Below are 72,089 nucleotides of genomic sequence, written 5' to 3'. Positions count from 1 at the left end.
CTCCCACCCTTGATTTATCATGCATGCCTAATTTTCTCTATGTGACCATTGACAATGAAAATCGATGTCCAAGAGTTACTTTCCTCATGGGGACTCCCTAAGAGCACCCTTTCCCTTGCAAATAATGGCACAAATTGGTCTCCTGCCGGTGAAGCCAACATCTGCAACTACATCTTCATCGTGGCAATCGTGGAAGTCATCACAGGTTACGAGGTCCTAACCGAAAATAAGTTTTCAGGTGATCTGATCGTCACGACTATGAAGTAGATTGATGTCCCAAAGGAGATTCTAGAGTTGCTTGGATGAACTCGCACTACATAAAAACGATTTTTTTAGGGGCGGCTGGTGATAGAGCCGCCCCTACAGTGGCGTGCTCGGGTGCCCAGACACCAGCTGCCCCTACAAATGAAACAACAGGGGCGGCTCAATCACCAGCCGCCCCTGGCGTTGCTATTTGTAGGGGCGGCTGGTGATTGAGCCGCTCCTACAAATGCCCCCGTATACATAGCTACGATTTGTAGGGGCGGCTCAATCACCAGCCGCCCCTACAAATGACCCCCCGTATACATAGCTATGATTTGTAGGGGCAGCTCAATCACCAGCCGCCCCTACAAATGACCCACATATAAAACAGCTGCAACACCTTCTTTCTCCTCGGGTCACTCACTCCAACCCGTGAAACAAAGGTGAGGAGGCCTTGGTCTCAAATCCTTTGGTGGAGAGGTTGTAGAAGGTAAGAAAATGTTATTCCACACTTTTTTTGTAGTTTTAATGGTTGGTTAGTGAGTAATTAGAGTTTTATTTTTCTTTCTCTTCTATGGTGCTTGAGCTACTCATGAAGCAAATTAGACCCAAGTTTTAAATGTACTAGGGTAAATTAGGGATGGGAACAAGATCATACCCATGTTTCTTGATTTTAGTAAACAATTAGTTAGTTTTATGGATGTTTCATGTGCATGTAGATCTAGATCTAGGGTTTGGTTTTTTATTAATTTCGTTTTTGTAAATTTATGTTGGATGAAATTGGACTAGGGTTTGTATGAAAGATATTGGATAAAGTATAATTGTTGCTAATTGTTGTATTTAAAATTGTTTATTGTAATTAATAAATATGTATTTTAATTATTTATGGATAAATGGGTCATTAATTAATTTTCCTCTATCATGGTGTGTTTGTATGCTTCATGTAATTATATTAGATTTATATTCATATATATCTGAAGTATATACAATTATTCTCAGGTAATTATTAATTTGATTCATTTTTATATATATCTGAATAAGTAGTCCTTTAATGTTTGTTTTGTTGTTGTTGTAAAAGATGGAGTACATGAACTCTTGGATGTATGGTTTGTTAAGGTTCAAGACAGGTTTCCATGAAGATGTGGATACATTTATTGAAGCCACAAAGAAGTATGCAACGACATTGAAAGAGAATAAAGATACAATTATTTGCCCTTGTAAAGATTGCAAGAACCGTATGGCATGGGCAGATGTGACTATCATCAGATCACATTTGATTATGCGAGGATTTGTTGAGGACTACACAGTGTGGATTCATCATGGTGAAACGGTTATTGTTAGCGACGAGGATGAGGAGGAATACGACGATGAAACCATAGAATCCCTGTCCCAATATTCAGCAGAGCTTGATGCACGAATGGATTTCGAGTTTGGCAATCAACAAGGTGGTGATGCTGGTGGTTGGGATGGTAACGACGAAGGTGGTGCCAATAATGATGGTGGAGCACGTGTCGGGGATGAAGATGATTTGGAGGACATGATTCGAGCCCTTGGACCAGAGATTTTACTAAATAGCCCGAAAGGTCTAGAAAATTTGGAAAGGGTGACAAAATCATCGAGGGAGACTGTGTATGGTGTTGAAAAGGGTTGTCCGACACATTGAACATTACTACGTTTTGTGCTTGAGGTGCTCATCCTAAAGGCTAAGTACGGCTGGTCAGACTGTAGTTTTAATGATCTATTGCATCTCCTGTCATGGGTGCTGCCACAACCAAACTCAGTTCCTGCCAACACATACCAAGCGAAGAAGGTCATAAGTCCATTGACAATGGGGGTTGAAAAAAATCCATGCATGCCCTAACCACTATATACTTTTTCATGGTGAAACGTTCAAGTCACTAGATAAATGTCCCCGGTGTGGGGCCAGCCGATACAAGAACAATGACCTTTACGGTGGGGACGAACCATCCACGAGGAAAAAGAGGAATAAGAAGGGTACAAAAAAGGTGGTACAAGAATCTCAGCCCCTAGAGGACACTTCATTAGGCAACGATGCAAAGCAGAGAAGAATTCCTGCCTTGGTAATGTGGTACCTGCCAGTGACCGACCGCTTGAGACATATCTTCCTAAATCCTAAAGAAGCCACACTCATGACATGGTGGGATGATGAGCGCAAGGTGGATCATGATAAGATTGCACACCCGACTGATTGTAGTCAGTGGCAAAGGTTTGATGAGAAGCACAAAGAATTTAGCGATGACCCAAGAAATGTACGGTTTGGCTTGAGCACCGATGGAATGAATCCCTTCAATGAGAGGATGAGCAACCACAGCACATGGCCAGCGATCTTGACCATGTACAACATCCCAACATGGTTGTGTCAGAAGAGAAAGCACCTTCTCCTCACTATTCTTATTTCTGGCCCTAAACAACCAGGCATTGATATAGATGTGTTCCTCGAGCCTTTGATGCAAGAAATGGAGAGGCTATAGAGGCATGGGGAGCAGATGTACGATGCGTTCTGAAAGGAGGACTTCATATGTAGAGCAATAATATTTGTTACTACCAATGATTACACCGCGCTGTTTGCTTTGTCTAGATAGATCAAAGGGAAGACGGGATGCTTGGTTTGCTTGGATGGTACTACATGGGTGTACCTGGATGCATCCAAGAAGATAGTTGTCGGGTTCATAAACCTAGGGTCCCTCAGGGACCGGCTTCCACGCCCGGGCTCGGCCCAGGAGAACGGCCTTTCTTTCTTCTAGACCCGCCCGAGAGTCTAAACTCAATAGACCAGAGCACTCGCTTCAGGCCCTAGCCGCCTTCGGCCCATCTTTCCGACCGGAGCACTAGCTCAGGCTCAGGCCAACTCCGAACGGCCTCTTCGATCGGAGCGCTAGCGTCAGGCCCCGGCTGCCTTCACACGACATCCAATCGGAAAGCCTGACCCGAGGACCGCCTCTGACTCTGACCCCGTGTCTCCAACCGGGGTTCATAGAAAAACCCTGCCCATCGCTATTCTTCGACTAGCGCGCCAGAGCCAACTAGGGCCATCCGACCGGGGACGCCCGCTCGGAATGAACTAGAAGGCGTATGAAGGAAGGCAAGACAGGGCTCGCAAGTCAAACCACAACACCAGGGACCATACCCTGTGGAATAGTACTTTACAGCCGCCCTACCATAAATAGTATTGTAGGCGCCAACAATTACCTCGACAGTATTGTAGGCGCCGGTCAAAACACCTGTATGGTAAGACCCCCCATGTGCCTCTGGGCATCAACAGTATTATGGGCGTCGGAATTCATCGTACCAGGTGAACATGGTAAAGTCATGCCTCCAGTCGGTGAGACAACATTTTTGTAGGTACCGATGTCCTCCAGTCTAGAAGAAAGCAGCTCAACCTCCGACATATACCTGACATTCTGTAGTGACATCAACAGTATTGCGGGCGCCCACCATTATCCCATCCCCATCGGCGTGGGCAGCAAGGCTTAGAAACATTCGTATTCACTCTCCCTCTCGCTTGTAAAGCCATCCCCTTCTTCTATAAAAGGGGATGTGCTCCCTCCAAACACAGTAGGTTAACCCAAGTCAACCCCTTCAAGTTCAGGTTCATTAGGTCGATAGCTGGAAACCCCTCAAGCACACACTAGGACGCTTCGTTCGTAGCATAGCTCCTGTCAATCTCGGCCCTTCCGACTAGACCGACCAGACACCCTATCTCTCTCTCTCTCTCGTTTGTAACCCCACTACAGACTTCGAGCACCTGGGCTCAGGAATAAAGTCACCGACCGACCCACACTGAACGTAGGGCACGTTGCCTGAACCAGTATAAATCCTATGTCATTGAGTGCTAGGCCACATCCAATCACAACATACAACAAAACTACAAATATTTACTAGTTGGTCACTTTCTGTACCGACAGTTGGCACCGTCCGTGGGGAAGACGCTGTACGTTCAACACTTTTTTGGTAATTGGATGGCCCATTTTTCCGCCACCCCTGCCGTGGCGGGCTCGGGCGATACGATTTGCTTCGGCTCGATGGAATTTCCCGCACTCTTGCCTGCCAGGATGCGGGTTCCACCCATCTTCGAGCCTTCCCAAGCCTTTCGCTTCAGAAGCCTGGACTTCACCGTTGACCGGCTTGGCGTACTCCACCTCCGCGAGGAGACTCGCGACCCGACACCCATCAGAGGGACGTCCTCCATCGACTCTGGGACACGCGACTCCAACGGCTCGGCATCTGCGCTTCATTCCGAGCAAACTCTCTGGTCAAACCCCACTGTGAGTAATATACATGCTTTTATTTACTTACTATGTTCTATCTTCCGCCGAATACCTGGTGGGTTACCGTTGTCCCCGTCATAGCCGCCATACAGCCGGTCCCCCTATGGCCTCGTGTCTCCCACAGACGTGTACGCCCGGGGGCTCCAGCGGATGCCGGTGTCGCCCCCTCTCACGTCTGAACTCGTGGGGATGGCGGACTACAGTCCTAGCTATCTCGACTTCATGGACGATGACATCGGGAGTGACAACTCCAGCATTAGCGACGTGGCACCAAGCCACTGTCCATCCTATGAGTGCGCTATGACAGACGCTCTAGAATGGCCGCTAGGGGTAACGGAGTCTGCACGGACTCACGCCCTCCGGGCCCTCATGCGGAGACCCCCGAGCTCACGCGCGAGCACGGGGAGGATCTACAGCGACAGTGGCCACATCGGCCACCAATTGCGCCAGCGCGCTCGATGCACCACGCTGCGCCCCATGCACATAGACCAGCGAACGACGCCTGGGGTCGCGCCCGTCGGGTCCAGTGCAACACCCCGAATAGGGGAACTGATCCCCCGTAGTTCGCTCGGGCTAGCCAGAACATTGCCGCCGCAGTAATGCTCCTGCGTATCTTGTCCGAGCCGAACGACCCTCGCGAATAGGCGATCCACCAGAACCTTCGGGCACTAGTGGTGACCGCCGCCGTTCAACAAGCAGAGAGCTCCGTATCACGACACCGAGTCACGACCTCGCTCCCCATTCGGGGAATAGAGACGCATCAGATGGGGCACTACGCCCTATCACTGCCACAACCACCAAGTATGGCATAGGAAGCCGCAATGACACCTCGTCTTGACTTGACGACCGCTCTGTGCCGACTGCCCATCTACGCATGCCTTGGACCGAACCAAGGCACATGCGGCGTCGACCGGAGTCCTAGCCCTGATAGCCTGGGGCCACCGACCTTCGCCCAACACCTCCAACAAGCGTCGTTCCCACCGCGCTTCAACGGAGGCCATGGCAAAGGAAAGGCCAAGCGCTAGGATCAAAATGAGGGCCCTTCCACTCAGAGGGGAAAAAGAATAGAAAGAATCACCGCAAACCGACCAACTCCGCGTTGGTCGCCATGGCTGATCGCGCGGGCACGCCGCCCCAGCAGGCCCCCTCCGGCCACTTCCACGAGCTCATGGAGAGTCCATGCACCAACCACAACTACCCCATGAACCACCTCTACAAGGACTACCTGCTCCTCAAGCGCCTGCTGAGGTAGGCTGGCAGGCCAAGAAAAAGGAGAAGAGGCAGCGACCGAAGAAGGGGGCGCAGCGGACAAGGCGCCAGACGACTGAAGTGATCCGACTGGACGCCTACCAACTGAAGGATAATGACGACGACACTCTCACCAAGCACCTTGGAACAGCTAGGTTGTTTTCTTTTCCCCTAAGTTTCAGCCTTACCATTATTTACTTAACGTATGCTCCTATAAGAGCACCCCGACCCGAACGTTTTTCGGCTCGAGGCGCTCGGGGGCTCCACTAGGGGCACCACTACCTCTCTGTTTTGTTTACTGTTGTATGGAGAAATTCCTTCCTACCCTAACCAAGGGGTAGTTCATTCCTTTAGTTTACCTTACGTAGCTTTGCTTTAAAAATTCCGACTGATCGCACCCCGCTCTTTCCTACGGTTACGAATAGCTGAGCCTCACGGGCCACGCCCCGGGCTCACAGGCTCGCAATCTATGGAACAAATGGGCAGATACGAGAAAGAAAGACCTAAAAAACAAAATTATGCTAAGGGAAAAACTAAGGAATGAAGGGGAACAAGCTTCCTCGAACGGAGTGACTCCATCACAGAAAAAATTCCATTATAACTGTTAAGCACACAAACATTTTATATGGGGGCTTCCCCCACAAACTTAAAACTATCTACTTCCACTAAACTACTATTATTTTTACATGACTACTGGGCTGGCCCGGCGACATCCGACGATGGTGCAACCGATGAAGGCGTGAGCTGCTCACTTCCCGACGGCATGACATCCGGCTCGGCCAAGACCGGGGCCACATTCACCTCTGACCCAGGCTCTTCACCATCCGAAAGCTCTGCAGCATCCTCTCCACACGCGCTTTTGGCCAGGTCTTCATGGCGGATGTCCATCACCCACTCGGTGGAGACTTGGTCCACCACCGACCGCACGTACGGCAGCAAGCTCTCCTCGATGGACTGGATGTCTACCATACTCATGCCTTTAGTGTATCCGCTACAAATGGTGGGGAACTCTAGGTGCGGATTGTGCGTCCCCACCGCGGTCAGCACCCTTGAGGCTCCGTAGAACAGCCCAGACCTGATAAGGTCCCGGACCTCCCCTAGGACCTCAGCCAGCTAGACAGCGGGTGCGCTGGTGCTCGGCACCGACCCAAAGATCTCTAAAACAACGTGCTGGGCAACATTGCGGATCTGGTCAAGATCCCCCTCAAGAGCACGACGCTCCTCACAGGACTTGGCCAGCTCCTCCGTATTCCGGCCAAGTGTCGCCTTGGTCATCTCTAGGTCCCGCTCCAGCATCTCCACTTTTTCACCTAGCTCTGTGAGAAGAGCGACGAGCTTAGAAATAGGCTGAGGGAAAAGCCAACACAACAAAAAACAAAAAGGGTATGTACCGACGTGAGAAGCCTCAAGGGTGGAGAGATCTTCCGCTTGCCGAGCCACCTGCTCGCGCAGCTGAGACACCTGCTCACGCAGCCGGGCACTCGCGTCCTCCGTCTCCATCACCCGGCCCCGGAGCATGAGCACCTCTTGATCCGCCTTTGACCGGGCCCTCCGCTCCACCTGTAGGGCCTTCTCCGCTGACTCTAGGGCAGCGCACTCTAGATCAAGGGCCACCAAAGCCTCCTAAAGCGCCACCTCGGTGTTCGCCGGGGACGCCCGCAACTCCACCTCAGTCTCCGCCTGGCGGGCCCTTGACGCCTCGAGCCCTTGCTCGGCCACAGTCGCCCGCTCCTCCGCACGCTGCCCCTCCGCCCGCGCCGTGGCCACCTCAGCCACCTGGTCCCAGGACTCGCGGCAAGCGGACTCCGCCCGACGCTCGAGCTCGGCCATCCGGGCGTACTCCGATCGGAGGAAGTGGGACTTGCAGGACGATGTCTTCCTTATCTCCTATGAAAGGTAAGCACGCTAAAAACAACCGACAAGGGATTCAAAGGGTAAATGTCAAGTACCAGAAACTCACCTTCGCCGCAAGCTGCATGTTGCCCTCAACCAACTGCCGAGCAAACAGAGCCTACTTTCAAGAGCTTTCAAGCTGTGCGGTCAGCTTGGAGAGTTCTGATACCGCGACGTGCCCTTGCCCCCCAAAGATGTCCTAGAGCTGACGCTCCCGGGAGTCCTGAAGGACGAACCACGCGCTCGCTGGGTGCTTAGGGCAGGGCCACTCCAGGTGACCCTCCAGCACCTCACCGGAGGGCCCAACCTCCAACCGTGCCACCGCAAGGTCCTGCGGTGACACCACCAGCCCCAGCCACCGACTGGACCACCGCCAGGCCCTGCGACGGCACCAACGGCTCCGCCGTGACATCACCGGCGGGTTGCCGCAACGGCACCGATGGCTCCGCTAGGACATCCGTCTCGTCAGCAGATGGGATCTCCACCACCTCATTGACCTAGGCCACCGCCGGCCCAGCCACGTCTTCCCCCGGTGCCTTTGGCTCCGACGACAAGGGCGAGCCGCGCGACCCTCTACCCGGCAAGGCAGGAAGCTCGGTATCCCTTGCCTCCACCGTGAGAGTCACCTTCGACACCACCATCGCCATCGGCACTGGGATCACCGCTAACACCGATGCCACAGCCGCCGCCTCATCAGCAGCCGAACCGGAGGGCACCGTCCCCAGAACGGAAGGTCTCGCCGCCGCGACACACTACAGAATGGGCTTCCAAGTCTCCTGCACGGCAGTTGGGGCAATGCTCATCCCCAGCTTCCCCAAGCCACAACGGAAGGTATGGGTCAGTCACACTCCAACAAAAAGCTCAACCAGCAAAAAAACAAAAGAAAACGGAGAAAGACATACCGGGTGGTGAGTGTCACAACTCTGAAGGCTGACGCCGACCTCGACGCGCGACCGCTCCTGGACCATGACCCATGCTCCTTTACTTCGGCCGGGGGCAAAGTCGTCCCTACTGGCTCCTGCCCGACCTACAGGTAATCCCGACCCTTGGCTCAGGAATCCTCGACCGGAGCAATAGGCATAGTATCCTCCGACTACGACTCACGCGACACACGTGCTCCGGTCCGCTCCTCAGATCGCCTGGCATGCTCGACCACGCCTACAGCAGGCAGGTCCTCCCCGCGCCACGAGTCATGCGTTGGCACTGGTTCGAGCGATGCGTGGGTGTCAGTCCGCCCCTCAGTAGACTGCCCGCCTTGCTCCGCCACGTCCACGACTGGTGGGGATGGGGCCGGCGACGCTGCAAAGGGGCACGGTGACCGCGTCCGCTTCGACGCTCGCTCACCGACGACGTCCGCGCTCGCCGCGCGCTTCCTGGACGAGGGATCCACCACACGATGCGCGGCCACCAGCTCGTCACCAGTGGACGACGTCGCGGTATCGCGACGCTCCACCGAGGTCGCAACGCCCCCCCGCTCTCCTCCTCACCGAAGAAGACCATATCATCTAGATCCGTAGGATCGTCCGACGCAAGTTCCGACTTGACGTCGCTCCTATGTTCCCCGGCCATCGTGCGCCAAATGATCTCCCACTCCTTCTCCTGCTTCTATAGGATCTCCTTATTCTTTTTCTTCTTCCGAGCCTCGGCCGCCTTCTTCTGAGTAGTCTGCCGAGCCACACCCTCCGATCCCTTAGAAAGGTGCATCGGGACTTATACCTCCCAAGCCCCTATGGAACGAATGAACCAGATCAAAGAAATAGGAAAGAGCAGAGAAGAAGCATGAACAAAAACAAAGGAACGCACCAATGTGGACGCGATCGAGGCATTGAGCGGTATGGGTTTTCCCGCAACCGTCTCCCCGGGCCTCAGCTGCAGCACCCAACCAACGCAACTCTAGACCTCATCATCCGGCAACTCCTCCAGCGACGCACGGTTCGGGTCCGATCGGCCGCCGTACTCCCACATCAGCCGCGTCCTCTCCGCCAACGGCGCAATCCGGTGGCGGTAGATGGTGTAGAACACCCGCACTCCATCAAGGTCGCGCCTCATGAGCTTCTGAAGCTCCTCTTCGATGGCCTCCACCTTGTGCCTCTCCTTACGACCGCAGCCCCATGACCAGCTTTCCTTCTCCTCCGACCTCCTGCCGGTAAACGCCGAGAACAACACAGCCTCCAGGTTCCTGATGTAGAATCACTCCCCGTGCCACCCCCGGTTGGAACTACAAGGGGTGTACACAGGGTACGAACCCCTGCGCTTGGCTTCCTCTGAAGGGCGAAACCCCCCACCGACGTGACCTCAACCGAGCTCCCCACCGTTAAGGTCCTCCCAGAGAAGAACCGCTGGAAGAGATCCACGTGTGGCTCCATCCCGAGGAAAGCCTTGTAGACGGTGACGAAACTGGCGATATGCAGCACCCCCGTCAGATTGAGGTGTTGCAGCTCCAAATCCCACTCATGAAGGAGCCCACGCAGAAACCAGTGCGTGGGGTATCCTAGCCCGCGCTCATGAAAGGTAAGGAAAAACACCACCTCGCCGGGGCGAGGTCGTGGGAACTCCTCTCCCCTAGGGACCCTCTAGTGCGCCACCTCCTGCGGCGGCAGAAAACCCTTCTCGACGAAAGACTCCAGCACTGACTTGCTCATGGTGGACGACCTCCAGTTCGACATCTTGCTCCGGCTTGCAAAAAGGATCAGTGAGTTCTCCTCTTCTCCCTCACTCTCTCTCCCTTCCTTTCCTAGAGACCTCCATAGCTCTCAGGGACGCTCTCGATGAGGAGGAAAAAGAAAGGCGGTAGCAGCAGACGATGAATAGGCAAAAGAATGAGGCGTACACCCTCTCTCTTCTCCTACTTAAAGGAAGGGGAGTAGCAGTTAGGAAAGGACATGCTGATCGGGAAGGCAAAGTAACAGGGCGAGAAACTCTCTCTCTCTCTCTCTCTCTCTCTCTCTCTCTCTCTTTCCATTTAATGCAGATGGGATGCCCCCTAACTGATGGGACGTGCCCAGTGCGATGAAATGGCTCCGGATCAGGCGGGACGTGACCGGGACATGACCCACCACTACCACACGACCAACCACTACCGCATGTTGGGCACGAAAATCGAAGCGCCACTACACGCGGACGACTCCTCGTCTCCCCAGGCCAGACCTAGAGAGATCCAACAGTGAAATCTCCGCCGGGAGAAATCAACTAGCCTCCTGAGTCAATCGATTCACTCAGGATAAGCACCTGAGATACAGGTCCCGGTCAGACATTTCTAAACTGAAGCTATCCAAACCTTGTCTCTAAGGTCACCAAGGTGAGCATGTGTTCATTAAAACAAAATTGTTCACACAAGGGCTAACCCACGATTGACAAGCACAGATCCCAGTTGGACATCTCCGACTGGAGCTCTCCAAACCTCATCACTCCAGTCGTCAAGGCCAGACCTGGAAAGATCCAACAGCAAGATCTCCACCAAGATAGATCAACCGGCCTCCTGAGTCGATCGATTCACTCAGGATAAGCACTCGGACATAGGTAGGAAGCGAAGGGACGCCCCATGTGTGCCACGCTGACTCCATCTCGAATGACAAGCTCGGGTCCTGGTCGGACATTTCCGACTAAAGCTCTCCGAGCCCTGTCACTCAAAACTATCAAAGGTAAACACTGTAAAACCCCCTCTATTTCAATTAAAAACATTCATACATCCATACGCGTATTTCATTCCATACGCCTGAACCCCCCGGACGGTTAGGGCATGAACCGCCCAGGGGCTCAGGAACTAAGCATCGCACATGCAGCGAATGCATCAGAACGCTCTATGTTGCGCGACGAAGCGGTGGCTTGCCTCATTCGATATGAGCAACCGAACAGAGTCAGGGGAGAAAACCATAGATGAGCATCATGCGGCCTTTGCCTGGACTGGCAAACCAGGTCATCTCAACCTTCTCGTTTGATCCTAAACCTCTCGCCAAGCCCATAGAATCTCCATCGAGGGGACGCCATTAGGCCACCCGGGCCAGTCTCCGGAACGACCTAGGCATCTGCCGGGCTACAGGTAAAGGAGTAGTGGAATGCCACAAGAGGGCTATGCTGACCCCATCACGAATGACGGACCCAGATTCCGCTCGTCACACCCTTTAGCGAGCTCACCGAGCTAGTCTTCGAGCCTGAGCGATCAGGACAGGCGACGAAACTCAGCCCCTTCGGTTGTGCGGAACCAGATGGGGTAGCGTAAAACAACTCACACCAACCCCCACAAAGGCCCGATAGGGCTCGGGGGCTCAAATGCCAAGGGATCGTGACTCCAAACTCACATCGACAGGATCGGCGACATCCGGCTACGACTCTTGGGACCGTGACTCCTAAACTCGCATCGACAGGATCGGTGACATCCGGCTACGGCTCTTGGGACCATGACTCCTAAACTCACGTTGATAGGATCGGTGACATCCGGCTACGGCTCCTGGGACTGTGACTCCTAAACTCGTGTAACGGCTTCCTGAACTAACTAAACTAACTCTCTCGATCCTCGGCGTGCATCGACGCCAGGGTCCGTTCATGACTCCGACTCACCCAGTCCCACGGCGCGCATCAACGCCAAAAGATCAATGAGCTCTAACACAACCGAACCGAGCTATCTCCACCCATGGTGCACACCGACGCCAAGCAAGGCTTAGAAACGTCCGTATTCACTCTCCCTCTCACTTGTAAAGCCATCCCCTTCTTCTATAAAAGGGGATGTGCTCCCTCCAAACACAGCAGGTTGACCCAAGTCGACCCCTTCAAGTTCAGGTTCATTAGGTCGATAGCTAGAAATCCCTAAAGCACACGCTAGGACGCTTCGTTCGTAGCATAGCTCCTATCGATCTTGGCCCTTCCAACTAGACCGACCGGACACCCCGTCTCTCTCTCTCTCTCGTTTGTAACCCCACTACAGACTTCGAGCACCTAGGCTTGGGAATAAAGTCACCGACCGACCCACACTGGACATAGGGCACGTTGCCTGAACCAGTATAAATCCAATGTCATTGAGTGCTAGGCCACATCCGATCACAACGTACAACAAAACTACAAATATTTACTAGTTGGTCACTTTCTGTACCGACAATAGTTTACCTAAGGAGCCGACGCTTCTTAAAGACAAGTCACAAGTACCGCAACAAATTGTTCTTTAGATTTTATGACAACGCCCCAAAGATTGAACCCCCTCCGGAGAGACGTCATAACGGAGAACACGAGTATAGAATGGTGAAAAACATATGCATCGTCTATGGAGAGAAGAATCCAGATGGGACGAATAGAGATAGAAGCACACCTCCTGTCGAAGGCGTACCTTTCAAGAAACAATCGATCTTCTTTTATATCTGCCTTATTGGCCAGACTTGGAGGTCCCCCATGCCATTGATGCTATGCATGTGCAGAAGAATATCTTTGAGAGTCTCATTGCTACCTTGATGGACACAGGCAAGTCAAAGGATGGTCTGAAAGCACGGAAAGACATGGTGTAGCTAAACGTGATGCCACAGCTTCACCCGGTACCTGAGGCTAATGGAAAATACACTCTACCCGCGGCGTGCTTCAACCTAACACCAGATGAGAAGAGAGCTATATGCACTTTCCTGAGGGGGATCAAAGTCCTGACTAGGTTTTCAGCAAATATGAAGAAGCTAGTGTTGATGAAGGACTTGTCAATAACACACTGCAAGGCTCATGATTGCCATGTGATGCTGATAGTGTTTCTACCTATTGCAATCAAGGCTATAAAGCTAGAGTTCTGAAAATGGCCATCACCCGCATGTGCTACTTCTTTTTGAAGATCTCACAGAAGACGATTGGCAAGCAAGAGCTGAGTGACCTACATGAATTTGTGGTGGAGACACAAAACCAACTGGAGATGTGTTTACCTCTTGCTTTTTTTGATATAATGCCACATCTCATGATTCACATGGTTCATCAAATACAGGCGCTAGGCCCTTGCTACTTGCATGAAATGTGGTCCTATGAGCGGTTCATGTCGGTTCTAAGTCGATACGTGCATAATCGAGCATACCTAGATGGCTCTATGATAGAGGGTTACAGTACTAAAGAAGTCGTCGAGTGCTGTTAAGAGTACCTAAAAGTATAGAAAGGAATTGGTAAACCAATTCTCGTCACAAGGGTAGGCTGGCTGGTAAGGGCACTAGTGGTAGAAAAGTGTTCATCGACCATGATTACAAAGAGGTGAGTCAAGCGCATTACAGTGTCTTGCAGAGTACACAACTGATGCAACCGTACATTGATGAACACTTAGCTATCATTATGGCGGAGAGAAATGGTCGTTCAGATGATTGGGTCATGAAACAACACAAGCAACGACTAACTACATGGTTGAAGGACCAAAATATACCGCCTGGAGAAACCATAGACTCTATTACCATCAGTAGGTTGGTGGAGGGGCCATCGAGACAAGTGACATCTTGGAATGCTTATGACATCAATGGGTATACGTACTATACCCACGCAAAGGATAGTAAATATGTGAACCAAAATAGTGGCATTCGAATAGAGGCTCTCGATGGATTAGGGCGAAAGATCCAATACTTTGGCATCATTGAAGAGATATGGGAACTTGACTATGGAAGGGATATAACGGTGGCCCTATTTCGTTGCCGTTGGATCAAACAACACCAACTAAACGAGATCGGATTTAGAGTCCTGGACCTCGAGAATCTAGGCTACCAAGATGACCCTTGGGTGCTCACTTCACGTGTCGCACAAGTTTTCTATATGTCTGACCCACAAAGGAACCTCCCCCTGAAGAAGAAGACAAAGCATGTGGTTGCCTTCGGGAAACAACACATTATTGGAGTTGATGGCGTGGACGATGTTGAAGCTTACAATAACTATGATGAGATGCCGCTATTCACAGACTTTCCTAAGAAGATCAGTGTTGTGGAAAAGAACCTCCCCAAAGACATAATGCCATGGGAACAAAAATGTGTCAAAGGGAAAGTCGTTACAACGGGCTAGCTAGTTGTTGAACGTGGAGTGTTTGTGTAAGTTTGTGTTTGTAAGACTTCATTTATGCATGCGTGTGAGACTATATATTTATGTACGTATATAAGACTACATATTTTTGTATGTGTGTGAGACTACATTTTATGCATGTATGTGAGACTACCCTTTGCAACATCTGGATGACTCTATTTGAACATCCACTCTATTACTACAAAATTTCATTTGTCGAAGTTTGAGCACTTCAAATTTTCAAATTTAAAAAATGACAAGTTCGAACGAGATTTTCAACCATTAAATGATTTCAGCTGAAAAAGTGATGAATACCAAAGTTGTATAACTCATCAAGATCTATAACTTTTATTTTGATCATTTCTTCATCTGACAAAATGATAGTAAACATTGTTCACAAATCAACATGTTTCTTGTATAGTTCACAAAACTATGAGTCATATGTGAATTTATGAAATATGTTTACTAATACTTTATCACATGAAGAAGTGACCAAAATAAAAGTTGTAGACAGTGAGGAGTTCAACAACTTTTATGTTCACGACTTTTATTGTTGAAATCATTTAATGTTTCAAAATCTTGTTTGAAGTTGCCATTTAGTGAAATTCAAAATTTCAACTATTCAAATTTGGTCAAATGAAAATATAATCAAAATAAAAGTTATACATATTGATGAGTTCTACAACTTTGGTATTCATGATTTTTTCATCCGAAATCATTTACTCTTTCAAAATATTGTTTCAAGTTGAAATTGTTTGAATTTCAAAATTTGAATCGTTCAAACAAAGTCACATGACAAGATGACCAAAATAAAGTTGTACATGTTGATGAGTTATACAACTTTTATGTTTACAATATTTTCATTTTATTTCATATAATGTCATAAAATTATAGTCGAAGTTTTAAAATTTAAATTTTTAATTTTTGTTTTTTTGTTTTCTATATTGTTTTGACTATAATTGTTTTTATATATATTTCTTAATATATAGAATAATACAAAATATTATATTTGTGCATATACACAATTATTTTTATAGCACTTTTATTTTGGTCACAATTGTTTTATATATACACAATTGTTTTTATAATACAGAATTAATTATTTAAAAAAATAAAAATATTTGTAGGGGCGGTTGGATCAGGAACTGCCCCTAGAAATGCATTTGTAGGGGGTGGCTGGATCAGGAACCGCCCCTACAAATCTCCCCGACTATAAAAGAAAGGGACGCCGCCTCTTCTCCTCCGACGCCGCGCGTCTGCTGTTGTTGGTCTTCTCCTCCGATGCTGTCAGGGGTTTCCACCGACGTCGCCTCCTGGACCCGCACCCCCTCCCGGCACCGGCATGCCTCTATCCTCCCCACACCTGCGCCCCCTCTCGCCTGCTCCTCCCTGCCCTAGGGTTTCCACGCGTGCCTGCTCCTCCCCGCACCCGCGCGCCTCCCTAGGGTTTCCACCGGCGGGCGGCCTCCGCGCACCTGCGCCCCTCCCGCCTATTCCTCCCTACCCTAGGGTTTTTTGGTGCACGCCTACTCCTCCCCGCACCGCGCTCCTCCCTAGGGTTTCCACCGCGGGCGGCCTCCATGCACCTCGACCGGTCCCCACACCCGCGCCCCCTCCCGTCTACTCCTCCCCACCCTAGGGTTTCCGCACGCGCCTGCTCCTCCCCGCACCTGCGCGCCTCCCTAGGGTTTCCACTGGCGGGCAGCATCCGCGCACCTCGACCGGTGGGTGGCCTCCGCGCACCTCCACCGGCTATACGTGCGCCTGTGTGGTGCCGTACTGCTTTGTTCTGGTGCTGTCAACTGTGGCCTGGTTCCTGGGCTCCCTGCTGCGCGGTGTACCTCTGCTTCTCGGGTTGGTGCAATCTACGTGCTGTGAGTTACCCATTGCCCCTCTTGGTTTTCAGTTCAGATATTTACATTTGTGCAATCTGGTAGTACTGTGTTACTTTGGTGTGATTGCAATTGCGTGGGCGGATTAAATTGCTCGATGATACAATGCGGTGTAGATCTGACTAGGTTTACTTATTGATTGTTCCCACTAATGTTTTATTGGTTATATACCGCTGGTGTGTAGTGGCTGCTGCTGACTACTACTGCTGCTACTACTACTACTACCACTACTCCTACTCCTCCTCCTCCTCCTCCTACTCTCCCTTACTACTCCTACTCCTACCCTACTACTACTCCTCTTACTAATTGCTACTCCTAAGTGGTTGCTGCTCTTACTCTACTACTACCACTCTACTTGCTACACTTACTCTACTCTACTACTTTCTACTTACTACTACTACTTGCTACTCCTAAGTGGCTGCTGCTCTTACTCTACTACTACCACTCCATCTCTGTTTTTTCTTATATACTGCTGGTGTGTAGTGGCTGTTGCTACTACTACTACTTAACTACTACTACTACTACCACTACTCCTACTAGTACTCCTCCTGCTCCTACTACTACTCCTCTATTTTTTCCTTATATACTGCTGGTGTGTAGTGGGCTGCTGCTGCTGCTGCTACTACTCCTCCTCCTCCTACCACTACTCCTACTACTACATCCTCCTCCTACTACTACTCCTCCTCTTACTACTCCTATTACTCCTCCTCCCTGTACTTGCTACTCCTACTGCTGCTATTCTTTTAGTGATGCTCGTACTACTACTCCTAAGTGGCTGCTGCTCTTACTCTACTACTACCACTCTACTGCTACACTTACTCTACTCAACAACTTTCTACTTACTACTCCTAAGTGGCTACTTCTAGCTACTAACTGTTGGCTGCTGTTGCTTTTTTTGCCAAATCTCCTAGGACTCGCCCAGGACTTGTTGTCCTGTCTTTTGCTATCAGCTGCTGCACTATGTTTGCTAAGCAGCTGTTGGTTTTTTTTTGCCAAATCTCCCCTCTCCTCTCCTCTCCTTTGTTTTTGTCGATGATGAAATTGTCCAAGTCCATACATTATATGGAATATGAGTTGATGATCAAGAACTTATGAGGAACTTGGCATCATTAGCAGCCACCCCTACATTACCTTCTCCTCTCTTCTCTGTTATGATGCCTTGATGCTCCAAGTTCAAGATCAGATGATGATTGACATGTTTCTGAGGCCTCTACCACTGCTACTACTCTTTTTTTCATATATTGTTGTTTTATAGGACTACTTTGGTTTATAGCCCTTTTTGATTTCTTATACCTTCTCACGTACCTAAAGCACACTTTCTTGCATCTATTAGAACAAAGCGCGAAATAATGCCGCGGACACCAGACAGTGCAGCCTGATGCCCCAAGCATGATGAGCACCCAACCAATGAGAAGCAAGCACTAGAGGACCAGCTAACTCAGAAGCAGTTCGATAACGAGTTAGAAAAGGATCTAGAAGTGATGCTTACTCAGGAGCAGTGTGACGAGGAGGAAGGGGAGCAGAAGGAAGAGCAGGAGAGGCTGCTGAAGGCGAAGAAGAAGAGGATGATGATGATGATGACTCAGAAGAGGGATATGAAAGTCCCAAGGATCCTTTCCCATGTGAAGCCAGAAGGAGGCCAACGGAGGAAGATTTGAACAAGGATTTTGACCTAAACGAGGAGGTAGGGAAAAAGCCTTAGCTTGTAAATTTTGTTAAAGCTTTGGCTGTGTTACCTCTACGAACACTTTGACCTATCATATATATAGGTCCCTCCTAAAACTTGGAAAAGACAACATCGATGTCCGTGACATCTCGCTGGACAAGACGGAGTAGAGGAAAGGAGAGCAGAGGCAATAGCCACAGAGACGGATCACGATGCCTCTACTCCACAACCTCAAGACACAACCACGACTACCAAGCCTAAGAGGAAACGTGGGGATAGAAAAGGAAATCTATATCCAGATAAGGCATGCTATGTGATAACGAAGGTCGAGCCAGTAGGGGAGATCCTTGAGCCAAAGGAATTAAGAGGATGATTCCGTAATGCAATCAGGGCCCTAGTAAGAGATAAATTGAACCCAGCAATCCCTAACTAGAAAGAGGTACTAGAGAACACAAAGAATGCACTATGAGATAGGAAGCTGAAGCTCAATTTTAGATTTCCAGAGGGTAAGCACGAATTGGTAAAAAAAATGCTATCAGGATGATGGGAGAGTCATTCCAACGTTGGAGGTTGGAGCTCAACACGAAGTATATCCAAAAGGGGTTAACTCCCTTCAACAAGTTCAGCAAAATAACTCCTAGTCAATGGGAGGAGCTCGTGGCTTAGAAGACTTCACCTGAGGCATTGGAGCTTAGTGCCCGTAACTCCGAGCTGGCGAAGAGGAACAAACACCACCATCATCTAGGCCCTGGTGGCTACTATGCCAAGGAAGAATAGTTTAGGAAGATGGACGAAGAGGCCACAACTGCTGGGAATATCGATGTGACGAATTTGAAGGTACGCTCAAGGAATTGGATATATGCGAGGGGTACAGAATCATCTGACAGTAATCTTAAGTTTGATAAGCCGGAGACCCAAGAGGCGGTATCAAGGATACTGAAATATACTGAAGACAAGGAGAAGGGCTCATTCAATCCTTCCAGAGAGAGGGACGAGCTTAGCCTTGGCTTGGGAAACAAGGAGCACACAGGCCGCACCAGAGGGCTAGGGAAAAGGACGACCTGGAAGCAAGGATTCAAAGAGGACAGGCACATGTACAAGAAACATGGCTGAGACTAGGAGACTAGTCTTGAGCTCCAAGTGAAGGCTCTAGTTACGAAGGCGCTGGAGGAGCAAGGACTATCTATGGAGCCACGGATATTAGTGACGCCGTCGGGAGAACTGGCATTAGTTGGTAGCCCTCCGAAAGTTCCTAGCAGCCAAGGTTCCACTGCAGCCACAACCCCAGTCGATCACATACGGGAACCAACTAGTTGCACCTTAGTGTTTCTCAGCGGCCGGCAGAACACTGTGATGGAGGTGGCAACGGGTGTGGCACATCCTCCCGGTGCTTACACCACAATAATAATATACCACCGGACTACACTAGGGTCGAGGTGCATAGAGTGAAGCCCGAGTTCATGTAGTGGAGGATAGACTACGCAACTCCCGAGGGGCTGGTGTTACCCGGAGATGTTATGGGGCAGTTCATCCTCTGGCATAAACGGGACATTATATTGACTGCTTCTTCGCCACCTCCCCCTCTCCCAACTTTGGAGCGAGTTGTTGAGGTCGGGGAGATATTTTCACCGTCTCGTGACCCCCACATTCCTGAGATGCCACATTCTTCCCGGCCTCCTAGCGAGCATGTGCCTAATGAGATGCCACAACCTTCTCCAGCTCATACCTAGCAAGTGCATGATGAGATGCCACAGTCTTCTCAACAAGCACAACCGATACATGAACAACGAGTGCCTCCTAAAGAAGGTGATGCACAAGAAGATGAGGACGTTCCTGAATGGGAACTCCGAAAGAAGATTCCAATCAACATAAGGCCAGTTTATGTTCTGATCAAAGACGTCTCGTCGGTGTCCAAGTGTTATTCCCATGACCAGTTCAAGCCTGAGAACCAAGTTAAAAAAGTCCCATCACGGGGTTTTGAGGAGGCCGTCACTAGCAAACTCCACCAAAGTTCAAAGCAGTATCCAAATGTTGATGCCATCGAATGGTCAAAGGATTGCCCGAAAACATATGAAAGAGGCAAGCCCTTCCTACCAAACCGGGACATCCAGCGCCTACCACTTGGAATAAGAAGGTTCCATGATTGGTACTTGCGTGTTCTCCCAACGAGCATAGATATCATACAAGCATGCTTCCCCACCGGCACATTTGGAAGCCTAGCTGGGAAAATTGTCTTTGACTTCAATGACATGCACACATGCTTTCAGCTGGGAGAAATGGAGATGAATCTAATTCGCACGTGGTGCCTGTAAGTCCTTGTCCTCCTGATATGATATGAATGTAATCTTTGAATTTTGTTGTAACTAACCCACGCCGTGATTTGTAGAATGTAAGTGCACATTGTCAAACAAATGCCAAGTGTGAAAGCCGGATATGTAGACCCTCAAGCTATAGCCCAAACAAATTTTAATTACCCTAAACAGTGGACACTGGATGCCAAAGAGCTAGCTGCTGCAAAGACTCTTTGGGAGAAAGAGTGCATCCGTACGGCAAAACTAAGGGAAGAGTCCCTTAAGGTTGCAGCATACATTGCCATTGTGACAGAACCGCCCAATTTATACAAGATCAAGTACGGTAGTCCCCGCTAACACGTTGACACACCCATACTTTCACTCATATAAACCCGGTAGTCCGCCGAGTGTCCCGAAAGACCTCGGTAAATCAACATCACAACCAAGATCGCGTGATTAAGCAAATACACATCACATACATCGGGTTGCAGCGGAATTAATATTACAAAGGGGTTAACAAATAATAGTACAAGTTTGGGTTTCAAAACCGCTTAGTGAAAACAACATAGCTTTCAAATGATTACATTAATATAAGTTCCAAATATATTGCTAGCATAGTGACATCATCCGACAAAAGCATATAGATGAGAAGTAAGTATAGAATCACCGAGCCCACCGGTGGTTAGCCACCATCATCAACAGGTCGAGAACATCACCTGCAACAAGGTGGGATAAACCCTGAGTACTCGAATGTACTCAGCCAGACTTACCCGTCGTAAACCAGAAATAAAGTGACACCAAGGATTATGCAAGTCTTTCTTTAGTGGGCTAGCTGACTTATTTGCGAAAAGCATAAGCTATCATGAAGAAACCATTTTAAGTACTTTGCATCATCTTTATTATGACCTATCCATCTAGGTAAGCACCTGTACTATAGCAATCACTTGATTAACCAATAACATCCGGTTACCAATTTAGATTTAGCATATCCCATACCATCCAGATAACCATCATTGTTCCATAATAATTACTACGATGAAGTAACTCGAGTCAAGTGCTCACTATCCAGGAGCGATGGCGATTCGAATCGATTCCTAACCAGCTGGTGATTTATTCCTTACACAAACCTCACTCACCCGCTAAAGTGAGATATTGATCACCGAGTCAACTTTCCAAGAATCTTGAGTTTGCCAGGAACCACATGTACCCGGGGGCCGACCGACTGCACTTTGGTCTTATCATCTCGCCCCCATGTCCTACCACACCTGCTCCGGCACAGTGCGTTGCGGGCAATCTACTCGGCCCGAAAAATCTCCCAGCTTCGCGGTCGGAAGGTACTTTATCTGGCCAGCTAAATGTAAGGCATGCGTTCAACATGACTCGAGGCCCAACAACGGTCGGTCCTTAATCGACACAGACGGAAACTAACAGCACCCCAGAACCCTGTTTGGTTGCCTCCAACTTTTTCCGTCCGGTCTCCAATTCTCCATCACACATGGTTAATTCTAGGATATCATTCTTTCCATAGCTAAATTCTTCCAGTAACCACCTATCAATGTAGGTGACCGGATATCACCAATCGCTACCGGTCTAAGCAAGGCTAAGCAGTTATTCGATCCTGACCTAACAGGGTAAAAAGGTAATAAGGTAGGCAAGGATAGTAATAAATGCATCAACGGTTTCAATCAACTCCTACAACTTAATGCAACAATATATAACTCATATATAGAAAGAATTGCTTTTATAAATTAGGAGACTTATAATGCTCCGGAGCTTGCCTGGGATCCGACACAAGTCAGTTCAGTTAGCTTGCACCATCCTGGTGACATCTCAGATCCTAGCACTCGCTTAGTCCTTCCATCTTCGGGACAGATCCATCAAACACTGTCTTCGGGTTTGGCTCCAACATCACGTCCTTCACGTGGTTCATCTAGCGTACCTAAATGAGATGCAATATGCAAGTGCATAAATATGAAGAATAGTACCATGAGACACATCATAAAATAGCAAGCAGACAAGCATAGTTTACACTAACACACTTAAGTACTTTGCGATGCTTAACTTAAACATCACACAATCTATTATGTTAAGATGGCAAAGAAGACGACAACACCAATCATGACACAAGTTTTCCCAAGATCTCAAGTGCTCTAACTCAGTCATCATTCAAGGCATACGTCACACTTAACAATATACAAGCAAGCACTATAATTGGAATCTGCCAATTTCTGGACATGCAAACAGCAGCTACAAGATTTAGCTATAACTGGAGTTACACAAATCCAAATGACTTGAAAGAAGACATTATGGAAAGCTTATGAAATTTTCTATAATTCATCTTTAATCATCTTAGCATGATTCTCAAGTTAACTAAGTCAAATATATCCATTTACAGAAACTGGTCCACAATTGACAGAAAACAGCCATTTCTGAAACCCAACTTTAAACAGCTGTAACTCTTAAACTACTTGGCCAAATGACACCAAATTTTAATAGAAGCTAGATACATGAATTATCTACAACTTTTGTATAAACAAGTTTCACAACAAAGCACATTATCATGAAGAACTTTGCTAAGTTCCCAGATCTGTCCATAAACCACATCGGCAAGAAAATAATTATTAACTTATGTTGCAAATACATAATTGGGCAAAACCAACTTTACCAACATTTCACACATGACTAAAGAACACCAGAAAATCTAGTGTCCATGACCAAATAAATTCTTTTAATGCATTTCTTAATTTATTTTAGATAACAAGGTGACTTAATGAACATATACCAAAAGTGCACAATAACTTCTACAAAAATTACAGTGGCTCACATATCCTCTCAATAGTCTACTGTACAAATTTCACTCCATTTGGATATGTATAGCAACCTCTATGAAAAAGACAAGTTGCTAAAGCAAGAATTCATGTGAGAGAAAGATAAACCAATAACTCACTCATACTTCATCCAATACTCATGAAATTTTTACCACACATCAACTATCACATGAGTAGCATGCCACAAAAATTTCACTTCATTTAGAGCCCTAGATCTACAGTTATGAAAAATAACAAATTCAACTAGCATTACAACCTTACTGCACAAATCTATTTTTACCGCAAAATATTTAAACTAAAACATGCCATATTATAGATCCACTACATAGACAATTTCACAAGGATTCCAAAAAGTCCTCATTTACTATTTTACGAATTTTCTACGATTTACTATGAATTTCCAAAGTTCCTGCAAAATAATTATAAACCAGTCCTTACGGCACTATTCACATGAGTCTATGACATTGCAGCTAGGCCCTTGACTTTCGTCGAATTGTCGCGCGAGGTCCCTGACGCGAATTTGAAGCAGAGGATCGCCGGGGATCGCTGCTCCGACCGAAGGAGGCCATGTCGTCGATGGCTGAGGGGTGGGGGAGCACCAGTGGGTCCACGCGCACCCGTAGGTGGCCGCAGCTTGCTCTGAGGAGGCCCGACGCGGCCTAGCCACGCACGTCGACGGCCGGGGCGACAGTGAGAGGTGGCAGCTTACTGGCGGCGGTGCTCCGGTGGCTGATGGCTTGGGCGAGCGTGCGCGTGAGGTGCAGCACGACGAGGCAAAGGCGGTGGTGCACGTGGCTGCGGCCGTGGGGGCTTGGAGCGGCGAGGACGCGGCGGCGGCGAGCTCGGCCATGGCGGCCATGGCTGCAGCTCCGAGCGAGAGGGAGAGGCAGCGCGAGAGAGTGCCAAAGGGAGTGAGGGCGAGTGGGAGAGAAGCTCAGCGAGTGCTCTGGTGCTCCACTACGTCGAGCAAGGCACAGGGGCGCGTGGCAGCAGGGCAGCAATGGTGGGGGCGCGAACTGCTGCATGGCGACCACGTTGGCGTTCCGTCGAACAGGTGGCAGGCGCTGGAGTGGGCGAGGTGGACGCCGGATTTGGGCCAGATCTGGGCCGATTTAGACCTCGGGCCCAAAACAAAGTTTGAAGCCCGCGAGCTGCTCTACATTTTTCATTTAGAGACCAAGGTCATTAGAGCTCTTCAACAGCGGGTAATTAAGCCACAAACTGTCAGTGTCAGCGCCTTGATAACGGTCACGGAAATTCACTTTCGGAGGTCAAAACTCAGTCAAACTCAGTGCAACTTTTTGCATGCTCTTCTCCATAGTATAACCTTCAACTTTTATTTTTGGACTAACTCAAGTTGCTTAGCAAAATTTGGAGAACGCGGAATGCCAACGTCATTGCTTAGCGAAACTGACTTAGAATAATTCTAAGTGTTGAAGACTGCAGCAAAATCAATCTTGTGCCCTTTGTTTGTCAAGCTTAGAGATAGATTTAGACTTAGGTCCTTCAATAAAGTTTGTAGTACACAAACTTTTCTTCAACTTTCATTTTTGGTCAAACCTCATATCTGGTCCAGAAGTCGACTTTATTTCTCGGTCAACGCAAAGTCCTTTCTGCTACAAAATATAGGGTTTCCATTATTTTCGGACATTTTCACCACCTTCGCTCAACACGAACCCTTCATAACTTTTGTTGTAGAGTTCAATTAGAGTTGTTTGAGCAAGGTTACAAGGTTTGGTTGACTTCATATGTTTCCATTCACTTGATAAAGCAATTCATGCAAAGATATGACTTATCATTTCATGTGACTTTTTGATTCCAAACTTCATGAAACTTTTCCACGGGTCTAGATGGATGCATGTGGATGTAATGTACATGGAAGAAGCATGTTTAGAATTACTCTTGCATAATCTTAACAAGGGTCCATATGTAAGCAAGGGTGCAATATCCGAGTTTAGGTTGGGGCTTATTTCCATAGGTTTGATCTTGACATCTCCATCGTCTCTTAATCTGTCATGTTTAAGCTTAAACCCATTGCTTAACTGGTGACAAACACCCGAGGTGTTACAGCCATGGCTTTCAAAAATCTCCAACAACACTCTACTATATGGCTACCATACAACTTCGAGTAAGTTCAACTCTATACTTAAAGCTTTGTTCGATATATTTTATTCGATGCAAAAGAGCTTATCTAGTTCTATGATTAAATCAATGCAGCAACCACTGGATTTGTATAGCCGTCGATGTCGGGAGGAGCATGGCATGGGTCTTTGATTCATTAGATAGGGACACGGTGACATACAAAGACTTCATATCGATTCTCAAGACGTATACATATCGACAATCCTCATTAGCTTATATGTTTGTATACATACTTGTAACATTCACTTTTGGACACTAACAAGTTATATTTGCTAAAATAATTCGAACAGGGCATTTAGGTTCTATGTCACTAATCATCATGGAAGGCATGATCCAGCAAGAAAGGAAAAGCTGGCTATAAAAACACTATGTGCGGTAAGTGTAACTTACTTCTTCAGTACTCCGTTATATGGCTGTCAAAAGCATTACTTAACATTTTCATATGTAAAACACACAGTGCCCCAAGCAGAGGTCTGAGAGTGTACATTGTGGATACTATATATGTTCTATGATGAGTAACACCGGTGCCTACAGGAGACACCCCTTAAGGGTAAGTTTGAACCTCTTCACCCGTAGTATAAAAACTCCGTACATGGTATCAAATACTAAACCGAAACTTGTTCTCTTGTAGTGGAGAGAAGAGAAAGAAATGAAAAGAGACCCATACAAGGATGACCAACTCTTAGAGCTCATCGACGACTTTTGCAACTTCATATTGGACCAGATTGTACACGTCAGAGGCGCCTACCATGACCGAGAGTCTGAGTTAGGTACAAATCCTCAGTACCAACACCTTCGTGAGACTGAAATGCTAGCTCTAGGACGTTGATAAGAATGTGTATGGAATTTGTATATTTAATGATGGGTTGTATTTATTCTTATGAATTGGACTTGTAATTACAGTTTATAGAATACTCTTGTGCTTGTAGTCGCAGTAGCGGGCCGTTCGGCAACGCGAACGCGGTTTAGAATGTTGGTCGCGGGGCGTTCGGCAACGCGAACGCGGTTCGAAACGTTGGTCGCGGGAGGTTCGGCAACGTGATTTTGAATTGTAAATTTGAATTTTTTGTGGCGGGAAAACGTACTGTAGGGGCGGTTCTAGATTGAACCGCCCCTACAAATACCTGTTTGTAGGGGCGGCTGGTAATACGAGCCGCCCCTACAAATTGATTTGTAGGGGCGACTGGAAACACCAGCCGCCCCTATAAATCGATTTGTAGGGGCGGCCTGGGAACCGCCCCTACAAATGCATGATTTGTAGAGACGGTTCAGTAGGGGCGGCTGGCCAAACCGTCCCTACAAATGGTTACGAGCCGTCCCTAAAAATCGATTCTGTAGTAGTGTCGGATAGATGGGTTTCGTTGATGCCGCTCTGGAAGTTTAAGTCTCTTATCCAGCTGTTGTTGTTTGAGGGCATCAGTCACCGTGCTTCACTTTGCTTCCATAAATTTGAATAGGTTTGGTGTTGAGTCTTTGAGTCTCTTATTATCCGGTTATTGTTGTTGGGGTCATCAGTCACCGTTCTTCACCTTGCTTTCATAAATTTGAATATGTCTGGTGTTATGTCTTTCGGTTTTGCTAGTAAAAAAAAGTCTCTTTCGGTTTGTTGCCTTTTGATGGCTAGGTCTGGTGCCATTTGAGTGCGGGTCATGGCACAGTCTTTTTTATGTCCCGAAGCGTGGCACGACATGAAATATTTTGGACCGTGCCGGCACGACACGAACACGAAGGTCGTGCCGTGTCTAGGATCTCAGTATAGCGGGCTACCAGGCATGACCCGTATTTTGGGCTGTGCATGGGCCGGCACGATATGAAAATGACACGTAGACACATCTACAACTCTACAATGCAATTCTCTAGCATTTACTGTACTACTCTTCTAATTATTGAATAGATTATGAAAATCGTTAAAACTTTCACGGGCCATGCTTGGCCCGAAGAAAAGATTTACCGTACCATATCGGCACGGCCTGACGTGTCTAGATGGCACCGTGGGGCCCAAGTGCCAAAAGCCTTTGACCTACCACGTGGCCATCCAAGTTCTCACCACCAAAATGGTGAGGTTCTCCGAGTGTTTTAAGTAGTAATAAGAACACTACATGTTTCCTAGCACATGAGAATTCTTTCTGGAAGGCATTTGGTGATGAAAAGCTCATACGAAATGTTAAATGCTAAATACTATGATAACCCCACGTCACTAGGAGAACCTGTAGATTCTAGTTGTGTCTTCATTGAATATATATATTATTTTTGTCTTGGTGGACTTTGCTTTTCTATAAAACTCAACTTCCACAGAAATTCTTCGTTCCTTGGCCCCTCTTGTTAATTTTTTTTATCATACAATTCTCTTGTAACATTCGTAGTTTTCATTTTTTGCCCTAAAATATGCTAAATCCAACACAAAATTACACTGCTCATGTCTGATGAAGGTCATGTTCACTCATGTAGCCGCCAACATCAATTGGCGCTTACAGATCCTTTCCAAACACATTCTAGAATCATCACCATTGGTCAGTGTGCTGCTACTACTCCGCCCACCGATCATGACCATGCTATGACCATGTTGGTTTCAGCTAGTGAACAACTTTCCACGGGGAAAAGCGGACACTTTGTTGCTCTTGTATCTTTTTTTTTCTTGTCGAATACGCAAGAGCGCTGCGTATCATTTGTATTAAGAAGAAGGATTTTATAGTACAAGTGGCCTGAGCCAGCACGGCTTTGCGCTAAGGATTACATTTTTGAAGAAAAACAGCCGCAGCTCTTGACACCGATTGCACTAGCCTTGCTGCTGCGCTCTCAGGCTCGCCATTCCTGCTGCACCCGCCCGCATCCATCTGTCGGCGGATGATCGGGGTGAGCTCAATCGGTTGCAGCGTAGCATCCCCGAAGCATCGCGCGTTCCTTTGCTTCCAAACCTCCCAGGAAACCAGCGCGAACAACGAGTCCATGCCGGAGCGCTGGGTGCCGGTCCAATCAAGAGCGCAGTCGGCGCCACCAGTCGATGATTGTTGCTGAACCTTGCGGGAGCTGACGACCGAAGGCTTGGTAGATTAGGCTCCATACTCCCCTGGTATATGGGCATGTGACCACTATGTACGTGATCGATGGTTTCCGGCGCCTGATCACAGAGATAGCAATGCTCCGTGGCGTCTGCGGCGATCCCCCCTCCAGTGTCTTCGACGGAACGCCAACCACAGTCTGTTGCTCTTGTATCTGGCAAAGGTCCCGTTCGGCTTGTTGAACTGAATTGGCTAAAAAACACTGTTTTGGTTGAATTGTTATGAGAGAAAAACACTGTTCCGACTGAAAAAACAAGATAAATAGTGCAGATTATAAGGTAAGTCGAACGGGGCCAAAGCTTTTTTTTTTCTCATCGTACCTCTTCTTGTGGATCTATATTTGTCCTTTTTTCCACTAAAAACATTGTTAAATTCATCAGAAAAATGCACTGCTTTTGTTTACCGAAGTCATTGCTGCCTCAGGTAGTCGTCGACACCTATAGGCGCATTGCTACTATTTTTTTATTTATCTAGGTACATATGTATGTTACTTTCCTACTCGTGGGAAAATGAGATTACTATCTTATTTTAATTTATTATTTGAATGTACTATTGATGTATATATTATTAGATATGCTATTTTGGTTTAATCAATGGTAGACCATCATGAAATCTAACTATATCATGGGTCCATTTTTCAACAATCAATTTTGTGACTTGTACTAGTAGTTTGTAGATTCTCCAGCTCGCATGACTTTATTTAAAATTATATATATACTAGTAAATATTATCAATGCACTAATATATGGACAGATATAATACCGGCTCTATCTGTTTGGCCGGCCCCTGCCGCTGTGCTGTGCGTCCATCGGCAGCACCGTCGACGAAACAAGGCCCCATTCGTTTGGAGGAATTCTGAAGGAATGTGAATGAATCTGAAGGAATTTATGAGAGAAAAACACTGTTCCGAATGAAAAAAAATGGATCAAGCCAGGTTTAAGGGCACGCGAACGGGGCCAAAACATGGGGGGAGCAGCAGCGTAGCGGAGCAGAGCAGGCGGCAGAAGCGAACAGCAGCATCCACGGACGGGCCCGTCACGCACCAACTCCAACGCCTCTTCCTCCTCTGTTCCTCTGCCCCCCCCCCCCCCCCCCCGTTTCCCACCTGTCCACGTGCGCGTCCGGCTGGTCGGCTGCAGCCTAGTCGGAGTACTAGAGGTGAGGACGGAGACAAATTCACGGTGAGAGTGTCGTAGCTTTATAATCAGAGACGTTTTTTCTCTACTCGGATATAAGTGTCGGAGTCTCGAAGACATCGAGAAGAAGGAGCTAGGTTGCGAGGAGGACAAGCAAAGGTGACAGAGAGACCGAACTAAGAAAGCGAGGCAGACGTGCTTGTGCTGCTGGCGGAGATGATGAGGAAAAATTGAACTATGGTTCCTAGAACACACAAACTATATATATGATTGTTCAGATTTGGGTCAAAATACCTATGTTGAACTTCTTTGGGCCTAATACTCGTATGACAGCTCAAATAGTCGGGTTTCCCAACGAGTAATGGAGACGGATAAACAGGGAACGTTCTCGTACCCGCTATACCCGTCGGGGATAGATTCTTGTCCATTTAGATGCCCGCGGGTAAAGATATGATTCTATCCCTGTTTCTTAATGGATCAAATCACTACTAGAGAACAGACTTTAGAACGATGTCCCAGTTTGGCATTAGCCTCGGCATTTTTTACCCCCTACGAACCGGGACTAAAGGTCCCTGCCCAACGGTCGTTCGCGGGGCAGGGGCCTTTAGTCCCAGCTGGTATTACCAACCGGGACTAAAGGTAAACCTTTAGTCCCGGCTGGTAATACCAGCCGGGACTAAAGATTTTAGTCCCGGTTTAGGTGATGCCCCGGGAATAAAGATTAATCTTTAGTCCCGGTTTGGACCCCTAACCGGGACTAATAATCCCGGCCTATAATTCAGCTCATTTCTTCCTCCCCGAGCCCGAACCATTCCATTCAAACTCACTGCCTCTGTTTTTCAGCTTGCTGTTGTTCTTGCTCTCTCCCCCTCCATTGGTGTTGCTCTTCGATTTTGGAGGTAACAAACTTAATCCTCTTATGTTTTATCAGTAGCTTATCTCATTTTGCGATGTAGATGCATGTGTAACTTTATATGTTGGACTTTATTATGATTTTATATGTAAACTTAGAAAATTGTAGAAAATCCGTACTAGTTGAACTTGCGGACCGTGTTCAAGTCGGCGAGCATGTTCTCTGCCAAGCGGTAACGGACGTCAAGGAGGAGCTTTGATTCTACGAGGGAGAGCGGCAACGGTCGTGGAAGACCGTGTTCACTTTCTCGTAGAATCGGAGCTCTTCCTTGGCCTAGTACGGTGCCGTCCGGTGGAGAAATGCTCGCCGAGTTGATCACGTAAGCAAGGTCAACTAGTACGGATGGTTATTTATTGAAACATGTTTTTGAGCTATAATTTGATGGATATTTGATAACTTCAGACCTACAAATGTCATCTACAAATGTTACTATCCTCGGCAACCTAAACGTCCGCGAGCTCGCCGATATCGAGCAGGTCACTTAGAATTATTTTTTCCATGAAATGAACTACTTAGAAATCATGCCTTTTTTTAGAATTAAATTTTCCATGAAATGAAAAACTTAGTAAATAGTTAGAAAATTATAGAAAATCCGTACTAGTTGAACTTGCGGACCGTGTTCAGCTCGGCCAACATGTTCTCTGCCGAGCGGTAACGGACGTCAAGGAGGAACTTTGATGCTACGAGGGAGAGCTGCAACGGTCAGTGGAAGACCGTAGTTCCCTTTCTCGTAGAATCGGAGCTCTTCCTTGGCCAAGTACGGTGTCCGTCCGGTGGAGAAATGCTGGCCGAGATGATCACGTAAGCAAGGTCAACTAGTACGGGTGGTTATTTATTGAAACATGTGAAATCCGTACTAGTTTTGTTTAAATATATCATTTTAGAAAATATAAAATTTACACTAGTTTGCAAAAATAAGTATAGAAAGTAGATGACAACTGGTACCGGATCATCGGCCTCTTGTTCGGTTGCGAAACGACTGAGGCCAGAACTCCCTCTCATTATCTGCGGCAAGTGTAAGCAGAAGATTGTGATGGAGTACCGAGTCAAGAGACAGGGACCCAACAAGGGCCGTGTTTTCTACAAGTGCCCGGATCGCGATGTGAGTTTCTTACGCATTTTATCTTTATGGCTAATTGACCTGCTTTTCTTGAATATTTTTGACTAAATATTTTTTGGCTTTAATTACAGTGGGAGGGCAATGGATGCGATGGTTGGTACTGGGAGGAAGATTATGCTACATACGTGTAGAATTTGGGTGCGCTTGAGGTAGCGGCTGCTGCTGATGAGGCAGTGAGCCAGCAGGAGAAGCTTATTGATATTCAATAGAAGAATGATTTGTCTGTTTTAGTTGCGTACGATCACGAAATAATTATGTTACTGAAGTGCATTGTAGTTTTAGTTTGTTTAGTGATAGTTGGGATTGCTTACGTTGTAGCCAGACTTAGTTAATTAATCAACCGTGTGTGTGTCATTTATGTTGTGTAATAAAATACTAAATTATGTTCAAGGTTTTCATAATTTGTCGTGTAATACAGATTATGTCACGCCATTGGATGTACAATGCCGATCGCCGCTCCCAAGACTTTATTGAGGGCTTGCACTATTTCTTAGGTGTGGCCGAGGCAAATAAGCGGGATGGTTTCATGTGCTGTCCATGTGCCCTATGTAAGAATTTAAAGGAATATTCAAGCTCAATGAGTCTTCATTCACATTTGCTTAAGTCAGGGTTTCATGTCAAACTATATATGTTGGACTAAGCATGGAGAAAGCGGGGTCATGATGGAAGAAGGTGAAGGAGAAGATTTAGACATTGATGACATTATTGCTCAGTATGGTGCCTTTGATGATACTACAATGGGGGGAGATGAAGAAGAGGTAGCGGTAGAAGATGATCTCGGTGATGCTCTTGGCGATGCCATTCGTGATGCACAACAAGAATGGGAAAGTGAAAAAGAGAAAGTTAAGTTCGAGCGCATGCTTGAGGATCATAGGAAGTTGCTATACCCGACGGCCGAAGAGGGGCAAAAAAAGCTGGGTACAACACTGGAATTGCTACAATGGAAGGCAAAGAATGGTATATCCGACAAGGCATTTGGGAATTTATTGAACCTCATAAAGAAGATGCTTCCGAAGCCAAATGAATTGCCCACCACTACGTACGAAGCAAAAAAGGTTGTCTGCCCATTGGGATTAAAAATCCAGAAGATACATGCATGTCCTAATGACTGCATCCTCTACCATGGCAATGAATACGAGAATTTGGATGAATGCCCGGTATGTAAAGCATCGCGGTATAAGATCAGGCGCGATGATCCTGGTGACGTCGAGGGTGAACAACGTCCTAGAAAGAAAATCCCTGCCAAGGTTATGTGGTATGCTCCTATAATACCACGCTTAAAACGTTTGTTCAGAAATAAAGACCATGCAAAGTTGTTGCGGTGGTATAAAGAAGACCGTAAGGTAGACAATATGCTGAGACACCCAGCTGATGGGTCCCAGTGGAGAGCGATAGACAGGGAATTTCCAGAGTTTGCAAATGAGGCTAGAAACTTAAGGTTCGCCTTAAGTACAGATGGTATGAATCCTTTTGGAGAGCAGAGCACTAGTCATAGCACTTGGCCAGTTACTCTATGTATCTACAACCTTCCTCCATGGTTATGTATGAAGCGGAAGTTCATTATGATGCCGATCCTCATCCAAGGTCCGAGGCAACCTGGCAACGATATTGATGTCTATCTGAAGCCATTAGTTGAAGAACTTCTAGTTTTATGGAACAAACCAGGTGTACGTGTCTGGGATGAGTACAAACAAGAACACTTTGACCTACGAGCAATGTTGTTCGTAACAATCAATGATTGGCCTGCTTTAAGTAATCTTTCAGGTCAGACAAACAAAGGATATAATGCATGCACACATTGTTTTGATGACCTTGACAGTATATATTTGAAAAGATGTCGAAAGGTCGTGTACCTTGGCCATCGTCGATTCCTTCCGTTGAATCACCAAGTAAGAAAGAAAGGGAAGCATTTTAAAGGTAAGCCAGACCATCGGAAGAAGCCTTATAACCGAACCGGGGAAGATGTACTCGCAATGGTCAAGGATGTGAAAGTAGTATTTGGAAAGGGACAAGGCAGTGAATCTGTTCCCAAAGATGCTAAGGGACACGCACCCATGTGGAAGAAGAAGTCCATCTTTTGGGAGCTACCCTATTGGCAAGTCCTAGAGGTCCGCCACGCAATCGACGTGATGCACCTAACAAAGAATCTTTGTGTGAACCTGTTAGGATTCATGGGTGTGTACGGGAAGCCAAAGGATTCACTTGAAGCACGCCAGGACTTGCAGGGCATGAAAGAACGAGACAATCTTCATCCAGAGAAGACAGATGATGGACGTCATTACTTAAGTCCTGCTAGCTACACGCTTAGCAAAGAAGAGAGGGACAACATGTTCGAATGTCTAAGCAGCATCAAGGTCCCATCGGGATTCTCCTCCAATATAAAGGGTATAATAAATGTGCCAGATAAGAAATTCCTAAACTTAAAGTCCCATGACTGCCACGTGCTTATGACGCAATTGCTTCCAGTTGCTTTAAGAGGAATTCTACCTCCACATGTACGTCTAGCCACCGTGAAGCTATGTGCATTCCTCAATGCAATTTCTCAGAAGGCAATCAATCCAGTGGAACTAGCTACTCTACAGAATGATGTGGTTCAATGTCTTGTCAGCTTTGAGTTGGTGTTCCCTCCATCCTTCTTTAATATCATGACACACATCCTAGTTCATTTGGTGAAGGAGATTAGTATTCTTGGACCTGTGTTCTTACATAACATGTTCCCCTTCGAGAGGTTTATGGGAGTCTTGAAGAAATATGTGAAAGTCCGTTCTAAGCCTGAAGGAAGCATCGCCCAGGGCTATGGAACAGAGGAGGTCATTGAGTTCTGTGTTGACTTTATTCCTGACCTTGCCCCGATTGGTGTTCCCGAATCACGACACGAGGGGCGACTCAGTGGTAAAGGAACTTTAGGGAAGAAAACATATATCGGCATGGAAGACGATTATTTCAATAAAGCACACTACACAGTTCTTCAGAACTCGTCATTGGTGCATCCGTACATCGAGATACATAAGGAGTTCTTACGATCCAAATTTTCAGGGAAGACTGAAGCTTGGATTAGGCGTCAGCACATGGAAAGTTTCAGTGGTTGGTTGCGAAAAGAATGTCAAGGCGATGACAATATTGATGAGCAACTGTATTTGTTGGCTAGGCAGCCATCGTGGCATATCCTCACGTACCAAGGGTACGAGATAAATGGGAATACATTTTACACAGTTGCCCAAGATAAAAGGAGCACCAATCAAAATAGTGGTGTTCGCATAGATGGAACAGATCCAAATGGGAATATACAAACATATTATGGCCGCATAGAAGAGATATGGGAACTAGACTACGCACCTAATTTTAAAGTCCCTTTGTTCCGGTGCCAATGGGTGAAGCTGACCGGAGGAGGGGTAACAGTCGACAAAGAGTATGGAATGACAACAGTGGACCTCAACAATATTGGGTACAAAGAGGAACCATTCGTCCTTGCTGCCGATGTGAGTCAGGTGTTCTATGTGAAAGACATGTCTACAAAATCAAAGAGAGGAAAAAACGAAGACATCAACTCAATGATCAATGAGCCAAAGCGCCACATAATTCTTTCTGGGAAAATAAATATAGTGGGAATTGAAGACAAGTCAGACATGTCAGAAGATTACGAAAGAAATGTCCGAATTCCACCCTTCATAGTGAAGAAAGATCCAAGCATCATGTTAAATGATGAAGACACTCCATGGTTACGACAAGATCATAACCAAGGGTCATACGTCAAGAAGAAATTCACTGTTGTGCCCGCATGATACAACGATGCATGTTTAATATATTATGTTTTAGAGACGGATATTATGTAATATGTTATGACTTTGACTCTAGTATTATGAACTCTAAATGACTTCAAATTGAAAAGTTTTGAATACCAAGTTTGTTAAACTCAAAAAGATCTACAATTGTTGTTTTGGTCAACTTTCCATTTGAGAAAGTTTGGACGGTTCAAATTTGTGATTTTTAAATTTCGACGCCTACAAACTAGTTTTCGGGACCCTAGATTGTCTCAAATTGAAAAGTTTTGAATACCGAGTTTGTTAAGCTCATCAATATATACAATCCTTATATAGGCCATTTTTTCATTTGAGAAAGCTTGAACAAAATGTAGTTCAAATTTCACAAGTGTGTGACATAGTTTTAGAAAGTATATATGAGATTCAAGAAGTTGTGACTAGTGTTTGATAAAAATTTCTCAAATGGGAAAATGAGCTATGTAACAATTGTAGATCTTTCTGAGATGATCAAACTTGGTATTCAGAGTTTTTTCATCTGAGGTCATTTAGTGTCTCATTTGAGCAAGTTTGACCAAGTCAAATTTGGTCAAATAAAAAAACAACACTTTGACTCTAGTATTATGAACTCTAAATGACTTCAAATTGAAAAGTTTTGAATACCAAGTTTGTTAAACTCAAAAAGATCTACAATTGTTGTTTTGGTCAACTTTCCATTTGAGAAAGTTTGGATGGTTCAAATTTGTGATTTTTAAATTTCGACGCCTACAAACTAGTTTTCGGGACCCTAGATTGTCTCAAATTGAAAAGTTTTGAATACCGAGTTTGTTAAGCTCATCAATATATACAATCCTTATATAGGCCATTTTTTCATTTGAGAAAGCTGTAGAACAAAAAATACTACATTTTCTCTATTTTTATAGGTTCAACAAAAAATTCCTGTCAATTTTGGTCAAAAACCGAGAAAAAATTGAAACATTGACGTTACAATAATGTGATAATAAATTTCCTATCGAATAATATTAGTTTTATTAATTTTAAGTTAGAAATATATTTTTGCATTAACAAAATACTTAGTATTAGTAACATTTATATTCTATATTCATAAAAGAAATTAAAAACTTTAGGTTACAAAATTTTCCTATTTACAATAAATAATTAGTTAATCAATAGTATTTTTTAAAATAAATATTGCAAAGTATTGAAGTTGCTATGGAATTAATTGATTAACCTAGTATTAAACAAAAACAAAATCCCAGGCCTTTCCAATTACGCTGGCGGGTTGGCAAATTTTTCAGGGCTTCAGTCCCGGCCCAGACCAAGAACCGGGACTAAAGGGTGGGCGGCAATTTAGGTGCCCGCCAAAAAATACCTTTAGTCCCGGCTGGCAACACGAGCCGGGACTAAAGGACATTTAGTCCCGGCTGGTAAGACCAACCGGGACTAAAGGGTTGGACCTTTAGTCCCGGTTGGTATTACCAGCCGGGACTAAATGTCCTTTAGTCCCGGCTCGGTGTTACCAGCCGGGACTAAAGGGTCGCAGGCTATATATATCGAACGTCTGTTCTGTTCATCTTCGATCTCGCCTCCGTCGCTCAGCCGCCCGCCTGGCCGCGCCATCCGCCGTCGTCGAGCTCGTCTCTGCCGCGCCGCCGTCGTCGTCTACCCCCGCCCGGCCGCGCCATTCTCCAGGCCTGCATCGCCGCATCCCGTCTCCGCCGCCGCACCGTACCCGACCCCACCATCCGTCGCCGACGCTTCCCGCGCGCCCACGCCGTACGGCCTCCGTCGATCGAACTCGATATGATCTGCTGCTCTCGATCGGCTTTTTTTTTAGATTTTTTTTACAAAGTCTCGGCTGTATGTTAGATTAAAATAAGTACATGTAGTTTATTGTTAGTTTTTTAGTTATTTTTAGATAGTTTTTGATATATTAGATTTAAATGTATTAAAATTTAATTAGTATTTTATTTAGATAGTTTTTTTAGATAGTTTTTTATTATAGTTTTTGATATATGTTAGATTAAAATGTATTATCTTACTAGTTTATCTAATTTCATGTTAGATTTATTTAATTGGATTTAGTAATTATATATTCTATCTCTCTATATATATTATATCTAGATAGATTCTATATGTATACATATGTACTTAATTATTTCTATATGTATATATACATGTACTTATTTTCATGTGTTGAGAGAGAGAAAATTGTATCTAGAGAGACATTCTATGTGTATCACATGCATATCTAGAGATATAGATCGACATATGCACTTATTTCTATGTGTTGAGAGAGAGAGAAAATATATTGTATCATTCTATGTGTATATATATACATGTACTTATTTCCATGTTGATGAAATATTATGTGTTATTATATTTAATTGGATTTAGTAATTCTATATGTGTTATCACATGTACTTATATTATGTACCATAGTAATTCTATCTATGTGTTATCTTGAAGATACAAATGGCTGCTCCGAATGATAACTTGAGTGATGACATAATGGCGGATATTATCAACGCCGGCACCAATGTGGATGTAGATGACACGAGTCAGTACTTTGCTGATTATGAGGATATCCTGAATATGCCGGTGGTTGAAGATCAACAAATTGTCGCGCAAGAAAATACTGGCGAGGTATATTCGATTATCTATCATCTCTTATAGATGCATGCGTACGTATATTTGTTGTTAATCGTTGTGTTTGTACTCATGTAGCCGGTCTCTGGATCTACATCAACCACCAACAAAAGTAGGAAAGTCCGAGGGCCAAAAAAGCCATTAGAGGGCCGTTTCATAATATCAGAATTCGACACCGACACCGGCAAACCATTGGGACCACATGCTCAGACATATGTCAATCAATGTGGGTTCGTTGTAAGGGATAGGATCCCAGTTAGTGCTCGTGAATGGAAGCAGAAGATATCCGCTCCTAATGTTAGTTTTGTATCTGATCGTGACAAGAACCTAGCTTGGAGTGATATCACTCAACATTTCACATTACAAGCAGATGATGCTTTGAAGGAGCTAGTGAGGGATTGGACAATGAAGAAGATGGCAACATTGTTCCAGAGTTGGAAGAAGACATTGTATAAAAAGTTTATCTTGAAGAATGCTACGCCGAATTTCAATGCTAAGGCGTTTGTCAAGTTGGAGTCCCATTGGGATGCCTTCGTAGAATACAAGACATCCCAAGACAGTGAGGAACGTGTGATGAGGAATCGGCAGAATGCCCGACAGAAGCAATACCATCATCGCATGGGATCAGGTGGTTATAAGAGTGCTATTCCCAAGTGGCAGAACCTAGAAGCAGAGATTACTGCCAAGGGAATCATACCTGAAAACAATAGAGAAGAACTGGCCTCAACGCGCGAAGAATTGGTTCTACGCTCATGGGGGAAGCCTAGACCTAGACACTGGCAAGCTAATTTTCGGCCAAAAAATTGAGAGAGCAACACAGAGACTAGCTCGTGCTAGGGAAGAAGCTGATAGTGGTGTTTTCAAGCCCAACAGAGAGAAGGATGAATTGACATATGCACTAGAGAATCCCGAACACGGTGGTCGAACAAGAGGCTATGGGGCGGTTCCGTGGCTACACGCATTCCCAGCAGACAAGGATACCTACAGAAGCCGCCAAAGAAAGAAGGATGAGGAGGCAGAACGAATCCGTGCATTGGAGCAATTTGTTGACGAGTCACGACAAGCATTGCTTGAATCACGTGAACGAGAAAAATCTCTTGAGGCAAGAATGCAGGAGGAGATCAAGAGGCAAGTGCAGCTAGCAATGAGTCAAATGCAATCGCAATCAACGCCGGGAGTCACCATTAGCCCCGTTGGTCAGATGAAAAGTAGTTGTGCTTCTACGGAGCTGCCAGTTATTCAAGACGACGCTGGGTTGCGCTTCCCTGTTGATGACATTACCGAGCCTCTAACAACATGTGAGCTGCACATTCCAGATGGTAATAATGCATCAATCATGGTGGCTGTCGGGGTTGTATCTCCAATAGACCGAACGAAGACACCAAGAATCCATGGGTCAGTTATTCAACCTGGATATGCTAGCGTCTCGGTCGATAGAGTGCTCAAAGGTTACAGCAATGTTCCTCTTGACATTGAAGGCGGTGATGGGGAGAAGACACTAGGAGAAGCAGAAAAGACATTTATTCAATGGCGCAAACGCTTCATCATCATTCCTGGGGCGCCACCGCTTCCCCTACCTCACCCTAGGTACGAATGAAAGTGAATGAAATATTATTTTCCATTAATTTTCTATTGGCTTAAAAAATAATTGACACACAACTTGTTTTTGTAGCAGGGTCTCCCCCCAGCCTAGCCTAATCATTCATTCCCCATCTCATCACAGCGTCGCGGGGGGCGAGACGACTTCATCCCCACGGCGATCGCCAACTCCTACACCGGCCCCATCGCCTCCACGACGATCTCCAACTCCTACACCGGCCCCACCGCCTCCACAACGATCTCCAACGCCTCCACGCCGGTCTCCACCAACACCGGCCACATCGCCTCCACGCCGGTCTCCAACACCGCCCCCACCCCCTCCACAGCGACGCACTACAAAGACGTCTAAGGTCCCGGCGGCAAAGAAGACCCCGAGAAAAAGAGTTATTTCTCAAGAAATACTTTCTGAAAAAACTGATGAGCAAATAGCAGCTGAAGAAGACAAAAAAGTGAAAGATTTTTTTATAGATACCAAAAAGAAGAGTCAAGCGAAGCTTAAGGAGAAGCCGTACTTTTACCTACCACGAGAGGTAGCTGAGGCAGAAGGTCGATGCTCACAAGAAAAAGATGATTGAACTTCGTAAGCCTTCGCCACTATCAGACTATGACCGCTCCCTCGTGAAGTCACATGATGCAGATAAGAAAAGGAAAAGAGCATCAGGGAAGGATGTCCCACAGCTCGGACAACAGAAGCAACCAATGCAAAATCTTGTTGTTGCTAATCAATATGGTTCCAACATAGAAGTCTATCGACCAGACAACTCTGGAGAAGTGTCGGTTCAAGCCCTTAATGCTTTTTTTCAAGATACTGGTTTAACCTTGGATCAATTGACGGGCAAAGCTCCAATCCAGAACCTGGAAGTTGATACCTGGAAGACTTATAAATATGGCAAAAGTCTGTACAACCCTGCGGCTCTGAATGAATTGGGTACGCAAATGTACTTGCTCAACAAGTGGTACATGCAGGCGTGTGGCAGGGGTGAGCAGTGGATCTTTGTCAGATTTAGAGACCATCATTACTTCCGTGGCGATGACATCTTACATATTAGTTTCGAAGAATTGCATCAACTATACCACATGGACGCTCTGGACAAATCAATCATTAGCTCCTTTTGTTTGTAAGTGATTCTTACTTTTATTTAATAAACTCACTTCCATGCGTACGTGTATATAATTATCCTCACATGTAACTTATATTTATATACAGATTCCAGATGTCAGAGCTCCAAAGAATACAAGACACCAGTGTTGGCTTCATTGATCCTTATATCGTATTCAAAACCGGTATTATTGTCAAGGAGCGATGGGTATCTGAAGCACAGGAGAATATCATGATGTTCTTCGTGAAGCAGCACGACAAGACAACAATACTTTTCCCGTACAACTTTGAGTAAGTGTTAATAATAATGTAGTCTACACATTTTATGTAATATCAATACAACTTATATGCATGTACGTGTGTGTATAAACCAATGCAGTTTTCACTGGATACTCATTGTCATTGAGTTAAACTCAAGTCGGTTACTAATCTTTGACTCGTTGAGAAAAGAACGGGCACTATACCAAGATATGATAGACATTATCCAGGGGTAATTTCGATCTCTCGCGCACAACTATTATTGAATAGACTTTGCCATAATTTATTAACGATCGTACATTATTGGTCGCACAGGGTTTGGAAAGAGTTTATTCGGCAACATCGTAAGGATTGCAAGGCACCACTTAATGTAGTTGAAATACCAGTAAGTTGTACTATATACACTTCCCCACGTGTTTAATTACTATATCGTACTTCAATTTACGTGTGAGATGATGAGAATAATCTTCTTCTCGTACAGTGGTGTTTGCGGCAGGAACCAGGTAATAACTTGTGTGGATACTACGTTTGTGAATTTATCACTGCGCACATAAGAAGAACTCCTAAAGATGTCCTCAGAGTACGTATATATCAATTTTTATTTATTTTTAAATGAATATATATACATATATGTGTATTAATACTTTTCCTTTTATTTCAAATGCAAGACTGAATGGTTGAAACGAAGGGTCATGCAAAAAGACCATCTGAAAGCAGTTCAAGAGTCAATAGCAGGATATCTTCTAGAAAAAGTGCTAAATCCCAACGGCGAGTTCTACTTTGATCTTAAGGAATAAATGATGTAAATTAAATATTTATTGATATCGTTATTTTCGAGAACAAGATTATGAAAGTGTTGTATATATACATATATATATATATCTATAATATATATAGTTTCATACTTTATTCGAATATAATAATGCTCAAGATGAGAATTAGATGTAATTATACGCATGCGTGTATTTATATTAGCAGCGTAGAATACGTACATAAAAACATATTATATATTAAACAAATACGTGTAACTGAACTGAAAACAAATTAAACAAAAAAAAAGAAAAAGAAAAGGAACCTTTAGTCTCGGTTGGGGTTACCAATCGGGACTAAAGGGTGAACCGTTAGTCCCGGTTGGTGTTACCAACCGGGACTAAAGGATGCGCCAGGTTCGCTCGGCTGGAGGGCCTTTAGTCCCGGTTGGTTAACACCAACCGGGACTAAAGATCCCTCTTTAGTCCCGGCTCGATGACCCGGGACTGAAGGTTACACCTTTAGTCCCGGGATCGTTGTCCCGGCGCGGTAACCGAGACTAAAGGCTGTTACCGCCCAGGACAATAAGTCCATTCTGTAGTAGTGAATACCCGTCGGGTATGGGATATCGGGGGCGTTGCCATCTTTAAATCCACCACGTCCATCCAACGAGACCAGATACAGAGACGGGTAGCAGGCCGCCATCCGGAAAGGAAAGGCGAGCAGGGCCGGAGGCCGGAAGTAAGCAACCAACCAACCAATCAAACATGGGGTCGTTCAAGGGCCACGTGCTCCCGGGCACCCTGTTCCTGCTGGTGGGGCTATGGCGGGTCTGGTCCTCGGCAGCGCGCCACGCCGCGTCGCCCTCGACGTTCCGCGTCCGCGCCTGGAACCCCGTCCCGTCGTCCTCGCCGCTGCGGCTGCTGGAGCTCTACGTGATCGCCGGCGGCGCGTTCGCGGACATGTGCGTGGAGGTGCTCTACTCCACGCACCTCCGGATCTTCGTCGACGGCGGGGAGGTCAACCCGGCGCACCTCAACGACCTCGAGCACGGCGGGATGCTCCTCATGTTCTTCCTCTTCGGCGCCCTCGCGCTCGCCTCCCAGCTCTGGCCCAGGTCAGTCCCAGTCGTCGTCGTCGGTCACCGCCCTCCTCTGACCATGTTTCCGTTTCACATGCTACATGCTCGTCCGCTCGGATCGATCAGCGTCAACGTCGGCGGCACGGCCGGCGTGATCAAGATCCGATTTTCTTTTTTTGCCAAAAACCTCGCCTTTTTTTCTTTCTTCCTCGTCAAAACATGGGGATGAGCAAAGTTTAGTCATTAATAGTAAAACTTTGGATGCTTCTAAAAGCAAGAATAGGATTTGTTGGGTTCACTATGAACACGATGATGATGAAGAAGAAGGGGTAGTAGCATTTACTAGTAGCTAACTGCCACACGGGCGTCGTACATCGATCGGTACATGGGGATTTTTTATGCCGGCATTGTTAGCCCGGGTTTAGTTCGCGAAAAGTTTTTTCAGGAAATGCTACAGTATTTATCACATCGAATCTTGTGATACGTGCATGGAGCATTAAATATAGATGAAAAAAAACTAATTGCACAGTTTGGTTGGAAATTGCGAGACGAACGTTTTGAGCCTAATTAATCCATGATTGAACACTAATTATCAAATAAAAACAAAAGTACTACAGTAGCCAAATTTTCAAATTTTCACCAACTAAACACGGGCTTATTACCACCATGATCTGCAGCGGCGTACCAGAAAATATTTCAGCGAACTGAATGCTGGATTAGTTGGGAGGCGGGGCGTACGAATCTTCTTCCTTGCGGCGGATGGTTTTTGACTATCACAGCGTCCGTATCTGGATTCTTGACGGGCCAACTCCGCATCAGCCATGTGGTCCATCCAGATCCAGCTCACAAGAGCTGCTGGTCCAACTTGCCTGATGCGGTGATGCCTACTTGCAAATCCATCCACGACCTTTTGAGAATTGCTAGTAGTGATGTTCCGGTGAAAGAAATCAATGTTTTGGCGAAAGGAATTTCGTGGTGCCGTTGCTTTTTGAATGCACATAGCCACACTGACTTTGCAGTCCAAAAAAATGAACACAGAAAAAAGGTTTAGGTTTACTGTTAGTACTCCTAGCTAACAGCTACAGTAACAGTGAATAGACTCTCCATTCTTCACTACTTTTAGGTAGGCTCACATCACAGCAGAATCTAACCGGTCCTATGAGTCAATGATGAATGAAAAGCTTTTGGTATCTGACGTTACATAGTTGAGCCGGACAGAAAGAGGGCGTTTGTGACCTTGGCTCGACGGCCGGGCTGCGTCCTCCGCATGCAACTCCCCATGTTTGCGAGCTAGGGCCCACCAGCGAGCCGGGCTGTCGCCGTGCAATTTGCCTTCTCTCTCATGGCTCCCGAGAAACGAGGTGGAGGTTCGTTTCCTGGCGGCACGGCTCGCTCGAGCGCAGAAGCGGCTCGCTCGAACGCTGGAGGCACGCTCTAAGTTCACCGCATTCAATTTTACAAGCACAACAAACACGATCTCAATCGAGCTCGGCTCTGTTGAGCCACGATGACAAACACGAGCACTTGCACCATTTGGACCGGACTAAGGGTGGCCAGGCCGGCGAGGTACACCCTCGCAAACGCGCCCAAAGATTCTTATTTCACCTTTACTGCTGCAAGTGTGCGAGGTGGGGCCACTGTGTTACTGGCTTATTGCTGGGCACTACCTATCATATGGACTAGAAAATATTGAGACTACTATTCAGTGCCTGTTTAGTTCCCAAAATTTTGCAAAATTTTTCAAGAATCTCCGTCATATTGAATCTTTGGACGCATGCATGAAGCATTAAATATAAATAAAAAATAGAACTTATTACACAGTTTAGACGAAATTCACGAGACGAATCTTTTAAGCCTAATTAGACTATGATTGAACACTAATTGCTAAATAACAACGAAAGTGCTACAATACTATTTCCCAAAAAATTTCACCAACTAAACAAGGCCTCACATAATGCAAACTATTATTACTAGTGATTTGCAAAGAAACTTTTTTTTTCATTATACCTCACCTTTATTTACTCCCTTTTTCTTTTTTAGCATGGACCATCTTCTCTCTTTCCAGCATATAGGTACCTTCTGGCCTTCTACAAGACACTGTAACAAGTGCAGAGAACCTATTTTTTTTATCTGATCCTACGTGGCACAGCAAGTGCAGTCTGAGTCTGTTTTGCAGTTGAGTGCTGTTGGGGGGCCAGATTGATCTCAACCGAACCAACAAGTCCCTGCGCAGCTTTTGTTTATCCTGCAATCATTAGCATGTTCGCGGGCTCGTATACGATTATAGATTATAAGCTGGGAACATTATTTTTTTCTCATACCAAACTAGCCAGCAGTAAGTAATCTACGATCGTTTACGATGAAACGAACAGGATTTGCCCTTTTGATTCATCTTGACATCTTGGAATCTTTGTCCTGCCAGGGCAGCAACCATTTGTTAGTTAACAAGAGTAGTAGTACGACGCAGCAATCATGCACTCGTACCCCATTACGCAGCAATCATCAGCCTGTTCATGACCCTATCAATAGTTTTGAGTGCAAGGAACAAGTTTTGAGATCCTAATGGTCTACTGAGGCTTATTTATTACTTACTGTTTTGTGTGTGTGTGTCATTGATTCATATCTTCAGAAGATAGTAAGGCCATGTTTAGTTCTAAAAAGTTTTCTCAAAAAGTGCTACAGTAGCTATCACATCGAATTTTGCGATACGTGCATGGAGCATTAAATGTAGACGAAAAAAAACTAATTGCACAGTTTGGTTGGAAATCGCGAGACGAACGTTTTGAGCCTAATTAGTCTATGATTGAATACTAATTACCAAATAAAAACGAAAATGCTACAGTAGCTAAATTCCCAAATTTTGCCGAACTAAACACAGACTAAATCACCGGTCCGAATTCATGTTTTCCCTCCCTATACTTTTAATTGTTTCTTCAGTAGTACTGCCAGACCAGTAAAGCTGATAACTTTCATTTGCTTGCAACGGCGACCAACACACACACACACACGACACAGGTACTGCCCGCTGACGGACGGCGCGCTCTGCCTCGTGGCGGCGACGGCGTTCACGGCGGAGTTGGTGCTCTTCTACTTCCACTCCACGACGCACATGGGGCTAGAGGGCTACTACCACTACCTCCTCGTCGTCCTCGTGGAGCTCTGCGTCGCCGCCACCGTCCTGGGGGCGCTCCTGCCGGAGAGCTTCCCCGTGGACCTCGCCTCAGGCGTGCTCATTGCGCTGCAGGGGCTCTGGTTCTACCAGACGGCGTTCACGCTCTACGGGCCCATGCTTCCCGCCGGGTGCGCCCGCGACGCCGACGGCCACATCGAGTGCCGCGCGCGCGCCGCGCAGGAGCGCGCCGAGCAGCTCGCTAACTTCCAGTTTTTCGGGCTTGTGTTCCTCGCGTTCTGTTATGTTCTTGGGTGCTATGCCGTTGCTGCGGCCAGGTATGGCCACCCGGAGCTCGCCGCGATGCATGACAGGCACGTCGCGGCGATGGAGTGCCTGGGTGGAGACGGCGGTGAGCGCCGGGAGGAGTGCGCGATCTAGTTGCTAATGGTGCTGCTCTGGACCTGGTTCTTGGATTTGATATAGCTGTATAGCAAATTCAGAGTACATGCATGATCAGAGGTAGCTTGGCCATTCAGAGTTTTCAGACTTTCGGTATCAGGGCAGGGAGTGTTACCAAAGCTTTTTTCTCATCAAATTTATACATGGTTTCACGAGTTGCTTATGCTGTAATTGCTACTGATTTTAGATGAGCGATTTATAGAAAGAGAGGAATACTTGTTAGCGCAAAGGTGTTCTTGCAAATTGTGTCGTAGATGACCCAATAATGTTTGTTTCATTCATTCATGGAGCGATTACATAAACCAAATTGTGTTATGCCTCTCCTTTCATACATCAATCGAGACTCGCGTTGTCTTCCATTCTTCCACGATAATCTATGGATTACTTAGGAATGCTGTAACCAGTCAAACTCTTCTTCTGCTTAATAAAATATGTGTCACAAGGACATGAAAAAAATATTTATTACAAAAACCAAAGTTAATAAAATAACCAAATTAAACGAAGAAAAATGATTACAGAAACCAAAATTATGATATCAGTAATGCTTTACACAGACATGTGAGCTGTTCTCATGTCGGCATTCGCAATGTGAAAGCCGGACTGTCAGACCTGCAAAGCTGCAACAGCTACCTGTCAGAGTACCTGGCTACGTCCAGCGGGACATGCAATTTTTTTTAGATAAAGGAAGTCTTTGTATTAATTTTAAGATAAGAATACCGAGTTTATACAATGTAATCTTGAAATTGCTTCTCACCTATGCATATCTAGATTCAACGAGGTAATTTTTTTTAAAAAATTATAGACACACTTAGGCTTCTCAAAAAAATGGAGAAGCCAAAGAAAGCTATATTTCTATGGCTTTGGTTTTTTTTTTTTTTTGCTCCAAAACGGCTTTGGTTTTATTGTTCTTGGCTGTAGAAGCCCTTCTTATGTGTGCTCGTTTGATAGGGTTTTTAATTGAATCCGTAGAGAGGCTCCAACAAAAAGTCATGCCAAAGAGAGCCTAATAACTATCAATCCTTAGGATAAAGCGGACTAAGTATGCACACCTTTATTTTCTTGACATATAATACTAGGATATATGAGAAAGTCTAAAACATATAATTCACAGCTATCAAACCAAATCTTATTGAACAGAAAATTATCTAGGCTCCCAAAAACCCTTAAGTAACGAACTAAAGCCCCCGCGGTTGTTCAGCTAAAATGTAAGCAAAAATGGAATTTCTAGCTTACCTTCAAATACTGTTTAGCTAAGATGTTTGATGTTCCTGCGCATTGACAATCGTACAAGGGCACTAAAAGGGATTAGTAACCTAACATCCCATGAATAAACCAATATATGTGTTCAAAGTTGTCCACACAAAGTCTTACCTCTTAATTATTGTTTTTTAGTAAATGTTTGGTGGATATGTTTATATCTAGAAGCAAAATTGTGCAAGCCGCCATAGACATATAAGTAAACCTTTGCAGCCCATGAACTTAACAACACCAAGGTCATTAAATCAGCTGGACCCTATCAGTAACAATTTTGATGTTGGTAGCAACAAAGTACAAAACTTCTTGGCCAAAAAAATTATGATGATTATGAAGTTTAAATTATTATCACATGAATAAATTAATGAAAATTTTGCGGAGGGACACCAAATTTGTGTGGAATTTGCAGCTCAACACGCTAGCTCACTTTTTAGCTAGGTAGCATTACCAAAGATGGGATCCTTGCTAATGGACACCACACCCACTAAAATAATATTTTGATTTGGGCTATTTAAATCCAAAAGTAAAGCCCTAAGATTGAAGTACCAACCGGCCACTGCCATCCAACAGTTTTGTAGAGAGAACCCACATGGAGTGTGCCATTCTGACTCCTAGCTTAGTCCAATGGATTGCAATTTCCTTCTATGTTTAGCTTGTGACAAAGGGCATGCTCTGAAATGTTAAATGTAAAAAATTAAGAAGTTCATTACTAACATGACGGTTTACTAGGCGTAGCTCAAAACACTAGAACCAACGTAGCCTGCACTCCCATGTCATATAAAAACAGAAGGAATATCTTATCACATCTATATGAGCACCCATGACACAAATTATACAGACTCATGCAATTCCACGGTAAATAAAAAAGGAACAGTAAAGGAAGCCATCATCAAGAGTTTTTCCCCTCATTTCGATTAGGTGTTAATTGAAGTTATTCTTTTTAAATATTTTTATCCATATTGGATTTCCCTTGCCCAAAATGGGTGCCCAGTCCAAGCGATTAAGCTTACTAGCCCAATGTTCTCGATCTTCGATTCTTTGGGACAAGATTCAACTCGTGTGTAACCAAAGCCAAAATCTCTTTATGTAGACTCTAAGGAATTAAGTATGTGTACCAATGGCACATTATTCTAGCAAAAAAGAATACGAAGGAGTGTCTTGTCATGGAACTTCAAGTTTGCATGTTGTAGTTTTTCGATACAAAAATCAATGCTGAGCCCCATCTTAGTCTCTTTTTTCTTGAGTTTTTGTAGCATTCCTGAGTAAGGTTTACATTAGTCATCATGTTGTCTTTTTTCATGAATGGATCTATGCCTATGAGCCCTAACTTATGTTTCAGATAGCTCGGAGGTTGGCCATGGTCCTCTTCATCTTTATATTAAAGGTTAGACTCATATTGTAGCTAGTGCAAGGAACAAAAGTTCCATAAAATTTGTCCTTCTCCATTATATATGGAAACAAGTTAACTTTGACATTTGCAAAAGCTAGATGTACACCTATTTGAATCAAGAGCTAAAGTTCAACATATACTCCCTCCACTCTGGTTTATTACATGCTCTAGCTTTTCCCAAAGTTAATTTTCCCTAATTTTGACAAACTTCCTAGAAAATTTATCCAAAATTTTGAACATAAAGTTTGTTTTGGTGCATTATTTATGATAGATGCCTTGACAGTGCTTTTTTGTCGTCAAAGTTGATTTAAAACTTTGTCAAAGTGATACAATATGGGGTTTAGACAATACTAAAGTAAATTGTAATCAAGAACACAGGGACTATGTGGCAATTGCCATGTTTAGCTACAAGCATTCTAATTTTGTACATTCTATGTGTGTGCATGCATCTGTACAAACTGGGATTTCAATTAGTGTCGATCTTGTAGCATTTGTTCATTCATTGATGAATAAATTCTCACCTAACCACTATGCAAGCTTTAACCATGAGTACAACACTACAATGAAGTCCGTTGATAACGGCTTTGATACACGTGAGCAAGTCATAACTTTACATACTCGTCTTGTTTATAAAGTGGAACATTTATGATATGGCTAAGGCTGTAACATGTGTAAAGGTGAAGTGATCATGCATGTCATTCCTCGTGTATAAAAATATTCCAATAGAAAAAGACATTTTTTCCTTGTATGTAGTGGAAATTGTCTTTCCTACACAGACCATATAATCCAATGAAATTGATAACTAAATGTTGAAATCGACTAGGTGCCATGTCATCTATAGCTTATTGTTGTTTGACAAAAGACAAAATCTAAACTGATATACATGTGCTCTCACTTGTATAAATAGGCCCCAAATCAGTAGTTAATCCATCACCCATTGCATTGAGAGCAATCAGAATCATACCAAGTCACTACTATAGAAAGCTAATCACCGCCGGCTCTAGAACCCCCATTACCGACCTTTATCTCCGCCGGTTGCGCGCCGGCGGTGATGGTACTTTACCACCGTTGGTCTGGCGTACTATGCGGCGGTGACGGTGTCTTACCACCGCCGGCCCGACGTACGATCCAGTGGTGAGGGTCTAACCATCGATGCCGTGTCAACATATGATATGGTGGTGATGCTGTATCCATTAACGCCGGTCCGGTATACCATCTGGCGGTGATGGTGTAACCATTGATGCCGGTTCGGCGTACGATTCGGTGGTGATAATGTAACCATCGATGTCGGCCCAGCATACCATCCGGTGGTGACGATGTACCTATCATCGCCGGGGCAACATACCAACCGGTGGTGATGATGAACATGTCAACGCCGGGCCATCCTACCATCCGGCAGCAATGATGAGAACATCAACACTGGACGGGCTTACCATCTGACTATGATGACGAGAACATCAATGCCGGTCCATCGTACCATCCGGCTATGATGACGAGAATATCAACGCTGGTCCAAAGTACCATCCGACGGTAATGTAGGTGCCAGTGCATGCGGTCGGTGGTCCCTCTAGCGGCAATGAGGGGCAGCGTCACTGTCGCCATTGTGTTTGTTCCGGCAACAATATTTTGTCCATTACCATTGGCATTACCACTGTGCATCATTATTGTTCACAATACATTATAGCACCAACAATACAGAAATTTCGTGGCTTACGCATCGTCAGCAACATATATATTTTTCAGAACACCACCAAGACAAATATCCATACAAATGACAACAACATACATAGTTTTAAACCACAGCGACATAACGTCCAAATCCAACCACAACGAATGTTGACGGTAGTTATCATCCATCATAAACCTTCAACTTAACATGAATAAATGCATAAATAGGTTCACCAACATAGATTTAAGGGTTTAAACTAAAAATTTCCACAAGTTTTGGTGAATTTGTGTTTTCAACAGGGTTTATCCAGAAAACTATAAAGAGGGATCAAATCATTAGTTAAAAACACGTTTATCCACAGCTAAAACTACCTAGAAGGTCCTAGAAGACTCGGGAAGACACCACACCGAAGCGGAGGTCGAGACGCTGACATGTGGGGACGGCCGACACCACATGCAGGCCACCCGGCCCCCCTGTCCCCACCTAGCAGCCCCTCCTTCGTACATCGGTTCTCCACCGCCTTAAGGATTGCATAAACGCCGTTCTTTCAAGTTGGTTTGATCCGAGGGCTCATGATTGACATTCTGGCCTATATAACCAGCCCCTACCCCCCTCCAGAGCATGCTGCCATAAGTCAAGATCAGACCAGAAATTAGGGTTTTCAGAGAGAAGAGAATAGAGCTCCAATTCTTCAAGTTTCTTGTATAGGCTAGCTAGCAAGGTTAAAGTAGAGTGTGGGCTATTGCTTAGGATTTTAGATCTGCCGTCTAGAGACTGGTATAGCCATTGTATCTCTAAGTTTGACTTTGTGCCACTTCAATATTATGTTGCTATTTATTATGTTCCTAGTTTGCTCTAGTTATATGCTTGATATAGTTATGATTGATGATGAATTTATGCATATGTTCGCAAAGCTCTTAGCTCAGTACTCAAGTGAGTTAAGTGGTCCACACTATGTAAGCATGGTGCTTAGATATTGTTTCTACACTCTGGGTCATGCGGTAGATCATGGATGTGACACTCCCGTTGAGTTGTCAATTGATGACACTACTATCTGCATAGTTAAGATAGGCTTTGCTGCATAGTCTAAGTAGGTCGCTAGGTTGTCAATTGATTGAAGGGCTTTAGGGGCCAACCTCTGAGCTAGAGGAGAGATCATAGATGAGGCTGCATGCGCATCAGATTCATCCCACACACGAAATCACTCCATAATGAAACCGCCAAGAGGTTGTAACCCAGATATCTCCAAATTGTTCTGCCGAAAACAGGAGAGTGCATTCCTGTAAGATGATGTCAAAATGGACATGTATAATGGTTCCTGCATTCACAATGTCCTCATGGAAAGTAGCTGGGCTAAACCACTCAACATGTAATGTGTACTAAAAATGAGTCATTCGCAACAAACTTACATGGCTACAAGTATGGAGGATATCTAACTTGTTAAACAGCAAGCCCTTTGTAAATTCATCAAAAACTACAATCAAATGTGTAGTTAGACACATTCACCTTGGTGTTCACATAAATGCATTTATATATACTAACAAAACTAAAATGGTCGATCCACCACCTGACATGCCTGCCAAGGGCAAACTTTTTTTGTAAAACTGATACAACTTCTACTCGATCCATGACACCAATTGCCTCCATGGGTTGTCTGACATTGTGTTCACTAACCATGGGTGCCTGCATAATACTTAGGCTATAAGATTGTTCCTAGAAACAGCTGCTACGGATATGCACATGGATTACCATCCTTGTCGTTTGACTCCAGGTTGAGTGTGATGATTCCAGCAAATGCATCAGTCGCTACTACTTCATTCGTAGTGTACATCATCCCCTAATTTGGTAGAAAAAGTCCTAACAAAAAACAATGTGCATGGGGTCAACATATTCCGTGTATGAACTCTCTCTGTCAATGAACAAGCTAAGAGCCTGATTGGTTGGCTTCCAAAATTTGCCAAACCAAAGATTTGGTAAGTCATGATTTTGGCTATTATTTGGTTGGCTACCAAAACTTGCCAACCCCTCACATTTGGCTTGCCAAATCCATGCAACTTTTTTACCTAACTTTGGCTTGCCAAATCTTTTGCATGGCATTTATACAGTTTTAGAATACACCACCTACATGTACTGAAGTTTTTAACCCAAAATTAACAACAATTCGAGAACATCCACATCATTCAAAAGGGAAATTAAAATAAAATCTACAATTCTAAAGCTAATTAATTTTGATTACCTTAGAGGTACTGTGCGGGACGACGGGCGGGTAGCCGGACACGACAGCCATGAGGTCACGCTGGTGGATGGGAGGACCCCCAGCGAGAGGCGATGTCTATGCCCTGTGGCCTCAGGTTCTAGATGCTCTTGTCCACCCCTCGCCGTCGAGGTGCCTCTCCACCCCGCCCGCTCTTCGCCATCCCTCGCGCTCACAGCACCGTTCGCTGGAGGCCCTTCTGGCAGCAGATGGGAGGACCCCTAGAGAGAGAAGACATCAATGCCCCGCGTCATCAGGTTCTAGATGCTCCTGTCCATCGCTCACCATCGAGTTGCCCGTCCATCCTCCCCGTTCTCCACCATCCCTTGCGCTCGCAGCACCGTTCGCCGGAGGCCCTTGCGCCGCCAGATGGGTGGACCCGCCACGAGAGCCGAGGTTGACTCCCCATGGCCTCAGGGGTAGCTCGACGGCGAGCAGGGACGGGAGCATCTCGAACCTGAGGAGAGCATTTCGCCTGAGGGGAGGGCGGGGAAAGGAAATTTTTGGGGGAGGCATTTCCCCCTCCTGCCTAGCTCTATTTTATAGTTGTGGAATATCACCATTGGTGCGTCAGAGGAGCCGATGTAGATACTTTATCATCACTGCCATTTCGTGGCTGCTCTCGGTGGTGTTGCTTCATTTCCATGGCCACCGAACACGGACATATAATTGCATCAAGAACCCTATGATACGACAAATACGGTAGACATGGAAGAGCATACACCATGGCATAGACATTGTGCCAGATCTGTTTTGACTTTGGGGCATGAGCAAAGACAAAAATGTCCTTCCAATTTGCAACGGTACAATATAACGGTAAAATCAGCCATTGGCTGTTGTTCTATAACAGCCATGGCTTTCTTCCCCCTTTGTGCTAGGTTTTATTGCCCCTGATGCCAACCACTCCTCTCTTCACCTAGCTCCTCTCCTCTTCATTCCCCCTGCTTCTGGCAAGACCATGCCTTGTTGGATGGATTGCTCGTCGTCACGGAGCAGACAACCTCGAAGGCCACTGTATGTAGAAGAAGACGATGTTGGGGAAGAGATGGGCCTCCCTCTAATTATTTGTGATGAGTGCGGCATGGAGAGGGTGATTGAGATTCAGTCGAAGATTGACACTAATCCTGGTCGTATGTTCTTCAAATGCCCAAGGAACAATCCTTGGGTAAGCATATGCTCATCTCTTGTTTTTGTTGGATGCAGTCACATATTGGATTTGGTCTTTTGAGTGCATCTATTGTTTCATCTCCCTTGATTATGTACAAGTCTGACTGAAATGTAAGTTTTATGAATGGTAATGAGATTATCTAAAAAAACTGGTGAAAATGGGTAGGGTTGTGATTCACCCTTAACCTGGATAAGCAGATTCTCCAGATTCTCATGCACGAGTTGGGGAAAATGAAGAAGTAGATTCAACAACACAGAGATTGGTGCCCTACTGAGGCAAATGTAGGGCAATCCTTGCTTACAATTGTTAGGCTTTTCACACTAGTGGTTGGTGCTGCTGTTGCGGTTGCAGTAATGTATCTTTTCAAATAGTGTTGTATTTGTACTTGCTATGATCTTCATCTCTGGTTATAGAGGAGCAGAACTTATTAGTTGAGCCATGTTTATTCATGATTAATGTACAGTTTCTGGGTCTAGGCTAATTAACTCAACCTTGTTTGTTGATGTTCAATTTGTCGTGCTCAAGGATTGATGTAATCTCAAGGCATGTTGTCTATTGATGTTCATTGTGTTGTGCCCAAGGATTGATGTAATCTCAGGGCGTGCTGTTTGTTGATGTTCAATGTGTTGCATTGAAGGATTGATGTAAGAGATCTCATGGCCAAATAGTGTGTTGAAGGATATATGGATCCTGTGGACCGATAGCTTCCAAGAGAGGTTTGCTTGTTTGTTTTTTAGTAAACAGGAGGGGCTTGCGCCCCTACTGAATTTTCTTGTTTGGTTGCTAGCCACACTTTGTCACACTTCACCTTAGCCAAGTTTGACCAGGTTGGCAATTGTTGGTTTTGAGCTAAGTTAGGCGTGATTCTTTTGGGCTCCACATGTCCTAGAGTAAATAAGTGTGGCAAGATTCCCTTAGGCATGGCAAAGTGTGGCAACCAATTTGCTAGCCACACTTTTGTGGCTTGCCACACTTGGCTATGGTTAGTTGTGGTAGACTATGGATAGGAACCAAACATGCCTAATTACAAAAAGTGGAAAATTAGGGGGTTAAGAGACAAAGAAGCAAACAAAAAAGGTCAGTTCAATTACAATCTTTGCTCTATCCATTACACTAAACTTGCTAGATTGAGGATTTTTCCCCTTCTAGTAACTACATTAAGGTCTTTCCAAAATGCTCAAGCCACTGATCCATGAAGTTAAGACACTGATTGGGGTTTTGTTTTTTCCCTCCTAGCTTACTAGATTAGACTGCATTTCGATCTAACTTACTAGATTAGACTGCACAAAAGTACCAAACATAACTACTTCATTTTGAACTAATTAAAACTAACTTACTTGATTAGACTGCACAGTAGGACTCCCTATACCAAAGCAATACGAATCCTTGGTGCCAGAGGATCCGCATTCCTTCTTGTGCCTCTTTGCTAGAGGCGTAGCCTCATCACCGTTGTCCCCACTACAGCCATTGTCCCCAATGCCACCATTGTCGTCGCCACCGCCGTTGTAGCCACTACCGCTGTTGTTGTCGCCACTATTGTCATCGCCGTCATCCTTGTCCTCTTCATCTTCGTCTTCCTCCTCTTCATTGTCCTCCCTCCATCGGCTCCGGCTCTTCCCCAAAGAGGGCATAGAGTTTGTCATACGACCACCCCTCGTCGGGGTCATAGTAGCTGCATATGTCGCTCCAACGAGAGGAGTGGCGGCGGCTAGTGTTCCTCACTAGAAGAGTCATCCCACAGCGGCAAAAGTTGGCCATCGCTAGAGGATCGGAGTCGCTGGAGGAGTGTCGGTGAAGCAGATTGTGGTGGAGGAGATTGGGGTTTCCTCTACAGTATGATGGAGGAGTTTGGGGGTTTTCATAGTGGTGTGCGATGGAAGAGTGGTGTGGCTGATTAAATAATCCGGCAAACATTGAAGGGAAGTGTTGCGCCTCGAGGACTGCAACCACCGCCTCCTTGGCTAGTGTTGCTTGCGAAACCCAAGCGGCGTCCATTTGGGCTCCACCGTTGAGATTGAATTGAACATACCACACACAGAGTGGTATAGTGCGCTTACAAACCGCATTCTATGTCTCTCACTGTATAGCAGCACCAGATCACTTTGTCAAAGCAATCTGAAGCAGGACGACACGATCATCGGATGATACGCACTGGGAAAGTGAAATGGTGAATACAATGGGGAATGCAACGTTGAATGTTCTAAGGACGTTTTGCATACAATCCCTGGTAAATTCAACTTATTGCACCATCTTTGGATCAAAACATATTCCATGGTGTACAATGATTTTTATTCGTCCATTAATGTGAATGTACAATGGTTGTTCTTCGTCATGTAACGAGCAGTGGGACACGACCAATTCAACTTGCATGTACAATTCAACTTGGAGTGAACTCTTATTCTCCACGTTGATATTTGTGCATTCAAACAAGGCCTCCAGTGGGAATTGAGTGAAGCTCATACCGAATAATACTCCGATGAGTTAGCACTTCATCACCATATCATACTACAGAGAAAGCCTTTGTATTTCTCTAGGAACACATGTAGGTAGGAACTAGCGAGGAGGCGTGGAGTATTGCAAGCACCGTGCCGTACTGCATGCACATGCTCATAGCGACCACTGTTGATATTTGTATGAATTTTTCAAAAATAAGTTTCCATGTTTCCAGCTAGTAGGTGGTTTCCACCACATATTTCTTCGTACTTATGATGTTTATATTGCTTATATTTCTATAACTAAATTATTAATTCCATAGGACTTGTAATATATGTATACCGCTGAATTATGTACTCTCATGCTTAGATGTAATCTTGCAATTCATTTTGCCATCTCTTTGTTTTTTATTTTCCACCACCGAGGGGTAGTTAGTCACCATTAGTACAAGGATACGCATATTGACATGCGCTACTTGCCTTAGCTGCTAGCTAGTGCGTTCGTCATTCACCTTGGGTATTCCTCAACTTGAGTCAACCAATTTAGTGCATTACTAAGTACAAATCCATCAGCCAATTCAGTATGAAATAGACTCGAACTAAGTCAAACATCACACAATAATATCAATAAATTGCATTACATTTGAAGATTATGAGATGTACAATAACAAAGACCTATCGAGTTAGGGATTTCCCCATACCCGACTGCAACTCAACCCTATGGTGGGGAGCATCCTCATGAAGCTTCCACTAACATCCCACTAGGGAGCAGAAGGGGCCATGAAGAGACCAATCCCACATCAAAAACCAAGCGAAAGAGAGGAACAGGCAGTGCAAAATGATGTCCAAGCCTTAGAATTGATACGCTAAGCTGAGCAGGGCACATTTTGGTTCTGTGACATCCACTTGTCATAGGAACACCATTGTAGAATACCCCACTCGCCGAGGTCCAATGCCGGTGCACTCCATGGTTATGACCCCACAAGCTCAATTCGTAGACTACGGTCAGCAGTGGTGATAGACCATGGAAGCATTCCTCCCTATCTTCGTGAAACTTCCACTAACACCGAGGATGAGCGGACATAGCCGTGCCTAGGTGTTGGTACAAGCTGATCTTGAAGGCTTTCTCTCAGCGGTGCCGGAGTCGAAGGAGGACGAGCGAAGCCATGGCGATGCGATACTATACGTGCAACTCAAGGTTTTCTCTAGTTTGTCTGATGCTAAGGGAGGAAGAAGGTTTCGAGTGAGCTTGAGAGGCTGCCCTTAGCTTGCCTTAAAAAGCCCCACGTCTCGCGAGCGGGGAAGGAAACAGTGAACTCCATGACTTGAGCGGTCATCACCTATGCGGGTCTCGGGCGACACAGCGGGTAAGACAAGGCGGGGCATCCATTTGATTCCCTAGCACATTTGATTCCCTGGCACATTTCATCCTCATCCATAGCGGGATGCGCAATATCTGGCAGACCAAAGGAGGCGCGCATGAGTACATGGGAAGATTCTATTACCCGAATACCCTCGCATAGGTAAACGTATGATACGCCCAATGTTCGAAACAAGTAACCATTAGTTAGGGCGTCTCCAATGGGGTTTTAAATAGCTAGCGAGAAGGATTGTTTATATTATTTATAGGAGAGAGATTGCATAAAACAAACTCGCTAGCGCTAGGCTCGCATAGCTCCCCATAAGACCTGTGTCTACCTCTCTTGTTTATTCCCAGCCACACTTGTTTATTCCCTAGCACATTTGATTCCCTGGCAAACTAGATTCCCTGGCACAATTGGTTTTTTAGACCAAAGGCTTTGCTCCTAGCTTTGTATTGAAAGCATAACAAGAGTTTTTACCGGGGATACCGACTTACAATGAAACGCGTTCGACATTTCAAAACAAGATTACCAACATCATGGCTAACTGCGATAACCAATGCTATTTTAATTTTGATCTAATTGCACATAGGTTCACCATTTGATAAGGCTGTTTACCTAGACCGACCACCGTTCGATCCTGCTGAAACCAGTGTGATATGATCTAATTGCGCACAAGTAAACCGTCATCCATTTTACCCGATTGTAACTGAAAAATGTTACATTAAGTACGAAATAAACTAGAACTGAGTCGAACATTCAATAATAAAGTCATTAAAGGAACTTTTTATTAATAAATTCAACAATACTACCAGATGTCCAATAACAAAGACCTAATGCGTTTGGGGGTAACCCATACCTGATGACATAGGAGAATCGAAATGGGGAACAACCTCGCGAAACTTCCTCTAACATCGCCCTGGGAGCAGTGGGAGGATGAGGAGAAGCAGAACCGGGAGGCCATCTATTCCCTTAGCCGATTACTCCACAGACCATAGGAGAGAGGAACACCCATGCCGATGGACGACCAAGCCACCAAATGGATACACGGGGCCCAGAGTCGATGGCAAGATTTTGCGCTGAAGCCCTTCGATTGCCCAACTCGTCGACAAAGATCGATGAGGTCTTCGGCAGCTCTGGCTAGGCCCTCCATGATATTGATTCTGCATGCTCTAACCACGGACTGCGATCAGTAGCGAGACCATACCATGGAGGCGTTCCTCCCTATCTTCATGAAGCATCCTCTAACACCTAGGATGAGCGAACATAGCCGCGCCCAGGTGATGGCAGAAGCTGATCTTGAAGGCCTTCTCCTAGTGGCACCGGTGTCAATGGAGGACTAGGGTAGCCGTGGCGATGGGAGAGTAGGAGCAACTGAAGGGTTTCTCTAGTTTTTCTGATGGTAAGGGATGAAGAAGGTTGGGATCGGAGTGCGCCTCAAAGGCTCACCTTACCTTTGCTTAAATAGCCCAACCTCAAGACACGAGCGGGGAAGGAACCGTCAAGATGCGTGATTTGCGCGGTCATCCTCATGGGTCATGAGTGACGGCGCGGCGAAGATGATGGGTTGTGGAAAATGAGGTGGTTTACATTCACTTGCACATTTCATACTCATCTATAAAAGGCCAATCTCGGTGGGACTTTCATTTTCATTTAATAGGCATGATTACCAACTATATATGAGTCATGAAAGTATGGAATGAACATTCAACAATAAAGTCGCTTGAATTTGTTTGCTGACCCCAGACTGTTTGATACGGCTGCTTAGACCGATTACTGTTAGATATGGCGGAAACCAGTGTCATCTGATCTATTTGCATGCATAATTGTTTATAAAACTAAAATGTTTATAGATGGGGTGTCTCGGTGGTAAGTGTAACAAGTTTAGAAAGGAATCGTATTTGCTACCCTGCCCATTAGATTTTCCATACGATTGCACCGAGCGAGAGAAGGAGTTAAGGTGAGGCCACATCTCCCACGATCTTAGTGGAGCACGCTTATCCAGGAATAGTGTTGGAAGTTGGATGAAGAAAACTGACTGCACCACGTGGCTCGTTGTGAGTTCCCACGCTTCGCAGAGGTTATTTCAAAAACTCATGCAGTAGCCCCTGCTCAGCCACCTCCCCCGCCTCCTCCTCAATCAACCTATGTTGATCGCATTGCTCTGCCTCTCCAACCCTCTGGCTCGCTACCATCCACACATCGTAGCTCCATCCACAACCCTCAGTGCGGGAGGCAGCACCCCACATCGCTGGTGCCGGTGCTCCCTACCGATCTGGCCATTGAGATCACCGACCACCTCGCTGAAACCTCAAAGTGGCCCATGGACGACCTCCGCTGCCTATGGGTGACCTGCTCATTCATGCACCGCTTCTACGGTGACCCTGCCGTCAGGTCGTCGTGTGGCAATAGGACTGGTGCAAACAGCGGGGTGATGTCGTGGAACTGATCTCGCTAACTACTATGCCCTCCTTGCTAGCCTCACCCAACTCAGCAACCCATAGGCTTGCTTCCTCACTAGGATACCAATGGTATTCGTGGATAACCACAACCCCTGGATATGCCTCGATGATCTCTCCCATGCCGCCGATGGCTGGCACAATGTGGCAGCCTATCTGGTCACCATATTGCTCTATAACTGCAATGATGATGCAAGCGATGATGACACTATGCGGTGGTACATAAGACTGGTTCGAGGGTGAGGAAGAATCATAGGCGACTGATGGCGGGCGGTGGGCCAACTGAGTAGGTGGCTTCAGCAACAAGGGGTGTGTGCTGTGCCACCTAGGCGGCCGCCAAGGTGATCATCCAAACTGACGTGGGGAAAGATAACGCTACCGCCGTCGGCACAAGTGCATAGTGATCTTCCGCTGCACATGCGGTGTTTGCGGCCATGCAAGTAGATGGGAAGGAAGGGCTATGTTTTGCAGTGAGGACTATAGGTTTTCTCGAGAATTTGAGTTGTTTGCATGGGAAATGAGAATAAGAAACTATATGTTGTTAGCTATTGATTTTCTATGTATTTTGTTTCAATATTATTTGTAGTGCCTCGTAACTTAAGATGAATTAATAATAGACAATATGTACATAGTTTTCTCTGTGTTGCTTTGCCAGCCATGTGTCTGACCTTGTCACTGCGCTAATGAGTGCTGTTTGAGCTAATAGCACATATGTTCACTGTTTGATACGGATGTTTACCTAGACCGCTCACCGTTACATACTACTGAAAACCAGTGTCATCTGATCTATTGCGCACATGTAAACCGTCACTCAGTTCTACCCGATTGTAATAACTAGGAAATGTTAGAATAAGTATGAAATAAAATAGAACTGAGTCAAAATCTTTCATTAATATCTTATACCATACATACAATCTACGGGTCCTAAGAAAAGCGGCAGCCACGCAGGGCACATCCACACCGTATGACATGGCCAGGCCACAAACTGAAATGTGCACCGTATGATATGCATCAGAACACTCAGCGCATGTACATCGTATGATATGTAGATTGACTAAACCATGTGCGAGAACCAGTGACATGTGATCAAATTGTACGCATAATTGTTTAAAACTGAAATGTTTCAAACTGCAGGTACAATACATTTACTTGACATAGGCAACTTTGTTATGATCGCTTCTCACGTACGCTGGTTCGTCGCCCTCCACAAATAGGGGGAGATCCACATCTGAACCAAGAGCCGGACATGTCTCAATAGCCATTCCCTTCTTCCTCGTTTGTATCTTTGACACTAACGATCTTACTTTTACTTTAAAGCACCACATTCCCACTGCCTCCATCACCTAGGTTTTTTCCATAGAATACTTGGACTACATCTTTCACAAAAACTGAAAGTCTCATCCAGGTTGGCAAGATGTTTGAAATCAATGGTACGCATATCATACTTGTCTATCATGACGCCCTTTGGTAGTCTTACCCACTTGCACCGAAAAAGAGGGTCCTTCAGTTCTTCTAATCCATAGTCTAGCTCCCAGATCTCTTCTATGAATCCATAGTATCTATGCGCATGATTTTTGCTATCATAAGCTTCGATTTGGACACCGCTATTTTGGTTGGCGCTCTTGGCATCTTGTTTTCTCGTGTAGAATGTGTACGCATTTATATCATATCCTTCGTACATCAACACTGTCGAGGATGGTCCCATCGCCAAGTAATAAAGCTCCTTTGAATTAGTTTGCTGACCCAAAAATTCTCCTTTAACCATTGACCAAAATTTTCTATGTGTTGCTTTGCCAGCCATGTGTCTGACCTGCCACTGTTTGCAGCTCGTAGTTCTGCCTTGTGCTCTTCGATATAGGGAGAAACTATGCTTCCTTGGCGAAGGACGGTGAACTGAGGACTTGCTAGAAAGCATCAACCTCAACACGTATTGACCCTTCCCCAATGACCCCCTGCCTTGTAGCCTTCCCTCATGCCGAGACATAGGAACACCAATTCGATTTAGACCCAAATAGTTTGTGCAGAACTCGATTGCCTCCTCTGTCGACCATCCTTCCACCATGCACCCTTCGGGCCTGTACCTGTTCAGGACATACTTAATCATGACGCTCATTAACCTCTTAAAAGAAAACATCTGATGCAAGAACAGTAGACCAAGTGCTCTTATTTGCTGAATGAGATGCGATATGAGATGTACAGCCATATAAAAAAATGTTGGTGGCAAATGCATCTCCAACCTACTCATAGTATGGTGCATGTCTTTCTCTAGCTTGTCAAGTTTAGCTAGATCTATAACCTTGTGTGAGATTGTGTTGAAGAATGAGCATAGCTTTATGATTGGGTCACGTAGCTTCTCTGGTAGGACGCCCCTAATTGCAACTAGCAATAGTTGTGTCATCATAACATGGCAATCGTGTGCCTTCATTAAGTGAATGTTCAATTTCAAATCTTTCATGTTCGCTAGCCTCCTGATGTTTGAGCAGTAGCCAGTAGGCACTTTGAGTTCATGGAAGAAACTTAAGAACTTCTTTTTCTCCTCTGTTTCTAGGGTCCATGAGGCTACTGGAAGTTTTTGTGTCCCATCAGGTTGAAGTTTAGGATGTAGCTCTGGCCTGACTTTTAATTCTTGTAGGTCCAAATGAGTGTTAAGTGAATCTTTCCCCTTGCCCTTTGCCTCCATTAAGGTGCCGAGCAGGCTTTCGGTCATGTTTTTAGTGATGTGCATCCCATGAAGTGCGTGGTGAACATCCAAGAACCACCAATAAGGCAGATCCCAGAATATCGATTTCTTTTTGAACATAGAGGAACTCAGTGCCTGTTTGCTTCCTTTGCCCACTTTCAGTTTGTTCACTTTTGCTAAGCTATCCTTCACAGTTAGAATCTGAGGAGCCGGGCGATCCTCAGTTTGGCCATAAAAGGATTTCTTGTTCTTGCAATACGGATGCTCCATGCTTAGGAACTGACTGATGATCCATGTACACCATCTCTGCATATTTGCCGCTGGTACAATATGCAATCATTGTAGCACGCATGAATCTTTTGTACTTCCAGCCCTAATGGATAGATCATTTGCTTTGCTTGATATGTGTTCTTCAGCAACTCATTTGGCCGTGGAAGCATCTTGCTCTTCAAATGAGTTAGCAAATCATCGAATCCTTTGTCCTGACAGACCATTCTTTGATGGATGGTTTCATGGACGGTTTGCTACAAGGTTTCATTGCTGTAGTCTCTAGCAAGGGTCCTTGGATGGTTTCCTCAGGTAAGTTGTCACCCTCCTCACCATGCATGTTCCAAACCTTATAGTTTTTCATGAAACCCCTACTTAGCAGATGATATCGTATTTTCTCGACGTCGCGGATCCTAAATGCCTTCTCATTCTTGCAATCAACACATGGGCAGTGTATGTATCCTTTACTACTCGGAACATTACTTCCTGCATACGCCTTGGTGGCTTTCACAAAAGAGTCAATGCCTTCCATGAATGCGACAAGTCATAGTTTCCATGTACATCCATCCATGATTCCATCTCTAAATAACACAACTTTAGTGACATAGGTCAACTATAGTCATTCAATTTAATACAAGCAAACTGGGGGATACAAACTGACCATACCATAGGGTAATCTGGTGTGCACGCAACAATCAACAATAAGAAGAAATCAATAAGCACCCCCTTAGGAAGAAGGATGTTTTTTTGTCACAATTTAACCACAGGGGCTGCATTCACAAAAGGGTCAATGCCTTCCATGAATGGGGCAACAAGTACATCCATCCACATGATCCATCTGAGATTAACACAATGCAACTTGACTGATCGACAAAGGTGGAACTAACTAATGTGTCATTCAATTTAATACAATAAAAAATATAGTATACATAGTGACTGTAGGGTAATTTGGTGCACACGCAACAATCAAGAATCAGAGAAGCTGCCTCCAAATCAAGCACTCTAAAACAAAAAAGGATGATTTTTTGTCACAATTTAACCACATGATCAAACTAAGGTAGCTACACGAAAAGGGTCATTAATTACATACCACCCAATATAGAACATCCTTCGAAAATCAACAGCCTTCACTAGCTTGGCGGTCGCCAAAAATGGTATGGGGAGCCACGGCTGAAGAAAAGTTAACCGAGTGAAGAAGAGGGAAATGGGGTTTCCATTGCTCTTGTAGCCCTTTATCACCGCCAGGTTAATTGGACAGCCGGTGGCTGATTCTAAGTTTTTTCAGCCGGATCGTAGATTATGGTATCCAATGTCCGAAGAAAACGGTGGTAAAACTTTATCACCACTGGCAGGAAAGGGCGGGAAGACGTCTTCAATTATTGTGAATTTCCACTGCCAGACCATACGAGGAACCGATGGTGCTACATAAGCGTCACCGTCGGATCTTACTCTGTTGGGCCCATCAATCTTGGCACTAGCGGTGAAAACTTGTTATCTATGACTGCCTCCTTCATGCGTCGTGCATTGGATCAACGACCGGCGGTGGTAAGCATTGCACAACCGGTTCGGCGTACGATACGGCGGTGAAGCCTAGCATCTTGTTCACCGCCGGATCATACGCCGAGCCGGTGGCGAAAGCGTTCATCACCGCCGGTTATTCGGCCAGGAGGGGCCCCATAGGTCATGAGCCGGCGGCGATACGTATCACCGCCGGTTATCTCAAAACCATTGGTGAAGGTCCCGGCGATGAATTGACTTTCTGTAGTAGTGAGTGAAAACAACTAGCAACGTCCTCGCAACAATGGCTCCCAAGATATTTGCCCACCTTGCGCTCCTTGCTCTTTCAGTGAGTGCTACAACTGCGGTCATTATTCCGCAGTGCTCACTTGCTCCTAATGGTATTATTCTACATCTCCTCCAATCACTTACTCCTATGGGCTTCGAACACCCAGCTGTGCAGGCCTATAGCATACAGCAAGCCCTTGCGACGAGCATCTTACAACAACCAATTGCCCAATTGCAACAGCAATCCTTGGCCCATCTAACCGTACAGACCATCGCAGCGCAGCCAGCACTCAGTCAACTCACCGTGGCGAACCTTGCCGCCTACTCGGAACAGCAGCTGCTTGCATCCAACCCACTGGCTCTGGCAAACGCTGCTATATACCAGCAGCAACAACACCTGCAACAGGTCCTATCAGTGGTCAGTCAACTAGCTATGGCGAACCCTACCGCCTACCTGCAACAACAACAGCTGCATGCATCCAACCCACTGGCTGCGGCCAACGTCGCTGCATACCTGCAACAATAGCAGCTGCAACAAATCCTACCCGTGCTTAGTCAACTAGCCGTCGCAAACCCTGTTGCCTACTTGCCACAGCAACAACTGCTTCCATTCAACCAGCTGGCTGTGGCGAACATCGCCGCATACCTGCAACAACAACAGCTGCTTCCAGTTAACCCACTAGCAGTTGCTAACCCATTGGCTGCCGACTTCCTGCAGCGGCAACAATTGTCGCCATTCAAACATATATCTTTGATGAACACGCCTTGTCATGGCAGCAACCCATTGTTGGAGGTGCCATCTTCTAGATTACATATGAGTTGTACTTGATAAGTGTGCTCTCATACCGGTGTGTGCAACTTCCTAGAAATAATCAATATATTGATTGAGATTTATCTGACTCTATTTCTTAATTGTGTTCTTTGTATATACAACTGAAACCATCAAATCATAATTAAAGACACATGTTTGGTTAATATGTAGACAATACCACATTACTTCATTAATCCAAAGACGTGCCAGCCCGACCTCTTGAATGTTCTCGGTTCGGGTGTGTGTTTATAAGATAGGTGCGACTGTATGTGCTTGCAGCTGAGTACTTACATCTGTGATATATTATTTTGAGAAAGTGATGGGCACATATGCTTTAACTGTGGCCGTTCAAATCAGGTGCACGTATACCAAGGAAAACATAATATAACTTCATGAGCAAACCTATATGTGCCTCCAAAGTTGTTAACGCAAAGTCTTTCCACTTAATTATTGTTTTTAGTCAATATTCAATGCATATGTTTTTAACTAGAACCTAAATTGGACATGCCACCAAAATACTGTAGACATATAAGGAATCTTTGCAGCCCATGAACTTAACAACACCAAGGTTATTAAATCAGCTGGACGCTATTATCAGTAACAATTTCGATGTTGGTAACAACAAAGCATGAAACTTTTTGGCCAAAAAAAAATTATAACGAATAAAAAGTTTAAATTATTATCCCATGAATAAGTTAATGAAAATTTTGCGGAGGGACACCAAACTTGTGTGGAATTTGCTGCTCAACATGCTGGCTCACTTTTTAGCTAGGTAGCATTACCAAAGATGGGATCCTTGCTGAAGCACACCACACCCACTAAAATAATATTTTGATTTGGGCTATCTAAATCCAAAAGTAAAGCCCCAAGATTGAAGTACCAACCGGCCACTGCCATCCTACAGTTTCTAGAGAGAACCCACCTACAGTGCCATTCGGACTCCTAGCTTAGTCGAATGGATTGCAATTTCCTTCTATGTTTAGCATGTGACAAAGGGCATGCTGTGAAATGTTAAATGTAAAAAATTAAGAAGTTCATTACTAACATGACGGTTTACTAGGCGTAGCTCAAAACACTAGAACCAATGTAGCCTGCACTCACATGTCATATAGAAACAGAAGGAATATCTTATCACATCTATATGAGCACCCATGACACAAATTATACAGACTCATGCAATTCCACGGTAAATAAAAAAGGAACAGTAAAGGAAGCCATCATCAAGAGTTTTCCCCTCATTTCGATTAGGTGTTAATTGAAGTTATTCTTGTTAAATATTTTTATCCATATTGGATTTCCCTTGCCCAAAATGGGTGCCCAGTGCAAGTGATTAAGCTTACTAGCCCAATGTTCTTGATCTTCGATTCTTTGGGACAAGATTCAACTCATGTGTATGCAAAGCCAAAATCTCTTTACGTAGACTCTAAGGAATTAAATATGTGTACCAATGGCACATTGTTCTAGCAAAAAAGAATACGAAGGAGTGTCTTGTCATGGAACTTCAAGTTTGCATGTTGTAGTTTTTCGATAGAAAAATCAATGCTGAGCCCCATCTTAGTCTCTTTTTTTCTAGAGTTTTTGCAACATTGCTGAGTAAGGTTTACATTAGTCATCATGTTGTCTTTTTTCATGAATGGATCTATGCCTATGAGCCCTAACTTATGTTTCAGATAGCTAGGAGGTTGGCCATGGTCCTCTTCCTCTATATATTAAAGGTTAGACTCATATTGTAGCTAGGTGCAAGGAACAAAAGTTGCATAAAATTTGTCCTTCTCCATTATATATGGAAACAAGTTAACTTTGACATTTGTAAAAGCTAGATGTACACCTATTTGAATAAAGAGCTAGTGTTCAACATATACTCCCTCCACTCTGGTTTATTACACGCTCTAGCTTTTCCCTAAAGTTAATTTTCCCTAATTTTGACAAACTTCCTAGAAAATCTATCAAATATTTTGAACATAAAGTTTGTTTTGGTGAATTATTTATGATAGATGTCTTGACAGTGCTTTTTTGTCGTCAAAGTTGATTTAAAACTCTGTCAAAGTGATACAATATGGGGTTTAGACAATACTAAAGTAAATTGTAATCAAGAACACAGGGACTATGTGGCAATTGCCATGTTTAGCTATAAGCATTCTAATTTTGTACATTCTATGTGTGTGCATGCATCTATACAAACTGGGATTTCAATTAGTGTCGATCTTGTAGCATTTGTTCATTCATTGCTGAATAAATTCTCACCTAACCACTGTGCAAGCTTTAACCATGAGTACAACACTACAACGAAGTCCGTTGATAAAGGCTTTGATACACGTGAGCAAGTCATAACTTTACATACTCGTCTTGTTTATAAAGTGGAACATTTATGATGTGGCTAAGGCTGTAACATGTGTAAAGGTGAAGTGATCATGCATGTCATTCCTCGTGTATAAAAATATTCCAATAGAAAAAGACATTTTTTCCTTGTATGTAGTGGAAATTGTCTTTCCTACACAGACCATATAATCCAATGAAATTGATAACTAAATGTTGAAATCGACTAGGTGCCATGTCATCTATAGCTTATTGTTGTTTGGCAAAAAGACAAAATCTAAACTGATATACATGTGCTCTCACTTGTATAAATGGGCGCATATGCTTTGAGCATGGCCATTTAAATCAAGTGCACATATACTAAGCAAAACATAATATAAGGTCATGAGTAAATATATATGTGTGTCCAAAGTTACACACGCCGGTTTAATAGTAAACCTACATGAGTAAATATGGCGGACCCAGGATTTGACGAAGTCTAGGGCCACATTTCAGTGACGCATATAGGTCACATATAGAGAAGAACAACACGTAAAAGTTTCCAAATTGAAAATCTTGCTTGAACTAACATGTCTAATAACTTGGTGTGTCCGCGCCCACGCATCTTCCATGTCCTCATCATCATTCTTCATTTTGTATTTTCTATTCGGATACGCTAACTTATGAGCCCATAGGAACTCGTCGCTCGGCGCGCACACTCTCGCTTGTCGTCCGATGCGCGCATCTGACGGCCATGACCACTTCACCGGAGACCACAGGCCGTGCCCGTGCATCTGACGGCACATCTGATGGCCGTAACACAACCGAAGACGAGAAGATGCTACCCCACTCTGACTACTACAACACCGCCGCCCCAACCCTACCTTCTTCTCCAACTCCGGTGACCTGCACCACCGCTGCCCCTAACCCTAACTCCGGCAGGACTTAGAAGAGAAGGGATTCGGGGGAGGAAGGCCTAGCCAGGCGGTGGGGACGGCGGTAGGGCGGTTTAGGGGCCTTGGCGACGGTGGAGGCGGCCAGGCCAGGTCGGGGCGAGGGCACCATGGCCGGAGTTCGCCGTAGGTCACCATGGCCGCATGCGGGACGGGGGAGGGGAGGAGGAGGTCGACCGTGGGTGGTGGGCGGTGGGCGGCGGGCGGTGGGAGGTGGTGGACATGGGGGCGACGACGAGGTCGAGGGCGAGGGCAAGGGCGGCGTTGCCGGATCCAGAGCCGAGCAGGGTGAGGAGGCAGCGGGGGAGGCAACGCCAGAGGCGGGGAAGAGGCGGGGGAGGAGGCGGGGGTGGGGAGGACTGAGGAGGAAGAAGGCAGACCGTGCGGGTGAAGTTTTCTCCGCTGTGCGCGTGCGTGGCAGCATCCTTTTCTATTTTGTATCATTTGAGCAATCTGTAAACTTAGACACTAATTTGAGTTTCCAATCCCTGAGTTTCCAATCCAATTGAATCGTTGAATGTATACAAGTACTGGATGTCTGAGACTAAAGCATACCACTGAATGTCTGAAACTAAAGTGTAGTCCTAAAGGTCTCAATTTTGGAATATATATAGAGTGGAACTTTAGAGCCCAGAAGTGAAAAATACCAGGAGGATGGGGACTTGCTCCACTGCTCCTGCTCTTCTCGTCCTGCTGTTGTTTGCCTGCCTCGCTGCTCGCACCTCGCTAGACGCCGCCTGGACCTGGATGAGTCACTGCCGCCTGCCAACTTGTTGCCTTGCTGGCTCGGACTCGCTGTCGCTGCCGCAGGGCAGCGCGGCCGCGAGGCGCTGGGACAGGGATGGCCTTCCCCCGCAGATGCCAGCGAGCTTCTGTGGCCTGGGCCCTGTCCCATACTCCCATGGATGACGACACGCGGTGCCGAGGCTCTGGGCTCCGGCAGTCGGCAGTCCGACGGTGGGCGCGAGTGGCTGGTTGGCGGCGCTGCCGCGCTGGCGAGTCACGAGGAAGGGCGCGGTAGGCCGAGCCAGGGCGGCGGTCCGGTGGGTAACACAAAGACGGGCGTCCAAGTAAAATGCTTGTTATTTCTATAAAAAAAAGAAAAATGCTTGTTGGGCTGTTGACTGTTGTATTGGGCCAAAATTATGTAGATAGTCCTGGACTCGTTGGGCCATGACTAGGGCCATGGCCCTAGAGGCCCTAGGCCTGGGCCCACCCTCATGTAGACAAAGCTATAGGTCTTCAGTTCGGACAAGTGGCTGACCCAGGATTTAAATCTATAGGTTATGTCTTTCCAAATATCTAATATACTATACAATATAATTCAAGTAAATTCTATAAATGGTTTGGTACAATCACAAAACACTTTTTAAACAGTTGGGTGGATCATTTTCGCCAATGAGATATGTTTTGTTTGCAATGTATTTTTTTTTAATGTAAAGTCAGGAGATCTGCCGCTCAATTAAGAAGGAAAAGGAGGTTTATGTACAATGGCACCCACAGTGGTTAAGAACACTCATAGGACCAAGAAACAACATCCACCGCTCACGCATGTGTTTTACCCCGCAATACACATGGCCCTATGCCTTTGAACAATGTCCTCCTTGGCTAGATAGGCGACTTGCTCTGCCGTTTGGTGCTCATTTTCAAAAATCCTCCTATTCCTTTCCTTCCAAATGTTCCACACAATGTAAATAAGCGCTTCCGTTAAACATTCGGCGTTCTTGCTTCAGTATCATGCTTGCCACGTCCTCCCACCAATCGGCCAGACACTAGGGCTCTTGTTGGGGTAGCTGCACATCAAAATTTTCCCAAGATAATACCTTGCTCCAGATGGCTTTGGCGATGGGGCATAACAAAGAAAGGTGCAGCCCTGTCTCCAGCGGTCCATTGCACAAAACATAGTGCTCGTGATGTGGCCACCCTCTTTTTTGCAGATTATCCTCCGTAAGGATTTTGTCATGCATTAGTATCGAGGCATGCACCTTGGCATTTATTTTCTGCCTTAGCCTTCCAAATGAGGTCCGCCTGGAACTTGCAGTGTGAGCCACGGAATTGTATCCTATATGCCGAACGTGTGGAGTATTTTCCATTGGCTGTCCATCTCCAAACTATGGAGTCCTGCGTATCGGGTGTGAGCTGCACATCGGATTCCTGATCCAGAGGGCGACAAATTCTTGTATGTGAATGGAAGTTGTGATTCGCATCCTGAGCGATCGGATCCAATTGCCGTTTTGCAGTTCCTAGCGCTCCGTCCTGTTCTTACGGCATACAAGCTCAAAAAGATGTGGTGCTAAGTATCTTGGGGCTTCGCCGTCTAGCCAATTATGGTGCCAGAACCGTGTCTTGTTGCCATCCCCAATTGCTACTGTGGTGGAGGCATTGAAGAGTAGACGGTCTAGGTCATTGGACAGCAATGCCGTCCCTGCGTTGGGTTTGGAGACATGAACCCACTCCTGCCACAATCAGCGAAGGCGCAAGCCTCTTCCAATTTTTTCCAAATCTGGCACCCCTAAGCCACCCAACTCTTTTGGCATGCACACTGTCGGCCAATTTACCAAACAATGCCCTCCATTGGCGTTCTCATCTCCTTTCCAAAGGAAGGATCTTTTGATCTTGTTGATTTGTTTTCTTGCCATACTGCCAGTGGGAATATGGTGAGGTGATAGGTAGGCATCGAGGATAGAACTGAGGTGATAGGTTTGCAATGTATCTTCTACAGTCTTACCATCTAATTTTCCAAACCATGCATAAAAGTGGAAAAATTGGCCAATTGACAATTATTTCCAGTAGCTCTTTGCTCTCTCCCTTTTATCGCACAAATGTTACAAATTTG

At 45.5% G+C, this 72,089-nt stretch overlaps 1 protein-coding gene and 1 pseudogene across 1 annotated transcript; both read left to right on the top strand.

The window, feature by feature from the left end:
• The first annotated feature begins 42,516 nt into the window (after positions 1–42,516).
• LOC136482679 (uncharacterized) lies at positions 42,517–46,756 on the top strand. The gene is made up of 2 exons (XM_066479882.1): positions 42,517–42,940; positions 45,920–46,756. The coding sequence occupies exons 1-2, from the start codon at positions 42,591–42,593 to the stop codon at positions 46,452–46,454; spliced, it is 885 nt and encodes a 294-aa protein (XP_066335979.1). The 5' UTR covers positions 42,517–42,590; the 3' UTR covers positions 46,455–46,756.
• Positions 46,757–65,210: 18,454 nt separating this feature from the next.
• LOC136484133 (kafirin PSKR2-like) lies at positions 65,211–66,001 on the top strand (annotated as a pseudogene).
• Positions 66,002–72,089: the final 6,088 nt, after the last annotated feature.

Source organism: Miscanthus floridulus, chromosome 9 (genome assembly GCF_019320115.1).
Source record: "Miscanthus floridulus cultivar M001 chromosome 9, ASM1932011v1, whole genome shotgun sequence".
NCBI lineage: Eukaryota > Viridiplantae > Streptophyta > Magnoliopsida > Poales > Poaceae > Miscanthus > Miscanthus floridulus.
The sequence above is the reverse complement of the archived record's forward strand: the minus strand, read 5'-3'. Positions and strand labels throughout refer to the sequence as shown.

Excerpts from the sequence above, each read along its gene's own strand:
- LOC136482679 (XM_066479882.1), top strand. The coding sequence starts at position 42,591 with ATGGGGTCGTTCAAGGGCCACGTGCTCCCGGGCACCCTGTTCCTGCTG. Across the intron at positions 42,941-45,919 it reads GCCTCCCAGCTCTGGCCCAG|GTACTGCCCGCTGACGGACG; the intron begins GTCAGTCCCAGT and ends CACACGACACAG.